Source organism: Garra rufa, chromosome 15 (genome assembly GCF_049309525.1).
Source record: "Garra rufa chromosome 15, GarRuf1.0, whole genome shotgun sequence".
Taxonomy (NCBI): domain Eukaryota; kingdom Metazoa; phylum Chordata; class Actinopteri; order Cypriniformes; family Cyprinidae; genus Garra; species Garra rufa.
In genome coordinates this window covers 19,618,262-19,690,350 of record NC_133375.1, presented here as the reverse complement: position 1 = coordinate 19,690,350, position 72,089 = coordinate 19,618,262, and the positions used below count along the sequence as shown (strand labels likewise).

The following is a 72,089-nucleotide window of genomic DNA, read 5'->3' as shown; positions in this document are numbered from 1 at the left end:
AACAGAAAAAGGTTAATGAAGGTTTCTGGTTCCCAGAATGCTTTGCAGTAGGTTGTTATTTTATAGTTTTATTCTGTAAAGACAAAGACTTGTTAATGTTTAATGTTCATTTAACTTTGAACAAACTGTTGCCAGTAAATAACATAAATTAAAAATCTACAGTAAGTTACTGGCAACCAGCTGCAGAACTACAGCAAATTTTTTACAGTGCAGTCTTCTGTGTCACATGATCCTTCAGAAATCATTTTAATATAGTGATTTGGTGCTCAAGAAACATTTTGTATTATCAATATTGACAACAAATCAATATTCAATATCAATATTGTTCTCAAAAGAACAGCATTATTTGAAATATTTTGTAAAAATATAAAATGTTGTGTGTCCTTGCTAAATAAAAGCAATTTCTTTACCAAACATTAAAAAAACTCCAACTTTTAAAAAAGTGGGGTGTGAAACAGCTTAGCAGTTTAACCATCAGGAATTAATTTGATTATTAAAAGTAGCAGAGCAAGTTATTACAACAGGTTTGATGAGAGATTGCAAAGAGAAATATATAATGAAAGCTGAAATAACTGCCGCTATTGTTAATGTTTTTGAATAAGGGCTGCATTTATTTGATCACAAATACAGTAAAAACTGTACTATTGTGAATTATTGTAATTTTTGTATTCTGAAATATTTTGAAAAAGCAGTTTTTTCCTGAGATGGCAAAGCTGAATTTTCAGCATCATTACTCGTTTTCAGCATCACATGATCCTTCAAAAATCACTCAAATATGCTGATTTTGTGCTCCAGAAATATTTCTTATTCTCAGTTTTGAAAACAGCTTTGCTGCTTAACATTTGTATGGAAACTGATCCATTTTCAGTATTCTTTGATAAATAGCAGGTTCAAAATTATAGCATTTATTTGAAGTATTTTGTAAAAATATCAAATTTAGTGTGTCCTTGCCCTAAAAGCAATTTCGATACAAAACAAAACAAAACCTGACCTCACACTTTTAAACATGTATGCTTATTGTTTGTTCACAACAAGACTAGAAATGTGGATTTGAGCATATACAGTTGAAGTCAAAAGTTTACATACACCTTGCAGAATCTGCAAAATGTTCATTATTTGACCAAAATAAGAGAGATTATACAAAATGCCAGTTTTTTTTATTTAGTACTAACCTGAGTAAGATATTTCACATAAACGGCATTTACATATGTGAATTTATAAAAATGACCCTGTTCAAAAGTTTACATACACTTAATTTTTAATACTGTGTTGTTACCTGAATGATCCACAGCTGTTTTTTTTTTGTTTTTTTTTGTTTGGATTCATAGAGGGCCTCATATGCAACTATCTAAAAAAAGCTCTTGATGCATTGTGTTTCCTTCTGAAGCATCAGTGAACGTTTGAACCTTCTGTAATAGTTGCATATGAGTCCCTCAGATGTCCTCAGTGTGAAAGTGCTGAAAAACCAAAGAATTGTGGGACCTGAAGGATTTTTCTAAAGAACAGCGGGCAGTTTAACTGTTCAGGACAAACAAGGGACTCATGGACAACTATCACTAAACAAAAAAACAACAGCACAGTATTAAGAATCAAGTGTATGTAAACTTTTGAACATAGTCATTTTTTATAATTGTAACTATTATTTTCTCCTGTGGACTATATGTAAACATCTTTTTATGTGAAATATCTTATTCAAGACAGTACAAAAAAAAAATAACGTGCATTTTGTATGATCCCTCTTATTTTGGTAAGATAATTAACATTTTGCAGATTCAAGGTGAATGTAAACTTTTGACTTCAACTGTATTTTTACTAAATCTTTCTACAAATATATATGTATTTATAAGTATTAATTTAAAAACAAAACCTACAGCTAATGCATTTGAAAAAAAAACGAGTTTATTACAAATATGTACAACCGTATAAAAGCTTGAAATTTACACAGGGATTGAAATGAACAGCAGTAGAGATGCCATACAGAGATGCCAAACAGTTTTCCACCTCTTTTTTCAAGCATTTGTTTCCAATTCAAACATGAAACTTTCCGACCAAATAATGTTTGGTCTGTTTTGCTCAGTGCTCCTCTTAGGTTAAAAGATCCTGGTACACTGTCTAATATAAATATGCACATATTATCAAAAGAAAGCTTACAACAGACGATGAAATGTTACTAGTAATAATCAGTGCAATCACAGTCAAAACATACAAAACCAGTGACACCCACAAAACCAATGACAAAAGCCAACTCCAACAATGCTTAGCTACCATGAAATGACCTGAAAAAGGTTTGACAATTCCTCATCTGCTCATGACAGCTTTTACAACACATCAACTGACTAGCTCACCATCGCACAATCTCCCTTTGGCTTTTTACAGCAGAAACGCATGGGCCTACACATGCATCTTGAGTTCATTTTGTCATATCTACATCAAATTCTCTTCTTCATTTATCAGACCATAGGTTTGGTGTGGTCGTGGTAGGACTGACTGAATCTTTGCAAGGCCTTTTGGGACTCTGGCTGTAGCCGGGCGAGTGGATGAAGGTCGGACTGCTGGGTGGAGACGAAGAAGACGAGGACGAGGATGAATGGCAGGAGGAGGATGAAGCTTTGAGCTGAAGCCATTTATCTCCGAGCGCTTTGGCGAAGTGGTCATCTACAGACACGCTGATGGAGGTGGCTCTGTGGTAGTTCATCCCGAGGCTCCTCTGGAAATGCTCTTCAACGTGGTCATAACTGTGCTGGGTAACGACTGTAGAGACAAAATCAGAGAATCAGATGATGATGTTCCAAACTATTCACTCTGATGAAAAGATCTGCACGGACATGTTCAAGGAGGAGCGGCAAGCTCTTTAGCAGCTTTTTACTTACTAGTGGAGTGATTGCAGCAGTCCTTTTTCGTTGACCTTGTTGCAGAGGAAACACAGGTGATGACAGATGGCCGTATCTGGAAAAGACAGCAAAGGTCAGCAAATCCTTGTCTCAGTACATTTAATTTTATCTATCCATCTATAAGCTTTTGGATTGGCTAATGAGTCAAGCTGATGGAAAACCATAAACTAAAATGACAAGGCAGACAAGTTATGTTTGTGGTTAGGGGTTCTACACTATTTCTCCCTCCATCCTGATGCCACTGGCAGGTCAACAACAGCACTGGTGTGTTCAGACTTGTTGACAACATTCCTCCACCCATTGCTCACATTTTCTCCCTGAATCCGGCTGGATTGCATATCTGAGACAGGCAGAGGCCTGTCCACACTCTGAAGAGCCACTCTCTCAGGAACACAAAAGTGCCTTCCTGCATTCTGTTGTGTCTCACAGATTGTGAGTGAGGAGGTACAGACCGCAGTGGCCTCAGGACAGACTCTGAGAAGAGGACGCTATAATACATCGTGTTCAATCAACATGTACTGCTGAGGGAGGGGAGGAGAGGATGGAACAACCACAAATTGGTCTTTTAATTATGGATTAGCATGCAGGTTTGAACACTACAGCGAGGACACTCGCTAATGTCTGGAAATGTTTACAGACTTTGATACAATATTATTCCATGGATGATGTATTCATGTATAGAAATGTATCTACACATATTTATCATATATTTAGAGTATTTATTACTACTATTTTAATCAATTATTTATATATTTAGACACACACACACACACACACACACACACACATATATATATATATATATATATATGTGTGTGTGTCTATATATATATATATATATATATATATATATATATATATGTGTGTGTGTTTATATATATATATATATATATATATATATATATATATATATGATGAACAGGATTTACACATATATATTAAATATTTAAATATCAGTTAAATAAATAAAAATACATATTTAACAATAATTAAAAATATATTTAATAAATAGTATATACTGTTATTTATATATTTTAATAATAATATAATCATTTTAATTAATATAATTACTATTATTTTTAATTAGTTTAAATATACTATTTCACAAATAATGTTAATGCTTAATAAGCTACTGATTTAAACATAGTTATCATATCATTAAATATCAGTTAAATATATGAAGTTATTTAAAAACTTTATTTACATATTATTATATTATATAATGTAAATGCAATGTGTGTGAATATTTTATATATATATATATATATATATATATATTTTTTTTTATATATACACACGCATTTTTACTATTATCTACTATAGATATATATTTTAATAATAATATTATAATTTTAATATAATTACTAATAATTTTTAATTAGTTGTGATTATTATTTAATATATAATAGTTATAATATAATTATATAATTTCACAAAAAATGTTAATGCTTAATAAGGTTTATACATATAGCTATCATATAATTAAATATTAGTTAAATATATGAAGTCATTTGAAAATATATTATTATTATTATTAAAAGATATTACATTTACATAATGTTTATATATATATATATATATATATTATTTTTAAATAACTAATTTCTTAATAATTATATTAAATTGTTTAATTTAATTACAAAAAGAAAAAAAATGCTACTACAACTAATAATAAATATTGCTAATAAACAGCATTTTAATATATTTACATTTTTACTATTACTATTTTTAAATCACTAATTTCTACATAATTATATTAAATAGTTTGTACATATACATAAACATATATATATATATATATATATATATATATATATATATATAATTTTTTTTACTATTGTTTTTAAATCGCTCATTTCCTAATAATTATATTAAATGGTTTAATAAAACAAAACAAAAAAAACATACTGAAAAATACTAATAAATACTGCTAATAAACACTGCATTTTAATTTAATGCATGCTATAAGCTCAGTTGATTTAATAGCAGTAGTATTCACCTGTATTTGTCTGACTGTTGTGGCTTTGTTTTGACTCTCTGTTTTTTCTGGTTCTGGGCGCGGCTTCTTAATTAGGGCCAGAGGCTCGTCCATGACTGGGGTGGAGTACACTGGGCTGGGGATCAGGTGAGTGGGGCTGGCCGTTGGGCTCCAGGTGGATGTGGGGCTTTCAGGAATACTGAACCCAGATGATCTGCGGGCACTGTTGGCCAGACTCTTACTAAGAGCCCTCTCTCTTCTGAAACAGAAAGTACGCAAATGAGCAATCTAAATCCTCCTTAGTCCCTATTAATCTACTGGGTACTGGTTCCATGTTGGATAGTACACGGTTCATTACCTTTCTTCAAGCGTCCGTCCTCTCTCTGAACTGTGCTTGCGCTTCATGGGATGTGCAGGGCGCATCCGCACCCTGTCGCTGGTCATGTGGCGAAATCTGTCTTCGCTCCTCAGATTGGGCTGTCCTGTGAAAAGACGAACACACACATGCCCGTGTGACTTCAGAGATGATAAATGACATCGCTGCAGGGTGCTCACACGGTCATTGCCAGTCACCGGTTCTCTTACTTGTGAAAAGGTGTGGCAAACAAGTAAACAACTGACTCTTAATCCTCGAAATTGCATCACCGCGTGTGTATCTTAATTGTGGGAAAAAACGTTGTTGGGCCACCGTTAAATGTAAACTCCGTTAAGTGGCAGAGCGAGATCAACCGGCTCGTTCAGTATTACTGCAGAACTACCCAGCTGATTCACCGCTAACGGTAAATGTCATTCAAATTTTGGAAAACATGCGAGCCAAAAAAACGACATCAGTGAACAAATGAGGATATCGCTTGTTGTTCATACTGCTTTGAGGGGCAAAACAGGCTTTGTGGGTTAAGGCATGCGGCTCACAGCGTGTTTACCCAACATAACGATAGTAACAGACTAATCCAAACTGAAATACACATCACCATTCACATGCTAATATCACAAACAGTGTCAAGCAAAGGTCTCACGGTTCATCTGCTACAGGCTACAACTGGTAATGGGTTTAAAGCTCATTAATAGCTCAATGACAAATTTTAGTCTCAATATGACCTGTTATGCTGCATTTGAACTTTTTGTATACAAAATGTATACATGTAGGCCTATATGTACAATCCAGAATAGTCCCAAAAAATTTTAGTTAATAAAAATTTTAATTAAATACGAAAAAGTTAATACAAATAGTTGTATCTCGGCCCAATATTGGCCTATCCTAACAAACCATACCTCAATGAAAAGCTTATTTATTTAGCCTTTTGTACATTTTGTTGTACAAAAAATGACCCTTATGACTGGTTTGTGGTCCAGGGTCACATAATATAATATAATATGATATAATATGCAATTAAATCTTATTATAAAGTCAATACTTTTATATATACACTACTGTTCAAAGGATTGGGGTTGGTACAATTTTTTTAATAAATGCACCAAGGCTGCATTTGTTTGATCAAAAATACAGTAAAATCTCGAAATATTTTTAAAATGTAAAATAAAAGCTTCCTACTATATTCTAAGAAGTAATTTATTTCTGTGATGGCACAAAGCTGATTTTTTTTTCTTTAAGCAGCCATTACTTCAGCCTTCAGTATCACATGACCCTTCAGAAATTATTCTAATATGCTGATTTTGTGCTGAAGAAACATTTCTTAAAATCATCAATGTTGAAAACAGCTGTGCTTCTTAATATATTTGTGAAAACCGAGAATTTCTTGAATGGTAGTGTATATTTGGATATCTTTATCTTTTTAATTTGGGATTTAAATACGCAAATGATAATGATAATGCATTTTAATATCCCTCTCCCTTTTTACTTGACATCAGATTTGAGGTACTGATCCAAAATTAGTTTACCTGTCCTTTACATTGTGTGAAACATTAACATTGCCTTAAAAACTCCTCTTGACCCCATAAGAGATTTCACAACATCCTCTTGATTCACACAAAATAAGGTTAGAGATTTTGTGCAACTGATAGTGACTTACAGTAACTTAACAGTAACTTACACACCTTCACAGTAACTCCAGTGAGTCATATACCACAATCAGTGAAGGATCTTGAACATCTGCTAGACCAATTATTTGACTCTCAGCTTGCTAGGGATTTTAGGAAGTAGTAAAAACCAGATCACAGGCTTTGGATATCAAATCAACCACACATTAGACCAGTCAGGACCCGTGTTGATATGACCGGTGATTAACATCTGAGGTATTTTAGCACTGCATGAATGAAGTGTAGCGTTAGGTGCTATCAGACTTCAAGCGGATAGCGTTTACTAAATGCTCAAATGGCTTGGGCGATGAGGGGGCATTGTTGGCAAAAGCCTCTTTCACTTCCATACACTCACAGATCTCCTAAGCAGTGGACTGTGACAAGGCAGGTTGACTCTGCATGACAGAGGATGGGGGATTGGGTGTAAACCACACCTTAAACCTTGACTGATGACTGATTTTTAGTGCCTCGGGGAGGGATATTTTTCAAGGGGAGATTAAAGACAAAAAAAAAAAAACAGACCCACATCCTTTTTCTTATCTCTTTCATTTGCAGTCTTAAAACACACATCAAGCATATCTTCATCTCAACTCTGCTCAACTAACCTCCAAAACAAGAGCATCATAAATGTGTCAAAAGTTCTTTTCTTATTATATACGTTTTAAATATTAATTTTAGAATTGTTTACATTTATATGTTCAAATAAGATACACAAATGAGTACACCATTATAAAAAAAACTCTAGACATTTCATGATAAATTCCAGCTGAATGGTACATTTTCATGTATTAAATCTAATAATAATGATTGTTTTTGTTTTAAAACAATGCATATAACATGCACACATAATGTAATTCCCAAACATTAAAAATAAACAATACATATAACATGCACAAATACTGCAATTCTTAATTTTAAACTGGTATTAAGATATAAAATGTGATAATTACCTTCTAGGATGTACACTTTGAAGCCACTGCTCATCCGGGTAATGTAGTGTAAATTAGTGACCGCCATTCCTAATCTTCAGGGGGTTTGCTAAGCAGTGCAATGCTCCTAAACAAGTTGAGTTGTGAGCAGCAGAATCGTTCCTCACTGTGCTTTGAATTGTCACTGAGCTCAAGTGCTCTGCGCTTTCCATGATCATGCCTCTCTGGCTTCTTATTGGCTGGTTGAAGGCCGGCCCCCTCCCTCTGCTTTTGTCTGCATGAGGCGACCTATACTACCACAGGTGTCTGTTGGGAGGAGACAAACGAGAAGCTGTGAATTGCCTGCTGTCTATCACCCCCACCCCACTATCACAGCCCCAACATGGGCTAAAAGTGACAGAGAAAATCAAATTGAGCAAAAATGATAAAATATAAGTATTAGTGCATTAGTTGCATTAGTGTAAAAATGTATAATGAAACAAAACCTCACAAATAGAAGTCCAATCAAGCAAGAGATGTAGGGGTGTTTATTACAGGGACTGTACATGTGGTCTAATTGAATTACTTTAGACGGGCAGCTCAGAATAAAACTATCCGGTGGTAATGTGGATCTACCCTCCGCTCCAAGTATCAACATGCCAGGGCAGCCGGGCAGAGAGATGAATGGTTTCCTTGTTATATTATCACTGTTCTTGAGAAACACATTTCCTGGCATCACAAACTTAAAATTCGTAATTCGTGCTACATGTACAGACAGATTTACACAAATAGTAACTTTTTACAGAATTTTAATCATTTGAAATATATAATATAATATAATATGTGACCCTGGACCACAAAACCAATCTTAAGTATCATGGGTATACTTGTAGCAATAGTCAAAAATACATTGTATGGGTTAAAATCATACATTTTTTATGCCAAAAATCATCAGGATATTAAGTAAAAATCATTTTCCTTGAAGATATTTTGTAAATTTCCTACCATAAATATATCAAAACTTTCAAAAATGAGTAATATGCATTGCTAAGAACTTTAAAGGTGATTTTCTCAATATTTAAATATTTTCTCAATATTTAGGCCAAATATTGTCCTATCCTAAGCAAACCATATAATATGCTATTCTAAACTAAAAGAAGGTGCAATTCAATCTTATTATAAAGTCAATCATTTTAAACATACTTTACTGTTCAAAGGATTGAGGTTGGTACGATTTTTTTTTAATAAATGCACCAAGGCTGCATTTATTTGATCAAAACACAGTAAAATCTGGAAATATTTTTAAAATGTAAAATAAATCATTCCTACTATGTTCTAAGAAGTAACTTATATCTGTGATGGCCAAGCTGATTTTTTTTTTGCAGCCATTACTTCAGCCTTCAGTGTCACATGATCCTTCAGAAATCATTCTAATATGGTGATTTGCTGCTCAAGAAACATTTCTTATTATCATCAATGTTAAAAACAGTTGTGTTTTTTAATTTTTTGTGAAAACCGATCATTTCAGGATTCTTTGAGTGGTAGTGTATTTGGATATGGGATTCCAATTTAGGAGTTAAAACGGATAAACAGAACTTTAGGAATTTGAGCATATTTAAAATGGTCCAACTTCAAGAGAAATTGAAATATTTAAGATTAACTGATGAAAGCAAATTTGCTAATGTGACATTTGTACACCACAGACTGAACAAAATTAAGAATTGCTTGGTAATTGGTCAACAAAGTATTGATAGTTGTGTAAATATTGTCATACTAACAGTTGATTGTAATCTATTACATACAATTCTATTAGTTATCTGACATTATCAAGATGAGTTTGTTCTGACACAGTTTAACTCTTGAGATCTTGTCATATTTTATTACCGTTTTCTAAACTATAGCAAATAAACTGTGCTAATGTGAGAAATGTTGAAGGTGTCCAAATACATTTTTGTTTGACTATATGATTTGTAAAGAAGAATGAAAACAATGATAATATAAAACACTAAATCCTAGATTCAAAATCAATCAATTTTTGAACGTAACCATAAATCCTTTCGGAATTTCACTATCCCACTTTTCCTTCCCTGGATCCTGAATCCACAAACAAGTCTTGCTCTGTCTTTTGTTTCCTCTCTAGGAGTCAGCACCTGTCGACGGCCCCTCCTCTGCCCTAATCTAAAATCTCACCCGACTGCATTTTTCAGAGTGTTTAGCCCACCTGAGCTGCAGTCATTCCACCATCTTGCCCATACATGCAGTTATGTTGTCAGTTCCCAACCTTTATGCATTGGGCCTTTTCTTTCCACAGATCTGTTTCTCCTATTTCTTTCCTGGCAGAAAGACAAAGACATCAGAGTGCTGAAGAGAGCTTTGTACAGCGTGATCCTGCCTGAGCATGCTAAAGCCACAAATGCTTACATACATGACTGAAACACACTCCCTCTGGACACACACTTAACCCCATTTGCATTACGAAGAAGCCATCATAGGGTTACAAGTGAGTGCTGCTGCTCTACATAAGGATAGCCTTTACATATAACAGGTTTTTTTTTTTTTTTTTTAAATAAAAGAGACACTTAATACAGGTCACTCTCTTTTTTTAACAGTGCGAGAACTTTCTCAAAACACTTACTCATACGCCATTTATTTTGTAACATTCGCTGTGACTCTACTGTGATTTATTGCGTCTCGTCTCACTGTACCTGCGAATTAACACTGTAATCAACTACTGTAAATATTTACTGTACTTGCTCCCTATCATTATTGGATTGTCATCTATTTCATACCCACATTTCCCAGGATGCCACACACAGTGTAGATGCGTCTCTATAAACCACTGAGAAAAGTTTCTCACAATCATTCAAGCGCTGAAACTTCCAGTTTGATTAAATATGTCATCTCTAAGCTGTTTATGCAAGGTTATGTATATTTTTGAACATTTAGTGACAGGCCAAGATTAGACTTTACTCTGTTTGTGCTGACTGAATAAAGTAGAGGTTCAATTTCGCGGTTGCTTGGAGGCGCGTCATGTGGGAAGCGGAAGAGCGACCTCTTCCGGAAGAAATCAGTAAAGACAACAATTCCGGCAGCGCGATTATGAATACAGTCTGTCTAACGTAGAAATGTACACAATAATATTTCAGTTTTGGTTTCTGTGCTTCTTTGGAGATACTAAACAGTGTGTTTAGTGCAGAGATGAAGAAATGCCCGCAGAACAGGTAGAGCACTTAACGTTTTTGGCTTGAGGTTAAGTGTCGTTTTAGTGCAGAGTAAAAAACAGTGGCCTGAAGCAAATATGTTTTAAGTGAAGATTATTCTTGCCAACTGCAAAGTCAAAGATACTATATTTCATCCAAGAATGTTTATTTGACTACAGTAAAGTCCTATAGCTTATCCACATCTAAGCCCTTGTATAATTTTTAAATGTATTTTTAAGGTAGGTTAATTTTATATATACAGTCAAAAGTTTTTGAACAGTAAGATGTTTAATGTTTTTTAAAGACGCCTCTTCTGCTCACCAAGCCTATATTTATTTGATCCAAAGTACAGCAAAACAGTAAAATATTTTTACTATTAAAAATAACTGTTTTCTATTTAAATATATTTTAGAATGTTATTTATTTCTGTGATTTTAACGCTGAATTTTTAGCATTATTACTCCAAGATCCTTCAGAAATAATTCTGATGTTCTTCTGATTTGCTGCTCAGAAAACATGTATTATTATGTTAAAAACAGCTGAGTAGAATTTTTTTCAGGTTTCTTTGATAAATATGAAGTTCAAAAGAACAGCATTTATCTGAAATATAAATATTTTGTAACATTATAAATGTCTTTATCATCACTTTTGATCAATTTAAAGCATCCTTGCTAAATAAAAGTATTAATTTCTGTAATTACTTGAATGGTATAGTGTATAATGTTACAAAAGCTTTTTATTTCAGATAAATGCTAATCTTTGGATCTTTCTATTCATCAAAGAATCCTGAAATCCTTTAAATATTGAAAATAATAATAAAATGTTTCTTGAACAGCAGATCAGCATATTAGAATGATTTCTGAAGCATCATGTGACACTGAAGAATGGAGTAATGATGCAGAAAATTTAGCTTTGATCACAGAAATAAATTCCGTTTTAAAATATTCAAATAGAAAAATATATTTTAAATAGTAAACATGGTTGGTGAGCAGAAGAGACTTGTCTAAATATATTTTAAAAGTTTTAAATATTTATGTAAACCCACACAGCCTTTGTAGAATAAGCATTTTTTTTAACAAACAGTCACATATTTGTCGTTTTGCATATGTATGTTAGGTGTATAGGTGAAAATGTGTCTATTGTTTTGAATGGCAACGACTGTCTGAACCATTCACATGTTTGTTTATGAATACTTTTGCTCATTCACTAATGGAACGGCTTTGTGAAGGCGGGTGTAAGCTGCCTTTGTTAACGTAATGGCTCAGAATTAGGATCAACACAAGTGGCAATTCACTTCAATTCATGGCTTACATACTGTGCACTGTATGTATGGAAAGACTTGAGCAACTGGTTCCTGCTGGAGAATAACAACTGTTTTCTCAAGGGAAAGGGACCCCTGTAAAACAACTCCCTGTGAATCCACTAACAAGGGAAGAAGGATGTGGTGCAGAATAATTGAGTTTTATATCACTGCAGAGTGTGAGCTCACTTTTGTGTGTGTGTTTCAGCGCTACTGTAATAAACTCAAGAAACTAGCCTGAGAAAAGCAACAATAAAAAATCCGTACACCACGTACATGGCAAATACAGCCAACAGAACAAGCTGGAAAAACATTAAAATGGAAATTTGATATGTATGCTAGAATTTAAAAGTTTGGGGGCAGTACTATTTTTATTTTTGAAAGAAACACACTACCAGTTTTTAAAGAAAATGTTTTATAAAGAAGTCTCTTCTGCTCACCAAGTCTGCAATTATTTGATCCAAAGTACAGAAAAAACTGCAATATTTTAAAAATATTTTTATTATTTGAAAGAACTGCTTTCTATTTGAATATATTAAAATTGTTTAATTTATTTCTGTGATCAAAGATAATGTCACATGACCCTTCAAAAATCATTCTAATATTCTGATTTGCTGTTTGAGAAACATTTGTATTACTATTATCAATATTTAAAACAGTTGAGTAATTTTTTTAGGATTCTTTAATTAATAGAAAGATCCAAATATCAGAATTTATCAGAAATTAAAAGCTTTTGTAACATTATACACTATATCATTTAAAAGTACGTTTTTTTGGGGGGAAAGAAATTATAGAAATTAATACTTTTGTTTAACAAGGATGCTTTAAAAAGATCAAAAGTGATGATAAAGACATTTATAATGTTACAAAAGATTTTGTAAATCTAGATAAATGTTCTTCTAAACTTTCTATTCATCAAAGAAATCTGAAAAAAAATTCTACTCAGCTGTTTTCAACATAAAATAATAATAATATATGTTTTTGAGCAGCAAATCAGAATATTAAAATGATTTCTGAAGAATCATGTGACTGGAGTAATGATGCTAAAACTTCAGCTTTGAAATCAAAGAAATAAATTAAATTTTAAAATATATTCAAATAGAAATCAGTTATTTTAAATATTAAAAATATTTCAAAATGTTACTGCTTTTTCTGCACTTTAGATCAAATAAATGCAGGCTTTGTGAGCAGAAGAGACTTCTTTAAAAACATTTAAAAACTTTTGACTTGTAGTATAAATACTTTTATTCAGAAAGAACACATTAAATTGATCAAAAGTGACAGTCAAAATATTGCTACAAAAGATTTCTATTTTAAATAAATGCTGTGATTTTAAACTTTCTACTAGAATCCTGAATGATTTCTGAAGGATCATGTGACACTGAACCTGGAGTAATTACTAATTACTCCTATGAATAAAATAAAATTAAACTTATTTTAAAAACCTATTTTAATCTGTAATAATGTTACTATTATCACATATTACTCATACTACTGTTTTACCGGTTTTTTTTTTCATCAAATAAATGTAGCGCTGATGACCATAAGCAGTGGTGTATGTGTAAAATATAAAATATTTTTTATTTATACACAATATTTTTTATAATTACTTGTTGCTTACAGTATGTTTGGGGTCAAAATAAGCCTAGGAAACAACAGCAACAGCAATAAAAAAACAGGAAATTAAAGCTACAGTGCTGTAGATTTTGTAAAAAAGCTAAGAAACTTACACTTTAGTGTATATGTTTTGAGGTATTAAAATAAATTTGGGGTCTCTTATAATCTTATACATTTTAAAAAATGTATCCTTTTCCTCTATTAATTCATTTTAGTTTTAATTATGCAATTAAAAAAAAAAAAAAAAACGTATTTTGTCCCTCATTGCAGATGTAGAGCCTGTTCAGAAGGGAAGGGGGGAAAGACTGCAGTCCCACTGTAAAACTCTAGAGTAAAACAGCTCTCCAAAGTCACATCTCAGATTGCATTGTGTGCCTGAAGGTGTCTGGTGCTGCCCACGCCTCCATTTTGTGCTAATGTGGGTGCAACTGATTCACCACTCAAGTAATGAATGTGAGCAATGCTTTGTTTATTGATAGGGTCTGTCTGTCAATGCAAGGCCCTATTTCATTATCCAACAGAAATGGCCATAGCAATTATGTTTAAGAACATGGACAAGTGACAAAGGCAATGAATATGAAATGGTTGAAAAATTAAAATGTACATATCTTAGAGTCATACGAACACAAAGGCTGTGAATGTGTTGTTAATGTATTGTGTTGCATTGGGTGGAACCTGTAAACATTACGTTCCTTAATTTGAATGTCAGTCAGGTCATTTCCTGATAAATGACTTCACAGCAGAGATGGGGGCTACATGTCACAGATTTATTTCAGTACCTTTTAAGTCAAATGGCCAATTATTTACACTTTACTGAAAGCGATTTTGCATATTGATTTCAAAAGCTTAGTTTTTTTGTTAATTCTATTCTCCAAATTTAAGTTCTATTTGTGACCCTGGACCACAAAACCAGACTTAAGTAGCATGGGTATATTTGTAGCAATAGCCAAAAATACACTGTATGGGCCAAAATTATAGATTTTTTGTTTATTCCAAAAATCATTAGGATATTAAGTAAAGATCATGTTATTATATTTAGTACCTTTCCTACCGTTGATACATAAAAATTATTTTTGATTAGAAATATGCATTGCTAAGAACTTAATTTGGACAACTTTAAAGGCGATTTTCTCAATATTTAGATTTTTGAACCCTCAGATTCCAGATTTTCAAATAGTTGTATCTTGTATCTTAACAAACCATACATCAACGGAAAGCTTTTTTTTAATTTAGCTGATGTACAAATCTCAATTTACCCTAATTATTGGTTTTGTGGTCCAGGGTCACATTTCATTATGTTTCATAATAGCTCTTGGGCAAACAGCTGAATGCAATACAAATGCTTTAAATATATACTTGACATAGAAGAGTCAAATATATAATGAAGACTGATTTGATTTAAAGGCTTGAGCTGTGTGCTCATTTTTCATAAATGTCAGCTCATGTCACATGTTGTAATTTCATTGTAAGTATTATGATGTATATCCCAGTGTAGAAGATAATCAAAAAAAATTTATGACTGGGATATGGTTCTATCCATCAGATTGAATAGAGATGATCTGAATGGCACCCTGCAGTGTTTTGTAAGAAATGGGTGGGATTTAAGCAATACAAAGGAGAAATCCAACATATGTCACCAGAAAGAGGTCTGTCATTTCTCCGGGAAGATAGATCTTAAGATCTATAATATGCATTTTACAAAAGAGTAAATTTTCATTTCATGCTGACTTATAATGATTAGTCCAATTTCAGATTGAAGATTTCCTGATAATTTTCTAACCCCCATGTCATCCAAGATATTCATGTCTTTCTCTCTTCATGCAAAAAGAAATTAAGGTTTTGAGAAAAATATAGTGGACTTCAGTGGGATCCAATGGATCCAAATTGAAGCTTCAAAGCAGCTTCAAAGGGCTCTACACGATCCCACACTAAATATTTGGATCTTATTTAGCGAAACAATCTGTCATTTTCTAAAAGATAATATACTAATTTACATGCTTTTTAACCACGAATACTAATATTGCACTAGCTCGACTTCACACATTATGTAATCATGTTGGAAAGGTCACATAGGTGAAAGTATGCAAAGAAAGACAAGTCCTTTACAAAAACAACGCTGTTGGATGATTTTCACCTACCTTTTTGAACTGAAGTTAACACATGAAGCCGAAGATGGGCATCACAGAGCTAGTTCAAGATGAGACTTAAAAATCAGTATTGACAGGAAGTAAAGTGGAAAAGAGATAGGGGGTGGGATTGGGAAAGGTCCTCGAGCCGGGATTCGAACATGGGACGCCCGAAGTGCAACGGTAAAATTTAATTTGAATTATTTTAATTTTTGTTCCTTGGTTGGGATCGTGTAGAGCCATTAGAAGCTTCATTGAAACTGCAATTTGGACCTTCTACCTGTTGGTTCCCATTGAAGTCCACTATATGGAAGAAATATAATATAATATTTTCCTCAAAAACCTTCATTTCTTTTCAACTGAAGCAAGAAGTCATGAACATCTTGTATGAATTATCAGGAAGTGAGCTAAACCTTAAAGGTATGTAATACAGAAAAGGGGTATATGTCAAGCGTCACCTGACCAAGCCAGAAGACAGGTCCCATCACATTACACACTACTCATAAATCAGTTGCAAGACTGCTCTGACACTTTTACACATTTACAAGCTCTGTTGCACTATATTGTTTACATGGTTTGCACTCTCTACCATGTGCCCTTATACTTGTATATTGTGTTTTTCATTTTATATATTATATGTTTATTTGTATTTATTCATTTTTTTTAATTCTACCTTTGTATTTAATGTTACTGTTTGTATTTAATGTTACTTGTATGCACCATGGGTCTGAGAGTAATGCAATTTCAATTCTCTGTATGTCCTGTAGATGTGGCAGAATTGACAATAAAGTTGACTTTGACTTTGACATTAGCTTGTCTAAGAAAGTGTTAACAGAAATATCTATGTACTTTTAATGTAATCAGCTATTTTTATTACATTTCAATATCCGAATGTTAATGAAAAAAACGTTGTGACCTGTTTTACAGAATACAGCAGTCTAATAAAGCACATAACCCCCACTGATTTTTAAAGAGAATTTTTCACTGGAGCAGAAAGTGTGACGACTAGCCCCAGTCTTTTCTATTAATAGCAGCATCAAGAACATATAGATTCCCTGTCCAGGGTGCTGAAAATAAAGACAGGAAGAAGTAGTTCTGCAGTCACTGTCCAGAGTACTGAAAACCCATCACGGCTTTTCTTAGATGCTGTATATCAATACATTACATTCTATTCCCAAGTGTCCTTTAAAATAAATATCAAGGTGCAAAAAGAGCCCTTTGATAATAATAGTAAAACATTAATTTCTAACACTGCTCCAACATCACCTATTTATTTTGCATAGATTATTATCTCTACAAACAGTGTTATTTATCTGAGGCTTTTCTTCAAAGCCCCTAACAGCATCCCTATGATGTACAACAACAGTCCCGAGGGAACAACCAGGGTTTAGGTGTGTTGCTCAAGGGCACCATGGTGACAGTTCAAGGATCGCCACCTGCAGGGTCTGAACCTACAACCTTTTAGTTACAAGCTCTTTAATCACTAGGCAGCACCCCCCACTGTCATGCTCAATCGAAATCTCTCGCTTCCTTAAAATGAACACAAGCACATGCCAAATTCATCTCTCCTCCCCATTCATCTAAACAACCAGATCCCGGACCTGTCCCGTGCGTAAAGAATGTGCGCAACGGGAGAAACTGATGATGGGTCAGAAAAAATGACGAGGGAAAACACTGAGCGGATTACTAGGATTGGATGGCACGAGTGATGCAATCCCTGCATCCTCCGAAGCCCCAACCGGATCGCAGAAAATCTGGCTGGAGATTTTGCCTCACCGACTTTCATTTCTGACAATTACTAGACTACCTTAACCGAGCGAGCACACTTTTAACAAGTGCCTCTGCGTTAGGACTGCTTTTCTCCACGCCCGTGGAAAAGAATCTAAACATCATCATCATCAATGGAAGGAGCTTGAAATCCTAATGCCAATTGCTGAACGAGCTTTTCACTGATGTAAGTCAACCAGTCACTAATTACGAGCATTTATGTATGCAATCGTGATTTTAATAAAGCGTTGATTTGGTTTCTTTCATTTGTTGCAGTGCAGCTTTGCATGTTGTGAAGCACGACCTTTGCTTTGAGGTGCACCCTGGAGGATTGCGTATCGACTCGTTTTCACGTCTCGTTTTAAACTGAAACGCACGGTTGCAGCCTAGATATCAGACACTTGATCGGTTTGCCATTCCATCGTCTTGGATTTTTTTGTGCCGTGCAGAACCTACAGGGGAGTAATTTACCGTCGCATCCCTTTTCATCCTCACCATGAATTACCTGCGACGTCGACTATCGGACAGTAATTTCATGTCCAACTTGCCTAATGGCTACATGAGCGATTTACAGCGGCCCGATCCGCCGCCGCCGCAGCCGCAGCCCCAGCCGCAGCAGCAGCAGCAGAGCCCAGCCCCGGTGCTCTCGCCGAGCTCTCAAGAGAGGCGTCAACCCCCAAGCCAGTCTACCGGCGCCGGTTTCTTTTCCTCCCTTTCCAATGCCGTCAAACAGACCACCGCCGCCGCTGCCGCTACCTTTAACGAGGCCACCGAGAGAGGAATCGGTTCGAGCAACGCCAAGATACTCCTGGTCATTGATGACCAGCAGACAGACTGGTAAGATGGATTTGAATATATGACTTGGGGTTTATAAACAGATTTGTTTGTTTCACGTTTCAGGCTCGCACCTGAGGTGTAGCTCGTGCTAATACAGGCCAAAAGGAGTCACTATCCAAATGTCGTGACTCATTAGTCTATGGGCCTTTGCTGGCACGCGCGCCCGTGTAGTTGTGGGTGTGCCCGCGCGTGTGTTTGTGCGCATTTCACTATTCAGTCAGGGACAGTTAATGGAAAAGCAGTGATACCCTACGGCAAAGTATATTACATTAGCTTTTGAGTCCAGATTAAAAGGCCCTGTGTTGATGGGTTTAAAGGGGAAGTTTACTTTCAGAATGAACATCCAACATTCCTAATAATGTTAATGTCTTCTTTCTTTCTTCAGTCGCAAAGAAATTACATTTTTTTGAGGAAAACATTTCAGGATTTTTCTCCATATAATGGACTTCAGTGGTGGCCAACGGGTTGAAGGTCCAAATTGCAGTTTCAATGCAGCTTCAAAGGGCTTTACATGATCCCAGCTGAGGAATAAAGGTTTTATCTAGCAAAATAAACAGCCATTTTCTTATAAAAAAATAAAATAAAATGTATACTTTTTAACCACAAATGCTTGTCTTACACTAGCTCTGTGATGCCTATGATGTCTATGACTTGACGCATTACATAATTACGTTGGAAAAAAGTCATGCCCGGTTAGTTCTTTGTTTGTGTTCTTCAGTTTAAAAAGGTATCTCCATCTCATTTTCTCCTCCAATTTCAAAATCGTCCGACGTTATTTTACCTTTTTTTGTAAAAAGGTACCTTTTGGGCATTTGACATTCTTTGCACATTTGCTTTGTAATGTGTGAGGTTGAGCCAGTGCAAAACAAGCATTTGTGGGTAGAAAGCATAGAAATTTGTGTTTTTCTTAGAAAATTACTGATCATTTTGCTAGATAAGACCCTTATTCCTCAGCTGGGGTCGTGTAGACCCTTTGAAACTGCAATTTGGACCTTCAACCTGTTGGCCACCATTGAAGTTTACTATACACTAAAAAATGTAAGGTGCTTTAAAAGGTTCTTCAGAGCGATGCCTTAGAACAGGGGTGGCAAACATCGGTCCTGGAGAGCCGCAGCCCTGCAAAGTTTAGCTTCAACCCTAATCAAACACACCTGAACAAGCTAATCGAGGTCTGAAGGGTTACTAACAAGCTACAGCAAGTTGAGTTTTAATTACGGTTGGAGCTAAACTCTAAACTTTTGTGAAGCAGAAAGTTTCTTCCGATGTTAAAGGTGCTCTATGGAACCATTTAGACAAAAAAGGTTTTTCTATGGCATCGTGAAGCACCTTTATTTTTAGGAGTGTATGGAGAAAAACCTGGGATGTTTTCCTCAAAAACCTTCATTTCTTTTCGGAAAAGAAAGAAAAACATGAACATCTTGAATGACATGGGGGTGAGTTAGTTATCAGGAAATTTTCATGCTGGAAGTGAACTTCTCCTTTAAGAATAGATTGGCTGTGCTTGGGGAAAAAATTGTTTTAACACAAAGTCAAGGTAATTGAGGCAGTTTTGGAGTTTTTACAGGTGAAACTCTCTGGAGAACTTATAGGAACCATTTTCAGGATGGCTCAAATGTCCTATTGTATACTCAAGGAATTAAATGTATTTTCAGAACTAGTGCTGGGCGATATGGAAAAATCATGTATCACGATATGGATTATTTTATATCACGATAACGATATATATCACGATATACCAAAATAAAGTACGTTTTCAGTTATTCTCTGAAAAGTTTGACAAAAATATCATTGCATAATTTTTTTGCAACTTTATTTTTATTCGTTATTTGAAGTGACATTTAACTGAACTGTCACAAATGAGAAAAATACATTTTAGTGCAGCAATATAAATGTATCAAATGACAACAGATTTGGTGGAGGTAGAGCTACAGTAGCCTTCACATTTTTTATCCACATCATAGTTAAATAGTATTATCAAAATAAACTTTTTTTTTTTTAATTAAAATGCACAGCCATTTCAAGTTTCTGAGCAGAAAAGCACTCAATTCACTGATCTATATAATGACTGGATTGCTCATTGCGTTCTAAAATGCCGTTAGGCAGTGAAGCCACCGGAAGTGTTCGATCCGCCATCTTACTATTCCCTACCGGCAGAGTGCGCCATTGAATTCGCATGTAAACCACTGACCTAAAATCACCCGATTTGAAGCGTTTCATTCACACATCATTAGTTTTGAGGATATGTGTATGTAAATAAATTATACTTAAGATGTTATCTGGAATGTTTATGGTCTTTTCGGGCTGGATAAGCGATATATATTGAAATCGTTTAGGTGGGTGTGTCAGCTGCGCACTTGCAGACACAGGTGAGTTAACTGAACCAAAACGAAAATATATTTATGTACCCAATTATGCAGGAAATTATAAACAAAACCGTGTATATGGTATTAGTAGCCTACCTGAAATTGTATCGATTGTACAATATTGCTCTTGTACTATAAATTAAAATCTTTGAAATAAAGCTTAATGTCTTTAAGTAGTCAGCGCGGTATGGTGCGTTTTTTTTTTTAATGAGCAGCATCTATTTCAGTCTCTTCAAATCACCAAATTCTGTAATGATTTACTAACATTACTGTTTCCATGTGAGTAAAATGCTGTGTATATATGTTGAATTAATTATTAATTTAACGAACAAATCATTACCTGCTTCAAAATTAATAATGTTATTAATGAATATATAATAATATAACATACAATAAACGAATTAATAACAAAAGTATTGTTGAAACATGCAGTTAGCCTACTGTACGAATAAATACAACAAAATGACATAAACAGTGATTATTCAGATTTATGAGCACATTTTCTTTTGTAAACATATGTTGAACGCCCGATGTTTATGCTTATCTGATGTACATGACTGTAATGTAGGCTTTATGAACGTACATTTTTAATAAGCAGAGGGAATTCCCGACAATAAACAAATAACCGTTTACATGCTTAGGACGTTTGCGTTGTAAAAATGCACAGTGAGACTTCAGATATAAAAACGCTGACTTGTTATGTGATGTTTTCTCAATGAAATCGTATGATCTCCTATTCATTCAATGGAATGTATGCGAATAGTAGGGAATACTAATATGGCGGCGCGGTGGCTTCACTTTTATGACGTCATGAGCAATCCAGTTCTCTATTATAGATCAGTGACTCAATTATAAAAAAACAAAACAAAACATTTTTCAACCTTGTAGTGCAAAGTTTGCAAACCAAAATGAAGTATCACGCCTGTTTCACACATACTCCGTCTGCAGTCTGTGTACGTTACGTATGCGGTGCAGAGGCAGCACGGACTCGTTTTGCTTTCACACAGAACGCGTTTGCAGTCCGTTCCTGATCCGCGGGTGTTTACCACAAACACACCATTTATCCGTTATTTTAATTTCAAATACAAACGTGCTTTTTCATGATTGGGATACTCTTTTATCACAGTACACTAATACAATACTACTAGACATATTCACGTTTAAACTCAACGTATTATAAACAACGTAGGCTATTATTCAATGCACTTGACTTCTAGATTTGTATATTAAGTTGCTCAAGCAAGTTGCAACACATTTAAACACAGCATAGGTAGGCTATAGCTTCCTTTTCATATTGAAATTGGGCTATCACAAATATTTTAAATTAAAACTTACCACAGACAAGCAGTCAGCTCTCTGTGCCTTTCTTTCGTATTAAATCTTTATTAAAAAACATATTTTAAAGAACTTTTCTACCTGGACAAGTGCATCTATTATGTTGCCTTGTTTATTTAAAACTGCACTATTTTAAACCTAGCCAAAAAGCCACGTGTTGACTGTGAAACACAGTAGACTGCATTTATATGCATTTATGGTACATTTCCGTGTCAATCCATGTTCATTTTTCCAGCGAACAATGCGCTGTCACTTTAATTCAGCGCATGCAGCACAGCAAAAACAGACTCTGTGCCGAAAGGATCGCTCCACTGCTGCAAACGCACCGCATCTGGAACGCACTACCGGACAGCAACCGTGTGCAGTGTGAACGATCTGATCCGTTAACATGGGTGCCGAAAAAAATACGCAACGCATACGCACTGCAGACGAAGTATGTGTGAAACAGGCGTCAGCGTCGGGCGCGGAAACAGACTTTTGGCAGAGTTTGCACATGACTGTCTTCTGCTCCGTGTCGGAGCTCTTGAAGCCAAAATGCAACAAGATCACTGACGTACCCCCACGTGTCGGTAAAAGTAGCCTACTTCTTGTCTGCTGCCTGCGTAGCAGTTTCAGTTCCAGTAAGGGCTGGCTCAAACTGCGGCATCGGCATCTCGCAGCGGCACTTCCGGCGGCATGTCGAGATGCCGCTGTTTTTCTCCGGCAGGTGCCGCTACAGCGGCATCTCCAGATGCCAGAGCGGCATCGGCATCTCGCAGCGGCATCTAGCAGCGGCATAGCAGCGACATCGGCATCTCGCAGCGGCAGCGGCATCTAGCAGCGGCATCGGCATCTCGCAGCGGCATCTAGCAGCGGCATCGGCATCTAGCAGCGGCATCTCACGCCGGCATGTCCAGCAGGCGTACTTTCTTCTTATTAAAAAAAAATAAATACATTTCAACAAAATAACATAATATACTACAGGACTGTCATTTCTTAAGTATTTATCATATAATGTGTAATACTGATGCTGGATCAGAGCATGTGTGTGTGTGTGTATAGGATCCAGCAGTAAGTGTGTATTAATTTTTCATTTTCAGTTCGTTTCAGTGCCAACAAAGTTAGTAGATCACAAACGATAATAAATAAAAAAATGCAGTGTTTTTAATGTATTTGTCTATTTCAAATACTGCTTTGAAATGTTACTACTTATGAATATAAAATGTTAATACAGAAATTAGTTTGTTATGCTGCACAAAACAGATATCGCAGCTCTTATAGCCTAAAATATACTTAATGTCACTCGTTGTAATTGCATTTAGTAACAATTCATTTAGAGAGCTCTATAATTAAATTCCTACTAGTAACAATTCCAAACAAAGAGCTCTTTAAATTATATTTTACTATTTACAATTACAATTAAAGAGCTCTCTAATTAAATTCTTACTAGTAACAATTCCAATTACAGTGCTCTCTAATTTAATTCTTACTAGTAACAATTCCCATTAGGGAGTTCTACAAATGTATTTTTACTAGTCATATGTCTCCATTGACTTCCATTTATTTTTAATTACAGAGCTTAACAACATAATTTCTACTAGTAAGAATTTCAGTTAAAGAGCTCTACAATTGAATTCCTACTAGTAACAATTACAATTAGAGAGCTCTTTAAATCAATGTTTACTAGTAATAATTCCAATAGCTCTTTAATTCAGTTTTTACTAGTAAGAATTCCTATTAGAGAGCTCTCGAATTCAATTGTCACTAGTAAGAACTTAATTAGACAGCTCTTTAATTCAATTACAGAGCTCTGCAATTAAACATATCTTTAATGTGTTTTTTACTGGTAAAAATTGAATTGTAGAGCTGTGTAACTGCATTTTTATTAGTAATAATTAAATTAGAGAGCTCTCAAATTGGAATTGTAACTAGTAAAAACTGAATTAGAGAGCTCTGCAATTGGAATTATTACTAGTAAAAATTGATTTAGAGAGCTCTCTAATTGGAATTGTTACTAGTAATAATTAAATTGTAGAGCTCTGTAATTAAAAATGAATGGAAGACAATGGAGACATATGAATGGTAGAAATTAATTTGTAGAGCTCCCTAACTGGAATTGTTACTACTACGAATTGAATTAGAGAGCTCTGTAATTGGAGTTGTTAGTAATACAGTTTTTTTACAATCGTTTTTGCACTAATAACAGAACTGTAATATCATTTTTCAAAACTCTAGATACAAAACTCAAAACAGTCATTATTTGTAACACAGGCTGTCCAGTGTTCAAAACTTTGCATATTGCATTCATATCTTTAAAGAAGCCTTGCATTAGCAGAAGCATTGTTTCAAAAAACGAATTTATAATGAAATATCGTAGGAACATTACTTTAGATCACCCATACACGAGTTACCCATAGTTTCAATGTGTTTTTGCAAGTACAATCATTAAATATAGCTGTACAAAATATGTGATACAGGTTTCATTTTTTATTTTTATTTTTACTGTAGACTGAGAACAGTACAGACACAGTGGTATCATTGAAATACTGTAATGTGGAATTTACTGATAAAATAAATCTCAGCATGACCAGCTAAAACCAGGCTGGCAAAAACAGCCAAACAGCCTAGGCTGGTTTTAGATGTTTTTTTTCAGCAGGGTTAGTTTGTGTACCAACATTCTTGATACATTCTTTTTTACCAGGGTAGCCATTAACTCATTAAAAGCCCAAAAGCGATAACATAAAAATGACATCTTGCACTCAGTAATGTTAAATATGAAAATGTGTTCTGTAAAAGAGGCCATAGAAACAATATCTGATAAAGAATGAAATATGACATCCATAGATACACAGTAAAAAAAAAAAAAAAAAAAGGTACTGCAGAGGTTCAATTTTGTTCCTGGTCAACAAAACATATAAAGGTACCTTTAAAGGTACACAATGGGTCCTTATTGTACAATTATGTACCCAAAAAATTGTACCCTTGGTAACACCCCAGTGACAGCTACTTGTACCCTAAAAGGTATAGTTTTGTTCCTTTTTTTCTGGGAGTGTAGTCCATCTGGGTCATATTCTGTGGTAACTGGTGTCAAATGATCTTTCCTGAAACATGCACTATTTTCCATAAAAGCTAATCTTCAAGGGTAATGCAACAGTTACTTATCATTTTAAGCAGATGTATCAACTGATAGTTTAATCTCTGTAATGCAATTAATGCACACTCATCTCAAGATGTAATTTCAAATTTCAAAACGGCTTGACATTGTATGTAATACAAATCATATATTTTATTAAGGAATGTGATCTTCTAACTTCGTTGGCACTGAAACATAACTGTGATATTGACACATACTTATTGCTGGAGATAGCCTATAGCCACACAGCCACAGCCAGCCAGCCACACACACAGCGCCACGCACACAGCGCCACGCACACGCACGTTCTGATCCAGCATCAGTATAAACACATTATATGATAAAATGACAGTCCTGTGGTATATTATGTTATTTTGTTGAAATGTATATTTTTTTTTAATAAGAAGAAAGTACGCCTGCTGGACATGCCGGCGTGAGATGCCGCTGCTAGATGCCGCTGTGAGATGCCGATGCCGCTGCGAGATGCCGCTGTAGCGGCACCTGCCGGAGAAATACAGCGGCATCTCGACATGCCGCCGGAAGTGCCGCTGCGAGATGCCGATGCCGCAGTTTGAGCCAGCCCTCTCTCTTCAGTTTGTTGTTGCGACTCCAGGCATTCATCTTCAACCTCTTGCGTCTCCATCTTTAGGCTAAGCACTCACGAGTTAAAGCATGTCGCACTCGCAACAACGTAAAGCGTCACGTCGCACAAGACGGAGTTTCTTTGTGAAAAAGTTCGTTTTTATTCTTGATTATCACTTATAGGGTAGAGTATGCATTGCACAGCAACAAGACACTATCATACATTTGTCATAGCCTATTTAATGCAATATTTTCTTTAGTAATTGATAAAATTGGGTTAGAGACGATAGAAACGATAGAAGAGAAATAGGACGATAGACACTTTTCTATCGTCCCCACGATATATATCGTCATATCGCCCAGCACTATTCAGAACTACATATAGCCTTTCGTTTATAATGGGGTTAATGTATTGACTGACAGCGTAGAGTTCTTCGAAGAACTTATGGGTTCCTCAGAGGGCTGTCCTTTTTGCAAGGATGTCTGGAGGTTCTCCAGTGGTTTCCTCTGGTACGGTGATCTAAGGATCCCCACATGAAGCCTCAAGTATCTTTACCATTTTAAATTGTGTGATGTTGCACTCACTGTTTCCCATGAGGGCTAGTGACACATTTACTGGATATAAAAACCAAAACAACACCAAAAAGTAAATTTTATATGCATTTTAGAAACTTGGAGGCAACATTCTATCCATCCATCTGTCCATCCATTTATCTGACAAATTCATTTAAGGATTCTACAGTTAAATATAATAGTAGTTTATAAATATTCAAATGTTATTGTTAAGCTTGCTGCACAAAATCACAGTTACACTGAAACAAAACTCTCCTTTACACAAAGAATTCTTGCTTGATGAATACTTGAAATAAAGGATTTTCACACCATTTCACTGTTGCATAATCTAGTTTGGACACAGTTTAAGTGTTTTTGTTAACTATGACTCACAAGTGCAAAAATGTTCTTTCTTTTTCATCTTTAATTCTCCAGGGCAAAGGTGTTCAAAGGCAAGAAGGTTCATGGTGAATTTGACATCAAAGTTGAACAGGTGAGTTTTTTTTCTTGTAAAACTGACAGAGAAGTACAACTCAACAACGTGTTTGTGTGATGAATTAGATGTCAGACTTAGCAAAACACATCAACTGTCTAGAGATTATCATCACTCTGAGTTGCAAATGCAATATTGAGCTCTTGCAATTTCTTCAGTGGCAGTTGTTTGTGTTTGTGAAAAGGGATAGGATAATACATCAAAGCAGTCCCTAGTAATGAAATGCAAGATCTAATCTATTATAGGCGGGGATAAAAGAAAATGAATCTGTTGTGTCAATGAATAATATCCTTTAAAATAATTAGTCATGGATGAGACAGATTTGGTAGCAGCTTTACAATAAGCCAAAAGTAATTTCGACTAGAAGAAACATTTTGTTATTGAACAACTGCTTGAAATGATGTTTGGTTAGAGTTTTACATGTAATACTATTCATTAGTACAGAATAATCTAGGGATTTATGTAAGACTTTGGCAACATTATGGAAAACCAGGGATTCAAAATGCCCTTTTTTGACAATTCCTCTTTTCTGTTTTGAATTTTTTAATGAAATGGCAGTCAATGACCATGCCTTAAAAGGAAAGGATAAATGGATGGTATGTTTTAAAAAGCAGTTTTTGTAGTTTTAACATGTTTCACACTGGCACAGACCCCAGGTGCTGTTTTAGTTTAAATGCTTTGACAGCATCACTTCACTGATCACTTTCATTGATCCTTTCATTCCATCTGGTGATTTTCATTGATTTTCAAGGCTGACTTCTCTGAGGTTAATCTGGTGGCTCACGCAACTGGAAGCTACAGTGTGGACGTTGAGGCCATCCGCAATGGGAACAAAATCACAAAGTAGGTTTCACATCTGTTTTAGAAACTATTGCATTCATAAAGCATGCAATTCAGTTGGTTTGTTGATTAATTCAGCAAGCAATTATACAAATATGAAATCTGTGTGAGAGTAATGAATGCATGTTAGGAACATTTAGTGCACCATTCAAGATGATTAATTGAAGAAAATAAATGTACTGCATGTATATCTGTACTGTATAAATAGATTTGCTTCAGTTATAACAGTATAATTACTAACAATGGCTACCAACATTTCTGTGGTCATTTAGGTGTTTCAAGCCAGATTTTGTGCTGGTGCGACAGCATGCTTTTAGCATGGCCAAGAATGGCGATCACAGGAACATTGTGATTGGACTTCAGTATGCTGGTCTGCCCAGTGTCAACTCACTTCACTCGGTCTACAACTTCTGTGACAAACCATGGATGGTGAGCACTACATACATCAGTCCATAATGATTAGCTAATTAAGGATGTTCTTTGTGTATCCAGTTGAATTTAGTAAAGTATTTTAAATATTCTTCAAATAATCTTCAAATTCCCACAGTAAAGTGGTGTTTCCAGGACTAGAAAAATCATGAAAATTAATTAAATTGTTAACACTTTACTTAAAGTATTATAAAGTAATTAATATGTTTATGTTGTATTGCATTATGTTATATCTTTTCATAAATAAGTTTAAACAAAGTTACAATGCATTATAATATTTGAAGATTTGTCTTTTGTTTTAATCAGAGCTGGGTAGTAACTGATTACATGCAATCTGGATTATGTAAACAGATTCCAAAAATGTAATACTTGTAATTAACTTAAACTAAATTTTAAATACTCAAAAACAGACAGTTACTTTATATGGGTTACAATTATTAATCATTATTGATTCTCCCTAATTATTATTTTTCATCTTTTTAATTTTCCTTTCTAAAATAGGCTAATGCTTCTTCACAGTCTTCAAGTTTTGTGGACATTCACACAATGATCAGAACACATTGATTTTTATTTGAATAATCACTAGGTTGTTTAACCATGTATGTCTATGTCTTTTAAAGGCTTTTGTCTTTCAAACATATTGAAATGGACAAATTCACAAACTTGTGTCATCTGATCACATAATATGTTTATTTAGATTTTGCTGAGATTTTAAAATAAATATTGTAATATTTAAGTATCACATTTGCATGTTTATGGTTCTCTGACATTGGTTATGGTCACATGAGAAGCCCTTTTTTTTTAGAATTTAATTCATTATCAGATTTTCATTAAACTCATAAACCCCCTGCAGTCCTTCACAAACACCAGTTTGGGAAACCTTGATGTAATGTTTAATGCACTTAATGTTGTTAATAACAACAAATATAATATATTTTCTTACTCTTTGTATTTTTAGATCAATATAGTACAGAATTATCCTATTTAAAGAAGTTGTTCACTTCCAGAACAAAAAATTACAGAAAATGTACTCACCCCCTTGTCATCCAAGATGTTCATGTCTTTCTTTCTTCAGTCATAAAGAAATTGTGTTTTTGGAGGAAAAGATTTCAGGATTTTTTTTATTACAATTTATATACTTCTTAACCTCAAATGCTTGTCTTGTCCTGCTCTGCCTGAACTCTGTTTTTTTTTTCAGTTCAAGACAATTAGGGTATGTCGAAAAAGTCCCATTTTATTTTCTCAGACCCTTATTCCTCAGCTGGATTGTTTGAAGCCGCATTTAAACTGCATTTTGGAAGTTTAAACTTGGGGCACCATATAAATCCACTACATAGAGAAAAATCCTGAAATCCTTTCCTTAAAAAACATAATTTCTTTATGACTGAAGAAAGAAATACATGAACATCTTGGATGACAAGGGGGTGAGTACATTAGCTGTAATTTTTTGTTCTGGAGGTGAACTTCTCCTTTAAATCAATGTGATAAACGAGTTTAGTGAAAAGTAATCTAAAAGTAATCAAAAAGCTGTCTAATTATATTACCTAAAATGTGTAAAATTTTTGTCATGTAATTTGGAATCAGTAACGGCTAACAATTTATAAGTAATCCACCCAGCTCTGGTTTTAATGCATTATACTTGTAACAATGAATAGATAAGTATTATGCTGTATTATAACTGAGGTTACAATTATTCATGAGATCATGCAATTATGAATACATCATAAGGTGCACTACAAGGCATAATTAATGCATTAAAGCTACCTTGATAATGCATAATATAAAAAGGATTTAGGTGTTACCATAAAATCTTATCAAATGTCTATATTTCTATATATTTAATTCAGATGCTCTATTCAAAGGTTACAGCTTATTGTTGCTTTTGTATAGAGAGACATACATAAATCAAATCACTGACTTCAATGACACTGACTGACAGTCAATTATTTTCAATGAATTAGGTCAAGCTGCTTCACGAATCATACTTAATCATTCATTTGTCAAATGGTCTGAATTAAAATGATTTTAAAAAGGTCATTAAAATGCGTTTTCAAACAGGCTTTCATACAATTTTACTACAAAATGTCCGTAACTATTGCTGCATAATAGTTGTCTCTATTTTTATGTATGTATATCTGTGTGCGGGACGCCATGAATCTATCAGTTCGCTCAGTTGTCCAGATTGTACAAGCAGTTGGGTCCAGAGGAGTTCCCACTGATCGACCAGGTTTATTACCCCAACCACAAGGAGATGGTGAGTGTTTAACCATCTGTCCCTGTCCCTCTCTTAGCCCTCCTCACCAGTAAACCCTGAGCTATAGGGCTCTAGACAGTCCCACTGGACCTCGCACAAAGCTCCCATCTGTGGCAGAGACAGTGGTGCCTGGATGCAGTAAACAGTAAAATATATAAGACTCATGCATATTCAGTGCCCCAGTTTAGCACTGCTCCACTCAACTTAGCATAGTTATAGCCTTGTCTAGACTGGAAATTTCATAAACTCCAGACTAGTGTAATTGTGTGGTACATCACAGTTCTTATAGACATAGTTCAGGTTTTAATAGGAGAGGGAGGCTTGCTGCAGTGCCACCACCTCCTCCTATTCCTCCACTGCAGGCATCTTCACACACAAATGATCCCAGACACACTCTTTGCCAGAATATTTTTCTCTCTCACTGGCCTTTTTCTAAGATAAAGCACAGCAGACTCAGGCATAATTCTGTGGGCTCATTTTGTCCCTGAGCAGAAAGTTTTTGCTCTCGCATTTCAATTACTGTAGCAGTATAAAAGATGCCTATCAAGCACCGGTGAGACTGCAAACACAACATGTTCTCCTATTAATAACCATTTCAAAGTATAGCAACTTGTTGTTGGTGTCATTTTCTAGTAAATAATTCATTCAGATAAGAAAAATATGGCAACATTGTGTAATAATAACTGCAATAAAAACATGGTTGAGTAAATGGCATGTACTGAATTCTGTATTATAGATTAATTTTTTTAATCTAGATTAATCTCACTGTAATATTGGAATTAATCTAGATTAATCTAGATTAAAATGGCTAATTTGAATTCTACCAAAGACATTCAGAATGTGTGTGCTACCCAAATAATGACTAAAAGTAAGTCTTTGAGATCGGGTTTCTCAAGCCAGGTGGCGCATTAGACCAGGAGCTCATCTCCTGTTTCCAAAATGCATCACAAACTGCTTGACAATTGCATTTACAACATAATTAACTATACAAACTAGTATATTTGTATACTGGTAATTTCACAGTACACACAGGTTTGAAGACTCATTCTCACCCCCTACAGTGCAATTCGGCTAGGTATACATCTGCGCTAAAATATCAAGGTGAAAGTCATCATAGCTTGCGTAGTACAGACCCAGCTCCCAACCCAACTTTGAGAATAGATTAACGGCTATATTTGTTTTTATCGCCCGATAAGAGTCTCACGTTAACCACTCATATATATATATATATATATATATACAGTATATATACGAACACATCATGTCAAGTCAAATGTCTGGGAGTGGAAAGATTTTTTTTTTATGTTCTTAAAGGAAGTCTCTTGTGCTCACCAAGACTTCATTTATTTGAAATACAGTAAATATATTAAAACTGTAAAATGTTATTACAATGTATAATGCTTTCTATTTTAATATATTTTAAAATGTAATTTATTCCTTTAATGCAAAATGAATTTTCAGTAGCCATTATTCATTTCAGTCATTTCAGTAGCTATTAGTTGTGTGGCTTAATATGTTTGTGGAAACCCTGAAACTTTTTTTTTCAGGATCCTTTGATGAATAGAAAGGTCAAAAGGAATTGTAACATTATAAATGTTAAATTATTATTATTTTTTTTTTTAAATCGTAATATAACTCTCTTGTCATTAGATCACTACACCTGGCTTTCCTGTGGTTGTGAAGATGGGTCATGCCCACTCTGGCATGGGAAAGGTATGATTGAAACCCTTTATTACACATTCCTGGCAATTGCAATTTTTTTTTCAAATATATAAACTATATACAATTGAGGTCAAAAGTTTACATACACCTTGCAGAATCTGCAAAATGTTAATTATTCTACCAAAATAGGAGGGACCATACAAAATGCATATTATTTTTTATTTAATACTGAACTGAAATAAGATTTTTCACATAAAAGATGTTTACATATAATCCACAAGAGAAAATAATAGTTAAAAAGATCCCATTCAAAAGTTTACACCCCCTTAATACTGTGCTGTTACCTGAATGATTCACAGCTGTGTTTTTTTGTTTAGTGATAGTTTTTCATTAATCCTTTGTTTGTCCTGAACAGTTAAACTGCCTGCTGTTCTTCAGAAAAATCATTCAGGTCCCACAAATTCTTTGGTTTTCCAGCATTTTTGTGTATTTGAACCCTTTCCAACAATGACTGTATGATTCTGAGATCCATCTTTTCACACTGAGGACAACTGAGGGACTCAACTAATCCAGAAGGTTCAAATGCTCACTGATGCTCTAGAAGAAAAAAACATGCATTAAGAGCAGGGGGTAAAAACTTTTGAACAGAATTGAGATCTGAACATTTTATTTTTTATTTTGCCTAAATATATTTTTTTCGTTTACTACTGCCTTTCAGAGGCTACAGAAGATAGTTACTATATAAGTTAAATTTACCCTGATCTTCAAATTCAAAATTTTCATTAATCTTAATACATGGTTTTTCCTTCTGGAGCATCAATGAGAGTTTGAACCTTCTGTAACAGTTGCGTATGAGTCCCTCAGTTGTCCTCAGTGTGAAAAGATGGTTCTCAAAATCATACAGTCATTGTTGAAAAGGGTTCAAAAACACAAAAATGCAGAAAAACCAAAGAATTTGTGGGATTTGAAGGATTTTTCTGTGGAACAGGGGCAGTTTAACTGCTCAGGACAAACAAGGTGCTAGGTGTCTGAAAACCTTTGACCTCATATTATATATTATGAATTATTATTATTTTTTTTGTGATTACAGCTGTATCACTGCAATTCCTATTTTCTGTACAGGTCAAAGTGGACAATCAATATGATTTCCAAGACATTGCAAGTGTTGTCGCTTTGACAAAGACGTATGCCACATCCGAGCCTTTTATTGACGCCAAGTATGACATCCGAATCCAGAAAATCGGTGACAATTACAAGGCCTACATGTAAGAGACTAAAACCATAGCAGAGTTTTCATGTCAATATAACATGATGCAATCTATACCTTTAACAATATCATTGGAACTGATTGTACAACACTGTATCATACCTGCTGTTGTGTTTTTATCGGACAGGAGGACATCTATATCTGGCAACTGGAAGACCAACACAGGATCAGCCATGTTAGAGCAGGTGGCCATGTCTGACAGGTACACACATCCTACAGGATGTTCCTTTTTCCATTTTCCTATAACATGACATCAGATAACCTTATTAGATGTTTGCTCATCTAAAAATGACATATTACGCATAATTTAACATGTTATGTATTATGCATATCATATGCTAATAGCTCTTTTCCAAAACCCCGTTGCCTTCTAGGACATTATAGCACTATTTCTCATAAGATAACTCACTTACTGCGAATACCTAGACGGCATCACATATAGTTTATTCAAGATGGTGGATGAAGCAAGAGAAATGTTGAATATTCATTCATTAGTAATTCATTCAGTGCTAAAAAAAATGCATTACTAAAGTAAATTGTACGTTGGGGTCTCTGGTGTGTTTCACATGATATGCTGCCTACGTAAAATATGTCAAATCAGCCACTTACGACGTTCAATTTTTTGTTAGGATGAAGGCAGACATTTATGTAGGACATTTATTAGGTTTTGGAACAAAAAACAAAAAAAAAATGCATAAATTAAAAAAGCTCCTTGCTTTGTAGTTTGGCCAAAACATTTGTGATTGTATGGAAATATGAGTATTGTTTTATTAAATATGACTTAATTATATACATTTTATTAATTAAGCCATAATGATATTTTGGTTTTATTTTTAATAAATAGTGCAGCCCTAATTATCATAGTGATGCAAAAGTATTCATACCCCTTTTTCACATTTTGTTATGTTGCAGTCTTACGTTAAACTGCTTTAAATAATGTTTTTTCGCCATCAATCCACACTTAATGCACCATAATGACAAAGCAAAAACCGGTTTGTAACAACTTTGCAAATTTATTAGAAATAAAAATCTAAAATATGTACATTGAATAAGTATTCATACCCTTAAAATGGTACTTAGATAAGCACTGTACAGTACATATTACAAAAAATATTGATGATGGATTTTTTTTTCCAGGAATAGCCTACACTCAACAAGTATCACATATTTTTCTTGAAAAAAAAAAAAAAACAGTTTCATTAGCTAGAAATTTTTTTTAATCAAAGCCAAAAAGTAATGTCTTGCACTGCAGTAATCCTGATTTCCTTGTTTACTCTGGGCAACAGTGTGGGTGGATGCTTTTAGTGGAATGCACAAGGTCATCATTTGCGATTTTCCCTGCAGGTATCGTATGTGGGTGGACGTATGCTCTGAGGTTTTCGGAGGTCTTGATATATGCGCTGTAGAGGCATTGCATGGTAAAGATGGTCGAGATTACATCATTGAGGTAACAACATCTGCAAAAACATTCAGCGTTCCAAAATAACTCTATAAAATATCCTTAATGCCCTGGGCAAACACTCTGTGTGTGTGTCTATTAGGTCGTGGGCTGCTCAATGCCTCTCATAGGAGACCAGCAGGATGAGGACCGGGCTCTGATAGCTGACCTTGTTGTGGCTAAAATGAACCAGACCGTGCCACGCACTTCAGCTCCCACTCCAGTCCGTTCTCAGGTTAACACACTCGCTTCAAAACATCCTCATAGCTACTCAACCCAGGCTCAAACGTGCCTGTGGTGACATTTCTGCAAAATGAACTTATATTGCTTTTTGTATGCTTTGTGTCACAAGTGAAATGTGTGTGGCTCTAAAAGCATTCAGTTTTATCTGCAACAGATGAACATGAATTGGCAATGTTTTATTTCAGTGCTGTTGTACATAATGCAGCATTTTGGAAATGAAATGTCCGATGAGGGGCACGCTATCACATTCGAAAATATCAAAATATGAGATAAAAAATGTTAATGTTTTATGGTAACTCGTGTCACGGGACTTGTACCCAAGCACTCTACATCGCAAGCACAGTGCTATACCGGGTGAGCTGCAGAGTAAGTTTAGTATGTCAGAAAAGCTGTACATGTGGAGCTGTTGCAAAAATGAGAATTTCTGAATCAATAATTTGTCCTGTAGTCCCATTGTTTGTGTGAAAAAGTAATAAAAGTTACATATTCTCATGTGAAAAAAAACTGCTCTGTGCAAAATCAAAGATCAAATTTTAAACCTTTTGAACTGGCCTGCTGGTGACTCAAAATATTGCTACTCCCTGAAAGCATATCTGACCTAAAAACATGCATACAAAAACTGTCATTTCTGCTTATGCTGCATTAAGCGGTACAATGCTGCTGAGCAATACAGTAAAATGGAGTAGTTTCCTCCTACCAGTCAGTATTTATTGTTAAACTGTTCTAAAGAAATATGCAAAACTTATAGTCACAGCATGAGTCTGAGATCCTTTTTGATTGCAGTGCAGAGACTGCTATTTTCCATTATTCCCAGAGCTGTGATTGTAATGATTCATCGCCACACAGATGGGAGAGAATGAGAGTGAGAAATGCCTTTAATGCATAAGCTAAAGACTCAGACATCATCTCTCATCACCTCTGCATCAAATTGCTCGGTTTAATTCCCTCCACATTTGTGCTAAACTGATTGCCTGAAGATTAATGACTGCACTTTTGCCAGCATCAGCCATTTATTTATGTTTCTATAGTGATGTTCAGCTATTTTTTGAGGTTGCAGCTGTTTGGAAGTCTTATTTAGGACAAAACCTTCACATTTTTTAATGAAAGTGACTTCAAGTGTTTCTAAAAATACAAAAACTTGCACTGAAATTTGTGTGTCAGCATTATGTTTCTGTGGGGTTTGGTTTCTGATATACTCTCCCCTTTCCTATATTTGTTTTGTATTTTAGGCTCCAGCTGTTTCACCTCAACCCATTTCTCAGGCTAAAGTCCCCCAGGCACAACAGCGCCCTCCTCCACAGGGTAAGGGATTACACTGCAATAATAAAGCCAACCTCTCAAAATATGGTATATAAAAACACATTGCAACAGGTATGACATAATTAATGCCAGACATTATTGGTGGTTGGGAGTGGGGAACATTTTAGTGAATAGCATCTTAAGTTTGTCTTGAAATATAGCTTCTGGGTGGCTTATGGTACTTCTTAATTGATTTATATTAACGATTATGAAGACAAACTTGCATTTTACTGCCTATTACATAATCTTCCTTTGTTATTAGTTGTTGCTTAGCAATATACTCCATTTGTGAGCACCACAAAGTTTACATATCAGCAACATCTCTGGGATGACCAAAAATGCAAATCTTATTGTGTTGTCATGGTAAAGACATTAAAATACTTTTGTCTAAAAAAAAAAAAAAAAAAAAAATCTCATTGATGGCACACAAGTGTTTGCGTTGGTCTGAACTGATATGTGACAGCTGTTGATTCAAATTAAAATGTTTAGCACCCTGGATTTTCAGCAAACAAAAGAAAGAAAGTTATTCAAGTTTGTAATGATATTAGGATGAAAAATTAAAGAGATGTTCACCCAAAATTGAAAACTAACCCATGATTTACTCAAGCCATCCTAGGTGTATGACTTTCTTCTTTCAGGTTAATACAATTACAGTTATAATAAACACATTTTTTGGCTCTTCCAAGCTTTATAATGGCAGTGAATGGCTGATATTTAAGTCCTATAAAGTGCATCCATCCATCATAAAAAGTTGTCCACACGGCTCTGGGGGGTTAACAAAGGCCCTCTGAAGCAAATCGATGAGTTTGTGTAAGAACAATATCCATATTTAAACCTTTATAAAGCGTAATCTCTAGCTTCTGCTAAATGTCATACACGAGAGTGGCGTTCTCTTGTGAATGGATACCACAGTTAATGGAAACTAGAGATTACGGTTTAAAAAGTTTTAAATACAGATATTTTTCTTACATAAACACATCAACTTGCTTCAAAAGGCCTTTATTAACCCCCCGGAGCTGTGTGGAGTACTTGTTATGACGGATGTATTCACTTTATTGGACTTCAAAATCTCAACAGCCATTCACTTGCATTATAAAGCTTGGAACAGCCAGGAACTTTGTTGATATAACTCCGACTGTATTCATCTGAAAGAAGAAAGTCATATACACCTAGTATAGCTTGAAGGCAAGTAAATCATGTTGTAATTTTCATTTTTGGGTAAACTATCACTTTAAGACAGATATTTCTAAAATACCAATAGATCTCTATATAACTATATAGAAATTGGTAACAGTTTGTGTGTTATTACAACCTGCTTACACAGTAAAAATGAGCTCTGTTTTTAGGAGGTCCACAACAAGCAGCTGCTAGCACTACTGCTGCCCGTCAAGGAGCCCCACCACAGCAGCGTCCCTCTCCCCAGGGTCAGCCCCCTGCCCAAACCCAGTCCGTGACCAGCCCTAATGCTCAGAACCCCCCTGCTCAACAACCCCGCCCTAATCAACCCCCACAGCGACAAGCCAGTCAAGGGGGCACAGGTCCGCAGAGGCCCCCCCCAGCACAGGGTCCTGCCCAGCGTGGCCCGGGTGGCTCTCCTCAGTCACAGAGGCCCCAGCAAGGCGGTCCGCAACAGCAGCCACAGAAGCCTCAAACTGGCGGCCAAGGTCCCAAACCAGCTGGTCAGCCTCAGCAGAGGGCTCAGCAGCCAAGACAAGGCCAGCCAACCAGGCAGCCTACCCAGGGTGGGCCACAGCCAACCCAGGACGCCCCACAACCAGCCCAGCAACAGCAGGGCGGCCCTCGCCCTCCGACCACTCAGCAGCCACGGCCTACTGCACAAGGCCAGGGAGGTCCAGGAGGTGCACGACCTCCCCTGCAGCAGAAACCCACACCTCCACAGAAACCAAGTCCTGATCACCCCGCTTTGAGTGGATCGCCACAGCTTAAGTAAGATGTTTTTTGTCCTCTGTCATAGTGTGAGTTCAGTTGACTGGATGTGAAGGTTTTTAAGAGTCATAAGCATCTGGACATGTTTTTCCATTTGTTGATGTTTCATCACCCATGCAAATGACTACAGTGGATAGATCGTGGCCATTCTCCTATACTACATAAAATTTGCAAATCACATGACAAGTTAATGATACTGATTGACAGTGACTGTGTGAATTAGAGTAAACCTAGTCAGGGTAAATGTTGTGTAGGGCTGGGAATGAATAGACTCCGAATTAGATTTTATTCTATACTCGATTAATGTAGGTATATTTTTACAGTGTCTATTTTCTTACACTGCCCTTTAAATGATTATTTTAACAATACAATGCATTGCTTAAAGGGATGGTTCACTCTTAAATAAAAATTCTGTGATTAATTACTCACCCTTATGTCGTTCCAAAGACGTAAAACCCAAATTTTAATTTTGGGTGAACTAATCCTTTAATAGTATTATTTAAAAAAAATCAAGTCTTTTTTTCTCCTCAGAAACGGACTTTATAACTCGCAATTGCGGAAAAAAAATGTCTGAGTTGTTTATATCTCGCAATTCTGACTTTATTTCTCTCCATTGTGAGTTTATATCTCACAGTTCTGAGAAAAATAGAATTGCAAGATGTAAACTCCCAATTGTGATAAAAAAAAGTCAGGATTGTGAAATAAAAAGTTGCAATTACCTTATTTTTACCTATTCTTAATTCAGTGGCAGAAACGGGCTTCCATACAGTAGAGTACATAATGAAAAAATCTATTTTAAAATATTTATTTCAATATTCATATTCACCCAAACTATGCATTTGAATGACTTAAAACATAGTGAGAACTGCAGGATGGGAAGTGCTATATAAGTAGATTTTCACCTACTACCAGTCAAAAGTTTTTGAACTGTAAGATTAATGTTTTTTAAGGAAGTCTTTTCTGATCACCAAGCCTGCTTTTATTTGATCCAAAGTACAGCAAAAACAGTTTTGAAATACTTTTTCTGTTCAAAACAACTGTTTTATATTTGAATATATTTTAAAATGCAATTTATTCCTGTGATTTCAAAGCTGCATTTTTAGCATCATTACTCCAGTCACACGATACTTAAGAAATCATTCTAATATTCTGATTTGATTATTTTAATTTTTGATTTGATTCTGATTATTATTATGTTGAAAACAGCCGAGTAGAATTTTTCAGGTTTCTTTGATGAATAGAAAGTTCAGAATAATAGCATTTATCTGAAAGCTTTTGAATAGTATCATGTATAATGTTACAAAAGTGTTTTATTTCAGATAAATGCTGATCTTTCAATCTTTTTATTTATCAAATAATCCTGAGAAAATGTACTCAACTGTTTTAAATCTTGATAATAATAATAAAATGCAATAAAGATGTTTCTTGAACAGCAAAGCAGCATATTAGAATGATTTCTGAAGGATCGTGTGACAATGAAGACTGGAGTAATGATGCTGAAAATTCATCTTTGATCACAGAAATAAATTACATTTGAAAATATATTCATTACAATGGTTATTGTAAATAGTACAAATATTTCAAAATGTTTGTGAGCAGAAGAGACGTCTTTAAAAAATATTAAAATCTTACTGTTCAAAAACTTTTGACTGGAAGTGTATGTTGTCACAGTAATGCTATTTTTTATGTAAGAGACTGGATAATGACCAGATAATTACTGATCTGACTGGTCCTTTCTTGACTTGCCAGCTAATTACAATGATATTATACCCTGTGTTGTTCTAACTAATTCACACAACCATCATACCTTCCAATTTCAAAAAAGGAATGGTGCAAACTCAAAAAATGGCATGAAATCATCTATATATTTAACTTTATTTAGCCAAGGCATTTTTTCAAAAACTATAATCTATACATGTTGGTATATATCCTACAATTTGGCAATGGGTGTATTGGCTAATACCAAGTATGCAAAATAAATAAATAGATAAACACATCCAAAAGCTCCTGAACAGATTCTTCAAAGCATACTATGATGACTTCAATGACTCTAAATATTCATAAACAGATTTTGCTAACGATGATGATAATGATATTGGACAATAATGGTGATAATGATAAATGTGGCTTATACATATAGGCAGATGCCTAATTAAAACAATGGAGATACAGAAGTATGCACACTAGATGAGCTGGTATTTTGCATGCCAAAGATGGCTTCCTTCAGTCTTACACCCAAAACCATTCATGCACTTGATTGTGGAAATTGCATTTTTCTGAATGGAAATGTGCATTTGATCTATTTTCACTGTCAAGCGGTTGTCAGCAAGTATGAATGTGATCATCCTATTCCCACTATTCCTCAATGAAGTTCTAAGGTGACTATTAGAATATTACACTGATTCTTCCAAAAAGAAAAACAAGAAAACAAACAATTTATTGACGTTACAGAGACGTGCCGTTGCACTTGGTTCTTCATTTAGGAATAGTGATCAGAAAAAAACAATGACGCAAAGTGCATGTCAATACATCCAGAGATGCCATTTCTCATAAGTCCAAGGCCTGATGTAAACATTGCACTTGAGTCATGATTGCTTAAATGAATGACACAAAAGAAAGCGTATGAATTTCATTCTCTCTCTTTCTCTCACAGCTCATTTGTTTTTCTCTACCATACCTTTATAAAGCCATCTCCATGGGTTTGCTGCATGACTTTAATAGCCTCTTCCTCTCCTTTATTGCCACTTCTTCTCTTTGTAGCAAATCCCAGTCTCTTACCAATACATTCAACATTCCAGAAACGCCGGCCGCCCAGCACCAAAGTCCTAGTCAGGACGAAGCCAAGGCTGAGACCATCCGCAACCTTCGGAAATCCTTTGCAAGCCTCTTCTCCGTGGAATAAACACACACACACAGACACAGACACAAAAACACACATACAAACAAAGAGGTTATGCAGTCTTATTAAAGAAAACATACAAACAAACACTCAATGTCAATTATATACAGAAAGGACCAATTATATCGCACATTGCAGTGCACATCAAACCTGTGCATGCCAATTTGCAATGCGACATTAATAAAACACTGCCTGCACTGCTAAAGTTTGAAATATGAAGTGAGAAATCACAGAATTTCTGCAGTTAAATAGTTTAACACGACTATATTCTTTAGACACATTCCCAGTTTTTCGATCCAACTGATGGAGGCAGGTGTGAAAATTAAAAAACACACACATAGAAACACTCGCACGCACTCTTTTACACTACCTACACAGTGACTGGACCCGCATACACTTAGCACACGTGCTAACTCTTGCCTATTCATTCCAGTCTCCTATTACTCTGAGATTCTTTTTGAAACGGAAAAGTTTTGGTGGATATTTTGTTGTATACCCATCCACCGCCACGCTCTCTCAGATAAATGATATCTGAAGTATGTCTACTAATTGTCTAAAGCATGTTCTGTTACAATAAGGGGCACCGACTAATGATTTTAACCGTGCGCGCCACATTGTAATGTAACCGAATGGTTTATCGTTATGTATTTTACACGCTTGAGCAGGATTTTGGATTTTGCAATGATGACCCATTGTGACGTTGTTCAAATTTCGCACAAGCTTTCATCGTCGAAACTAACCCCCGCGGCTGTTAGCGCTAGCCACTCGCGATACTTGCATGTCACTTAAGGAGAACGTAGTCGCACAATGTGGGTGGTCGTGCTTTGTGTCGTGTCGTTGCACCTAGATAAGGTAGTTGTAGTGAAAACGTTGTTTCATTTTCGTGAGCAAGCTCTGTCGCTGCTTCCCGTCCCTTTTCCTGACAAAACACACACAATGGTACACCCTTCGACGTGTTTAATATGCCTTAGCCAGATAGGCATACAAAAGATTGGTTTTGTGCAATCATATACGTCTCAGGGATGTCCTGAAGAGAAAGACGCAATGACCTAGCGTCATTGATCAGGTCTTCCAACCCATTACTGTAGAGAGCCGCTGATTGCGAAGGCCAGTAAAGGGAGGAATCCGTCGAATGTATTCGTTTGCTACATAAACATGTTTGCACACTAATACTGTAACACTTGAGAACATACAAGATAGTTGAAAGCTCAGGAAGGTTTGTTGCATCAAGAGAAGGTCAATTTTGCATGCTTGGATGAGCATGTAGATGTTTGGAGCTGCTTGTTCATCACACTTGGGCCCTATGAAAACGCAAAGCCAATATACAAAGCCAAGGATGCCATCGGCAGCAAACGTCTTCACAAAAAGATCATCTTTAGAGGAGATGCTCGTCACATGTTGGGTTTTAGACTTTAGTATGTCCCAGGTACACAATGTGGATCCTTAGACCAACTACTCCTGCGACTTTTTGCCATACCCGAGGAGAACCGGCAGTGTCTTCCACAGGTGAGGATAAAATATCCAAATACTAGTGTGTTTTAGGCAATATATTTAGTCAAGGCCATTCCAGGAGTCTCAACCCAGTCCCGAAACCTCCCTTTGCTTTCCCGCTCACCAGCCTGTTGTGTATTCAAAGTGATCCTTTTGTGACAAATGGTGCGTTAATGTGTGTAGATATATGTATAATGTAATGTTGTACCGTAAACTGTCTAAACCAAATAGAAGTGTTGTACAGATCTTAATTCTACAAACGATGCAAGAGTCCTGTATTTGATTTGATCCTCAAAAGGTGATCGTTGTGGGTCTTGTGTGAGACAGGATTTTACTTCAATCAGATGTGATTTAGGTTGTGCAATATCTCTCCACTGTAAACTAAACCTAACAGGTCTGTGTTCTTTCTTTGACCCATTTTGTGACAAATGCAGTTGTTAAAAGTCATCTTCAGTCAGTGTGTCCATTGATATGATTGTAAATGGCTTGATTGATTCACATATGTGGTTATCTAGATGGTCCACCATGATATTGTTGTGGCTCAGGCAAACTTTCAGTGCTCTTCTATGTGGTTCATGTTTTTAACAAGTTAGGATAGATATGTATGTTAAATGATGGCTTTAATGAATGTCTTATGAATAACTGTATCACTGATGCAATCAAAGTTTTGGAGGCAAATGAGATTTCAGTCATTTATTTGAATGTTGCAGTACTTACAGAACCCATGCCTGAGGTTTGTACTTCATCGTTTGGTTTAAGATTTTTTTGGCATATTTACATTTGTGGACTTTCTTTTTTATATATATATATTCAGAGGAATTGTCTCCTTTTAAAGAATATGTATTCAAATGGGTCGTAATTTCTAAATAGGTTTGACTGTTTGAATCTCAGTGGATTTTATTGTCTGTTCATGCCTGCCAATTGTATAAAGAAAGGAAGATATAAAATGAAATCACAGATATATAGAATTATAGTCTTAAATTCTATTCAAATGAGAAATATTGTTAAACATCGTGTAGTATTACACAAACAGATGCAACTTTGATGTGATCTTCAATGTAGCTTAATAATGTGTCAAATTACTATGCTAAAATGTGCACATAATCAATAAAGTCTATCAAATAAATATGCATCTCCTTCCTCTTATGTTAGCCTCTGTTTGGAATATTAATCATGGGCAAGTCAATTGCGGCAGTGCATTACAGTGAACTGAGACTTATTGTGAAGTTATTGTTCATTAAAGTTCATTAAAGCAATATAATAAAAGACTCCAATGAGAAGGCCTATCTGATAATATTAATGTCAATATGAACTTAAAATCTAATAAAAATCACAATACTTCCATCGAGAAATACCGATTTTGACATCCACAACAAATTCTGAGAAAAACATGTATATTAAAACATGTTTGTTAACATTTTCAGTATAATATATTAGACAGTGTTTTCACTATGCATCATCAATCGGCCATATTGGCAGCACCGAATGGAACTTACATATTTCGCTGATTATTGCTGCTAAAAATGGGAAAACATTTACTATAGGAGTAGCAATAGGATGCCAAAAGTTGATAACAAATATAGGGTTTGCATCATGGTTTGGTCAAATAGCTGGATGCGCAACCATACTGGAGATAATCGGATGTAAACAACAGCATGGATTGCACGGTTAATGTACTACTGAATATGTTGTTCTGCTAATTTATGCTTTCTAAACCACAGAAAAAATGTGTGGAAGCTGCTAAATCATATAGAGGACTTAGTAAGCAGAAGAGGGCACAATATTTTGACAAACTAAAGTTAATAGGTGGTAAAGATACATACAAGCAGTATTAATGAAGATATTAGCCTAATATTTCACCTACCTGACCAGAAATGATAAGAACAAACACAAATGTTGTCAAGATTCCTGCCCTGGAAATCCTGGTTCAGTTTGGCCAACCATAAACGTCTTTTGTTTTTCTGCTAATTTATGCTGTCTAAACCATGGAAAAAAACGTGTGGAAGCTGCTAAATCATATAGAGAAGGACTTAGTCAGCAGGAATATACAGAAAAAGGTAGTTTGACCTGTATTCTGCTACTGCGATTCTGTCTGAAGACGCAGTAACTTCCACAGAGGGAGAAAAAAAATCTACAGTTGTTAGCAACTGGCCTTAGCCAAGTCCTATATTCAGTTTTTTCAAGCTAAGTATCGCTAAACTTGCACTTCCCCATAGCTAAAAAGTTAAATCCATTTTACTTCTGCGGTACAATCCAAGAGAGACCCAATAACAGAAAGCTGATTGGCTATTGCATGTTGGTCTCATTTGTAGTTTAAATACAGCAAATTATATTTGGAATTGTGAAATAAAGAACTACAACACCCTGGAAAGAACAAAAAGAGAATTTAAATGAGCTTTAGAGGTAGCGTTACATGGACATCGGAAAAATAAGACCTGTGTAAAATTATTAAAGACCTAGAACAGCGAATTTAAGACTTTTTAAGGCCTAAAATTTTGATTTTTCAATTTTAGACTTTTTAAGACCCCGCGGGAACCCTGGAAAGGACGCAATATTTTGACAAACTGAAGTTAATAGGTGGTGAAGATAGATATGTACGAGCAGTATTAATTAATATATTAGCCTAATATTTCACTTACTTGATTGGAAATGATAAGAACAAACACATGTTGTCCAGATTCTTGCCCTGGAAATCCTGGTTCAATTTGGCCAACCACAAACGCCTGTTGTTCCTCAGACAGTTTTTTGCACTCTTTTTCTTGATTTGTTATAACTTTTGACAGTCCATAGTACTCCAAATGTTTTTTCCCGGTTCAACCGATTAGTACAGCACAAAACATGACAATAACTGACAATTTTCAGCAGCAATAATCAGCAAAATATGTGAGTTTCATTCACTTCAGTGTCATTGTTTACGCCTAACATGGCGGCCAATATGGCCGACTGATGAAGCGTCATGAAGGCTAGTCTTTCTGTAAACTGTTTATGGTTGTCAAGCTATGTAACAACATATGACAACTAATAGCCCATCCAAAAAATGAAAATTATGTCATTATTTACTCACCCTCATTGCTTCTTTCATGACTTCCTGACTTCTAAATAAAATTTTCTGAGAATGTCCTTGCTCTTTTCCATCTAAGTTAATGAAAGTAAACGAGGACTGTTTCTGTCAAACTTACCAAAAGGAACGCCGAACGACACTTCCAGCAAACTTAATGCGAATATCAAGCAAAAAACGCAGCCAATCACTATTAGATGCAGGTGTACGTCTATTGTGTGCGTTTAATGTTGTTTGCACATTGGACGCTTTGCAGTTGTTGAATGTTAAATACTGTACTGACGCAGGAGTCACAAGCGTTCTGATACAAATGCAGCGTCAGTGTTTTAGGTAACGTTTTATATAAACTATACTGTCTGTCACAAGTTTTTATCGGTATTTTGTGACATCTTAGAACGTGACTCGAAGTCATTGTTACAAAACTTTCTATCGATTCCAAAAATCCAGTTCTATTTTGCTTCACGTATATTTACACATTTCAATCATATTGCAAAGTACAACCATTAAAAAAACAAAACAAAACAAAAAACAGGACAAGTACACAATACATCCAATCTAGTCAAACAGGGTTCTGTTACTGAGTATGACCACAGTGTGGCGCAAGTCGGCAGCATTTTTGAGCACCATTTATGATCTGATCTGCTGTGTAATACATTAATGCATGACTAGGCTCATGCTGTATTAGTAAACAACAGATGATTAATTTGCATTCTTAAATTAATATTCTAACATAAATGTAAGCAATCAGAATTCTTCCACAAGCTGTTTTAGTGTGAAACGTGATTTTTGTGCTTAAAGGAGGTTCCGTTCAGTTTGGTAGTTCTTGGCTATTTATATAATTTATTGTGTCATAAACGTCAGACTCCATAAAGAAGGGGGTGCTCTGCTTTTGTTGGTGAATACAGTACAACAGAGGAGCTGTTAGTACATCACTGCTGTCAAAAGCAAAATATAGCTACATTTATTAAGACACATTCTTGATTTCAAAGCCATTTTCTTCATTCAGCACAGCTTCTACTCAGCAACTGCGATTCATTTGTTTTCTTTTATACGACCTACTCATAATCAAAGCATTGATTGAGCTGTGGCGTATAATTATTTTTAGTGGTCTGTGACATTTGTTCATTCATATTGAACTAAAGCTCTCTCTTTATTGCTGAAAGGCTCTTTATATGTCTAAGCACAAATCATGTAATGCAATCAAGCAGAGACATCTCTCCTATTCAGTGTCTGGACTACTCTGATACCAAATGCCATTATGCACACAACTGTCATACTGTTCATGCAATCAGAATAAGCCTCCGGCAAGGAAGATACTATGATGTTATGCATAACTTTGAGTCGGAAAAATAAGAGTGTGATACTAGTTTTTACAGCGGCATGCAAGACTTTATTAGACCCTGATGTGAAAACAACACTGGTGGCGCATAGGCCCCATCTGTGCTGTTGTCTCACAGGAGACGTCTCCTTTGAAATTAGAAAGCTGAGCACCGTAAGAGGACTGTCACTCACTGCAGTGAGCTGTGAGCTCATAATTACATTCCTCGAAGGTCACGACCTTTGTTGACTGCTGTAAACATCACAAAACCATTTGAGTTCCTTCTCATCAGTGGTGGGTATTCTCTTGGGTATTCTTGGGTATTCTCTTTTAAACAAATGACCATCTCTTAATTTCCAATAAAAAGAAACTGTTGTGTTTAAACTCATTCTGAAAGCAGCCCAGCAATTATGGTAAATCCCAAACAGCCAATAGTCTTGCTCAGTTCTGAGCCTCATAAATGACAAGAAAACTAACAGTGTGTTCTAGGAAGTGGGAGGTGGATGAGGTCGATTTTAATTAGAAAGCAGATCAATGTTTGTTTCTGTTTACTCTTTCCATTCATCTGGACTATGAATTAAACCTTTTAAATGTCGTATTGCAGACTTAGTCTTTAAACTCAACCTCCTTTAAAGCAAGAGGAAATGTTAATGTTATACTAGGACTTGAAGATCCTCCACTTAAAATGTTAACACAAGCTGTTCTTAAAGTCCCACAAATTTTTTTTTATTTATTTATTTTTTTTTTTTAGCTTGTTTGTGTATTTGAACCCTTTCAAACAATGACTGTATGATTTTAAGATCTATCTTTTCACACTGAGGACAAGTGAAGGACTCACTGATGCTCCAGAAGGAAAAACGATGCATTAAGAGCCAGGGGTGTAAACTTTTGAACAGAATGAAGATGTGTAGATTTTTCTTATTTTACCTACATATTATATTGTTTTCATTTAGTACTGGCCTTTAGAAGCTACAGTAGATACTTACATGTTTCCCAGAAGAAAAAATAAGTTAAATATACCCTGATCTTCATATGCAAAAAGTTTTCACCCCTGGCTCCTAATGCATTGTTTTTCCTTCTGGAGCATCAGTGAGTGTTTGAATCTTCTGTAATAGTTGCATATGAGTCCCTCAGTTGTCCTCAATGTGAAAAGATGAATCTCAAAATCATACAGTCATTGATGGAAAGGGTTCAAATACACAAATATGCTGAAAAACCAAAGAATCTGTGGGACCTGAAGGATTTTTATAAAGAACAGTGGGCAGTTTAACTGTTCAGGACAAACAAGGGACAAAACAGCAAAAAACAAAACAGCTGTGGATCATTTAGGTAACAACGCAGTATAAGGATTCAAGTGTGTGAAAACTTTTGAATGGGGTCATTTTCATAAATTCAGCTATTATTTTCTCTTGTGAAATATCTTATTCAGGTCAGTACGAAATAACAAATATGGGGGGACAAGTAAATGCAAATATGAACACTTAGGTCTGACACTTTGATATGTTGTATGAAAACACACATTTTTAAACATCAGTGGGAGAATTATGCTACAGCCACAACTAAAGGTCAATTTGGTTACAGACTTCTCTAATGTGGCATCAGTACAACCAGTCAAATTACATTTGCATTGGTGCATTCTTCAGGTCATTTTTATTTAGCACCATCACAGTGCAGTATTTACCATGATGGAGAGTGTGACCCACAGTAATAAGATGAATATGACTCTATAGCTACTGAATAAAGCAGTGCCATTTCCGATTCAACACTGCAATTTAGACTTGGTTGACATCATCACTGACGCACAGGAAGCAATGGTCCTGTTTAATGACTGGAGCAACAGAAAGACATTCTACATGCAGGGTAAATGCAGAAAATGTATTAAAATATCCCACAGGTCTTTACATATACCCAGGTGTTCTGATAATGCACCATTATGCCTGTACTTCTCTCCCTACAGAAACTAAATTCATGCTTTGCAAGGATGGAGAAATGTAGGAGAAAGAGAGAGAGAAGGAGAGAGAGAGAGCTACTGCAATCATTTCATTATGCCCTCTCAAGCTTGCAAGGGGGATGTGTCAATTAGCATCCACACCATGGTCACCATATGAGGAAGTGAGTGTGCAAATGTGCCTTTTGCCTGCAGGGCCACCACTTTTGCACTTCTTTTAAGAATGATGCATACATTTATCAGAAGATGTGCACATGGAACATTTGTATCTGAAAAGTGTGAGAACATGATAAAACATCAGTCTGGCCCTTGAATATTAATTATGTAATATAACATTTATATGTTAGAGTAGCTCAGTAGTTCTGAGTAGCAGATAGATAGATAGATAGATAGATAGATAGATAGATAGATGCACATACATTGGTTAAAATGATTAAAATTATACAAATATATATAGTGTTTTGCGGTGCTCAATTTCCTACACCTTCTACCTTATTTTGTTTATTCTCAGGTTAGGTAAAGATAGTCGAATCTGCCCTATCGTATAAGTAATTTTCATACTCACACCATAGGCTTCAGAAGACTCCTCCGTGGTATGTTCAGTTCAAGTCTATCAATCAGAGTCTCTTGGCAGGCAGGCTTCTTGGTTATAATAAAGTATAATTTTATTGTCTATAGGTTATATAATTTACATACAAATACTAATATATAAAATAAAGAAATACAAAAGAAAATAAATTGCTATCTTAGTCGTTCGAAGTCATCATTGGCAGGTCATGGCAGGTCGTCTGGCACCGGAGAAGCTGTTGCAGAACCAGCATCTGATGTCCTCTTCGTACTTCAGCCTTTTATACCCAGCAGGTGCATTCCAATGTCCTGAGATACCATGAGTTTTTGGAAATCCCCTAAGAAAGTACCTATATAACCTCTCTACATCTTCGCATTCTATCTTCTCCGGATTCTTCTCCTCTGCTTCACTCTACGCCTGTCTACTACAGAACACTCGACGGTAACATTTGAATTCCTCTTGGTCGATCTTTTTAGCAAAGCTCTTTCTAATACATGTTTATTTCCTAGCTATGTTCTTGCTAGTACATGCCACAAACTTTTACTTAATAAACTACTTTCAATAAAACGTATACAATACAAGTGTTGTATAGAAGAAAAGGACATACTTGCAACAGGAAAATTGCATATTTCATTAACACCCCAGTCTTGCAAGTTTGTTCTGCATCTTGAAACCCATGTATAGCATTTAACATTTCTTATTCTTGACACATTTGCTTAGTCTAGTATACACTTGTCTTGACTCCGTAACAACGTTCATTTGGAATGTGTTCATATATTGATCCACCCAGGGTCATTTGTTCTTAGGCCACATAATTTTACTTTCTATAATTTTTCCACTCACAATATCACCAGTTGGCCAAATTTTGATGTTTTGTTTTATAATTGTCAAATATTGCCCAAATTTTTGTCTCATCAATTTCCCATCAGTAATTTCATGATAACATGCTCCAATCAATTGTCCCTTAGAGTCTTCACAAATAAACGTGCGGCTCCTTCCATTAATCAGACATGTTCTACAAATGTCAACCAATGGAATTCTGGATCTAGGTACAAATACCGTCCCAGTGGCCGTCTACGTCATTTTGAAGCTCTGTCGAGACGTTTGTGTCTAGGGTGGCTGTTCTTTCATCTCCAGCAACTCCCTCAATGTTTTCATCTATGAAATAAACATTCCATCAAATTTCACTACTTTGTTAACATCATTGGTGTACTTGCCATGCAACTCATGCGCTAAAAGCAAGTCATCATTTAACCAACTTTTGTGAGCACTTAAGTCATTGTACCAGTATCTGGCCTCTGGGTGGAGCAACTTCAGTTTACTCTTGCATTGTTTAAATACATCTGTACTCAGGCATGTGATCAACTCGTGTGATCTTACACAGTATTCCATTGTTTCATCATCATCATTAAACCAGGCTATCACTTTACATCTTTTAAAGCAATTTTTACACAGATCTCCCATAAAAAATCTAGTTTTCTGAATAAATAACATCTGATGATAACACATGCATTCATCTTCTCTAACAGCAATACAGTAGTTCGGATTTCGTGACAACAGTTGACCTTGCAGTTCTTTTAAACTCCTATAAAATATATTACAATTCAAAGTATCGCTATACATACTTTTACTTATTTCTTTTATTCTTATGTTTAGCTGTTGCCAATGAACAGCATTATTCTTTCTTAGACAGAATAAATATATAATTACCATTTGGTCGAAATGATCAAGTCCTTCTAAGTCAGACTCTGCAGTCATCATTCTGTTATGTGCCATATATTCTCTTCGTGTTGGCAAATTAAGTCTTGGTGTGTCCTTAAGTCTTGAAGTGTTCTGTCTTTATGTTACTAGACGTATGAGGTCTTATAGGATCTAGGTTTGACAACACCCACTTTATCAGGTGCATGAATAGTTGAATGTAAATTAGTGTCGGGGTTATTTTACACCCTTTTTACACTTTTTCATTATCCTACAGATTCTGAAACAAATCATTCTTATCAGTTTTCTCCAAAATGATTAAAACCAACAGTCCAATTATTGTGATTAATATCACATGAAAATTACTCATGATCCACTTCAAATTTCTATAGGTACTTTTTGACATTCCTCCAAGAAATAAAAAGTTCCTTTTTACTTTGTATTTGTATTTTTTATTTTTAGAGACCTTACTCTCTTCAATTCCCCTTCTGTACCTTTAGTTTTCTCTGGGTTACTACTTTCTTTAAAATAATGTTTTTTAGCCACTATGAAATATATGAAATGTGGGCTAGCATCTGCATATATCGCCTTATCAGTGTTAATGGTCTTGGATAGCAACCTACTAATTCCCTGATTCATATTATTTCTGTTGCTATCTTTTGTTTACCCATCACAAAATTCCAGTTTCTTTTATATCATAACAATATCTCACCATCCAAAATAGTTTCAGATGAACTAATCCTTTGTTATGTCCAAATCACCTCTGAAACTTCTTATCAATTTAGAAGCCATATTTGGCTCATCTTCTTTCCTATAAGATTCTGGAATCTCTTCAGGAATAACCCATGTATTTATTTGTTTATCGTTCTCAACTCTTATTCAAACTATAGGTATTGGATATTCCTTCCCTAACTTCTTGGTATCATACTGTACTCTAGCTCGATAATTTCCTACTGTGGATCATTTTATTGGACCCTTAATTTTAATTGGAATTATCTTTCCATACTCACTCATTGCTACTTCTTGCAGCAAATCAAGACAGCCTAAACAGCCTAACAGCCTAAACTGTATTATCATCTGATCAGTCATCGTGTTATTCTTCGTTATCAGATTTCTCCACAACAGTGGTTGTTTTAACATTGTTTAAATTTTGACTCCTTGACTTTTAACTCCATCTCCATCTGAGAATATTATCCAATAACTGTCTTTGACTTTTGCCCTTATTCCTGCTCTGTGACTATAACTCTCATCACCTCTTCACTGCCCTGCCCACATATACAGCTGATCTAATGTAACACTCTGACCGTGCAAGCTTGGTTTTTAAATCTCTTATTTAATATTTCTAGTACTTTAAAATGCCACATCACATGTAATTTCCAATCAATATCTAGTCTTGGTTCATTTATTAAAACTATTGTCAGGGCACTCTTACCAGTATTTATCTATTATAATACTGATTTGATAAAAGGTTCTTTTCTCTTTTAAAATGCTTAATTTGTCCTAGAGCTATTTCAACTTCCCTAATAGATTGGCCATACCCTCCTAGACCGGGAAATGGATTTCTTAACCTTTGTAAACTTTCATATAATGTATATATTTTCGTTTGTAAACAGCTCTTTACACTCTAATGTTTTTCATTTATCTTTTCTTGCTGTTATTCATCTAAAGGTAACATTTTATGATGTTCTATGTTAACCCCTTCTTTTTCTGACTTTTCAAGTGAATTTCTTTGTTTATCACTAAGGTTGTCAATTTCATAGTCTGGATAAGTTGTACCTTATCCCTGTATCTTGATCCATTACAGTCAAATTTGTTCTGCTTTTTGCCAAATTCCAAAATACTATAAGTATAGCTATAGTTATCATTGTTACTACAAAGTTTGGTTTTCTTAAGCAGACCTTTTTCCATTTTCACACTATTCTGCTATATTTCCCTCTGCTCGTCCATTTTGTTTCAGTTCCCGTTATCTTGTATCATACAACAGAAAATGGAGTGCTCTGGAATCTCCCTTAGTCGTTAATCATTCGTTTCCTCACATTCCAACACTTGCTTCTGGATCTGAAGCTTCAACTCTGAAGTTGTTTTGTGTGTTAGAAGACTTTTCTCTATTGACTGGGCTTTCTTCCCCTTCTAAAAGTCTGATCAACACTCAAAACATTCTATTATTTGTTCCCCTTCTTTGGGGGTTATTTCCAATTCATTATTTAATTGATGAATTGTATACTTACGGTGCCAGACGACCAGACCACTGCCAGTAAATATTCGTTGTTCGCTCACTGCCTCTTTTTCTTGCTCTGCCATTTACTCAGACTCTAGTTTAGTGTTGAATTCTATTCTTCATTTTTCACTAAACATAGTTTCTCTTAACTTTGGTCCATCCAGAGACATACTATTATTGCTTCCTTAACTTACTAATGTCTGTCTTTCACATTTGTACACTAGAGTAAAGCTGCTCTGTTTCTTTTTATGCATTTCACTGCATTTACATTGCACTCTAGGAATAGGGTTATTTTTCTTTCTCTTGGATTTCTTTTCCAAGAATTTACTTTGTTAAAATTACATTTCTTTTACTCCAAAGTCCATTTTCAGATAGCTCTATTGTTTGTTTGCTTTTCAACTCCTAAAAAAGGATAAGCTGACTTCTTATTGTCTAACTTTATTATTATTAGACATTATCTCTAACTTGACACTTTATTGTTTTTCTTTCTTTGATTTTCTAAGTCACTGTCATACAAGGCTTCGTCCATATATTCATTCCATCTCACATAATTGTGATTTGATCTATAATAAGTATAATGATATACTTCACTTGCATACTGCGATTTCATTTAATTCAGGAGTACAGCATAAAGCTTTATATACAACTATATGTTTCTCTGAAAGCCAATCTTCTAACTCCCTTTGAATAAACTAAGTAACGTAATTACATTTACACGATTGAGGTCTAAACCAACTAGTTGTCTATTCTTCTAATGCTGTTATAATCACATTTGCAGATGCCTCTCTTAAGGATTTTGCCCAAATCCGACTTCCGAAAATTCATCTACTGCTATCAGCATGTATTTATTTCCTGACCTTGATTTAGGATTTAAAGGTCCAGCTATATCTGATGACCATTCTTGACTAACTCTTTCTGGTGTAATTTTACCATAGTCATTTCTTATAGCTTCATTGTATCTTCTTTGCATACAATTTTTACATTTTAGTCTTATTTGTCTATACAGTATTTTTCCTCTAATTGGCAATAGTTATATAATTGTCAAATAAAACTTTGCCTATTTAGGTTTATACTGGGATTTTTCATGTATTTTTCATGTATATGTATTTTCTAAACAGTGTTATTCTTGTTTTCGACTACACTTATTCTTCTTAATTTTGTTAACTTGTCTACCTCTCAGTTTCCTTGAGCTACTTCTGTGTCATCTGAGGAATGTATAGTTTGATGAATAACTATCGGATCTAACTCTCTTATTAGATCATAAATTTCCTTCTAGTTCACTATGTTCAACAGGTTTTCCACTAAATTTTCCCTATATGTCTACGTTCTCATTTATTCTTGTTTTAACATATTTGCTATCTTTTATAAGAATAATCTAAGCTTTTATTAGCTTATTTTAATCTTACACAAGCCTTTAATAAAGCTATTACCTCTGCAATTTGAGTTATTTCGAGAACACAGCTTTCGTCTCTTATCTCTTCTCCTTTCTTTTACTTGTATGATAAATGTCCAATAAGCTATATTAGCGCCCACGAGGGTTTTTGACCCATCTGTGTACACTGTTATTCCTTTAAACACGTTTACTTTCATTTTCTGACATTTTTCTCTACCTCTATTTTATTTTATAGTTTGAACCTAACCAATCACTGTCATCTCAAATTCTGGGCTTTCGGATCTTTTATTTTTCATTAAATTTCCCGTTATTGCTTCATCTATGTTAATTAATATCTTCTGTCCTTGTGCTAGATCTTAACATTCTGCATATCTCTTACTAATTGCTGCTAGTTTCTTCTTGATAGGTAAAAATTTTTCTCTGGATTTTTCCAGCTTTCACATCTTTTACGAATTGGTATTTGTAATTACTCCCTTAAATTTTTTTCTATTAATTGATAGCCAGTTTAATCGCAATCTAAATTTACTTTAAGTCTTCTCATAATTTCATCCTTTCTTCTTTGACCTAAACTTAGAATTGCGTCTTTTAAGTTTTGTAGCATTTTTCTGCTTTTTCAGTCCAACCTAATTTATTACCTTTCATTGTAGCATATTGGTTAAGCTTTTTACTAAGCTTAAGAACTATATCCCTTACATAATTCATAAGTCCCATCATTTGTTGTACTTTTTTTAACCCTTTCTAAAGTTTTTAGATTTGTACTTCACTTTTTTTATTCTTTGTGTAATTTCTCTATTCTCTGCTGATATCCAAAATCCTAAAAATTCACCCTTATTTGTCATTACTTTCTTAATGTTCAGTTTCAATCCTGCCTCCGCTTGGCGATTCACCACTTTCTTTACAGTTTTTACAAGTTTTTTCATTGTTATCAATGATTAATATATCACCACCATAAATCTCTAATTGCTTTAGTATTTCCTTATGAATAGTTTAGTAACTTCATTACGGTTTACATATTACTAAGTTTGCTGCAATTGTTTAAAAACATAATGTGTATTACTTAAAGTAAAAACAGTTTTTTTTTCTGTTAATGGAATAGACCAAAAGCCATTTGCTAAATCTAGCTTTAGTTAGAAATCTTCCATTTATAACCTTTTAACTGTGTCTCTAGCATTACTTACATAACGTCTATCTGGTTTCATTACTTTGTTTAATGCTTTACAATTTGTAACTAGTACGTTTTGTCTAGTTTTGGTACTAATTGTATTGGACTGTTTGTTATCGCAGACTTAACTTCTTGAAGAACTCCCTGTTCTACTAGCTCTTCTATTGTTCGATTTAATTCTTCTTTGGCCATTTTAATTTATTGGATATTGCCGTTGAGGCTTTTGTATTCCACCTATTATTTCATGCGCCTATTCATCACTTATTTTTCCAGAATCATTTTTATATTTTCTATACGGAGCTTTTCTCATGAATTGTATTAATTCATTTTTCGCTTCTTCTGATCCTATCATTTTGTTTCATATTCTATTTAATTCGTGTTCGATATCTACATTTTTTTTTAATCTCAGGACCTTTTTTAGATCTCTAGCAGCTAATAAGTTTTCTATACCTTTTAACATCTTAATGCCGAATTTATCTCCTATTTGTTTCTTTTCTATATTTCTATTATAAGCTTGAATTAAAATACTAAATGTAAATTGTATTGGCTCTGTTATAGTGGTCACATCTGCTCCTGTATCCAAAAATACTCTCCTTCTAAATCAACAAATAAATGTTCTTCACATTCTATTACTCTCTGGTCACAAATGTTCCGCTTTAACAGGCCAAGTGTCCTTCGTTGTGGTACTAAATTATTATTTTTTCTATTACTCCTGTTTCGTACCCTACATTTGACTGCTTATCTTTCTAGACTACTGTTGTTGTTCTGTCTAAGATGAGAAATCTACTACCTGAACACACATTAAATTTGATTTTTCTGTTTTTGACCATTCATTTTACCTCGCTTATCTTAGTGGCATAAGGTGACTGGCTTGCTGTTCGCATTTGCCTGTAAGTTAAATTATTTTCAGGAACAATCTTCCTAACCCATTTTCCTCTTAAATCTCTTCCTTTCTTATTGCTAGTGGGATCTTTATACTTAGTTACTTTAATTTCTATTTCTGGTCATTCACTTTAAATTTGTTTGGTCACTCTTCTTAATTGCGATCCACCTCCTTTTTTCTAATGTAGTCTTGTATCTTATCATATTTCTAACTCTATTTTACTACTTTTACTTTCTTTAGTTAGTGTTGACTAATAAGAGTCTTTTTCTTTTCTTCTTTACTACTCATTTCTATTTCTTACTGGTTTTTCAGAGCTCCCTTCTATCTCTCTGTGGCAGAAACTGCCGTTCAGTGGTTTTTATTACTCCCTTTCTCTCATTGTAAGTTTGTTTTTAGTTTTCTCTATTCTTGTTGTTCATTAACAGGCTTATTTTATCCAATGCCTTTTCTACTTATTTTTTCTAGTTAGCATTCCTTTATCACTGCTATTCCAAAATGTCTAAACTGTCCTATTCTTATTAAGGTTAAGTGTATTATTTTAACCTCTCTACTGATTGCAATTTCAATCAAGGACTACATTATTGTTTTATCTTTTAATTTTGAGTATTTTATAGTACGCAACTTCGCCATGCAGTCTGTCATTACGGCATGCATTACAAAATTCCAGTAAGGCGATCCAGTCGTAATTCTAAAGGATCCTGGACTCTGCATACCTAACTATTTTTGTGTATTTTCTATCTCTCTTTACGCCTGTACTTCTAGCAGTCTAGAAACGGCACTTATCTGTACGGGTTCTTTTTCAATAACCACAATTCCTCCTCTAGTTTCTTCTATTAACCCATCATACATTATAAATTCAATTTTGCCAATTTTTAATCCCTGTTTATTCAGCCTAAGTATTGATCCTGGCTCTATTAAGCATTATTAAGCTCTCTCTATTACTATTCTCAACCTCTTGTTTTCCTGAAAGATTTCCTTCTTCGGGTTTTAAGCTAATTGTTTCCTTATCCTCTTTTTTACTACTCTCCATTTTTACCTGCTTTCTTAGCACTGTGTTACGTACTCTATTATTACTATGTTATTTTTTATTGAATAAAAATTCAATATAATTAAAACTGAGAATCACTATCTCATTTTTCTTAAACTTTACAGTTTTTAATGTCTCTGGATGGTTACCAAATTATCCCAAATCGTTTTTTCTTCTTTAAACCAACATTCTCTTCTTTTACGGCACTACTCTAACATACGCGTATTTAAGAATCTTTAGTCCTGCATACTTGTATGTTTCGGGGCCTCACCATCATTTAGTGGAGCGTCCCCCACTTGACAGTTTCATAGCCCTTTCTAAATCTACTTTAAGATTTAGCTAATCTCAGGAAGCGCTTTCCCTTCAGAGATTTTTAGTTTTGTGCGCGCACACAACCCTTTATGGGTCGTATAAATAACTCGTTTTGAATTATTTTTAGTTTTCGAGTTTCCTATAGGTTTTCCCTACCTATTAAACTCTATATTTTCGTGCCTAAATCGTATTAGCTGAGTTGAGCAAGTGATCATTGATCCTGGCCAGAAATCAATGGTCAATATGCCCCCCCAACACGTTGGGCGCCATGTTTTGCGGTGCTCAATTTCCTACACCTTCTACCTTATTTTGTTTATTCTCAGGTTAGGTAAAGATAGTCGAATCTGCCCTATCGTATAAGTAATTTTCATACTCACACCATAGGCTTCAGAAGACTCCTCCGTGGTATGTTCAGTTCAAGTCTATCAATCAGAGTCTCTTGGCAGGCAGGCTTCTTGGTTATAATAAAGTATAATTTTATTGTCTATAGGTTATATAATTTACATACAAATACTAATATATAAAATAAAGAAATACAAAAGAAAATAAATTGCTATCTTAGTCGTTCGAAGTCATCATTGGCAGGTCATGGCAGGTCGTCTGGCACCGGAGAAGCTGTTGCAGAACCAGCATCTGATGTCCTCTTCGTACTTCAGCCTTTTATACCCAGCAGGTGCATTCCAATGTCCTGAGATACCATGAGTTTTTGGAAATCCCCTAAGAAAGTACCTATATAACCTCTCTACATCTTCGCATTCTATCTTCTCCGGATTCTTCTCCTCTGCTTCACTCTACGCCTGTCTACTACAGAACACTCGACGGTAACATTTGAATTCCTCTTGGTCGATCTTTTTAGCAAAGCTCTTTCTAATACATGTTTATTTCCTAGCTATGTTCTTGCTAGTACATGCCACAAACTTTTACTTAATAAACTACTTTCAATAAAACGTATACAATACAAGTGTGTGGTGTCTTTCTTAATAAACTACTTTCAATAAAACGTATACAATACAAGTGTGTGGTGTCTTTCTTAATAAACTACTTTCAATAAAACGTATACAATACAAGTGTGCGGTGTCTTTCTTAATAAACTACTTTCAATAAAACGTATACAATACAAGTGTTGTATAGAAGAAAAGGACATACTTGCAACAGGAAAATTGCATATTTCATTAACAATAGTATAATTAGAAAAATCTTTTTAACTCTAGTTTCTCATTGTTAATAGAAGACAACATTAAAGGAATTTTCACCCAAAAAAAATTTCATCAAAAAAAATTAGATTTAGTAGATTTTGTCATCAACTACTTACTTTCATGTCGTTCATTGATCTTCAAAATACACAGAAGAGATTTTTTACGAAAGCTGAGAGATTTCTGCCCATTCCAACATAACTCTGATGCTTCAAAAAGTTCTAAAAGACATCTTTAGAAGTCTGTATGAGTCAAGCAATTTAATCCAAGTTTTCTGAAGACCAGTTTTTGATAAACAGATTTAATTTGGGCTTTTACTCACATATGTGACCCTGGACCACAAAACCAGTCTTAAGTCGCTGGGGTATTTTTGTAGCAATAGCCAAAAATACATTGTATGGGTCAAAATTATTGATTTTTCTTTTATGTCAAAAATCATTAGGAAATTAAGTAAAGATCATGTTACATTAAGATTTTTTGTCAAATTCCTACTGTAAACTTATCAAAATGTAATTTTTGATTAGTAATGTGCATTGTTAAGAACTTAATTTGGACAACTATAAAGGTGATTTTCTCAGTATTTTGATTTTTTTTGCACCCTCAGATTCCAGATTTTCAAATAGATGTATCTCGGCCAAATATTGTCCTATCCTAACAAACTATACATCAATAGAAAGCTTATTTGTTGAGCTTTCATAGGATGTATATATCTCAGTTTTGTAAAATTTAACCTTATGACTGGTTTTGTGGTCCAGGGTCACATATGAACATTTATCAATGCACATACATCTAAGAAAAGTCTAAAAATCGATCCCAGTAAACAGGAATTATCCGTATTGATTTTTACATGTTTTACTCCTATTTAGAATTATGTATTGCATTTAGTTGTGTAGTATAGTTAAACAAAATGTTTATAAACCTTAAAGGGGTCATTGGATGCGAAACTAACTTTTACATGTTGTTTGAACATTAATGTGTGTTGGCAGTTTGTGTACACAACCACCCTACAATGATAAAAATCCACCCAGTGGTATTTTTTTAATCTTTAAAAGTAATATCCCCTTTTTAAAATCAGGTAATTCTCAGCTTCTTGTCGGTGTGATGAAACACAGTTGATTGACATGAGCGTCTTACCTTAGACCCGCCCTCACCGAGCTAAAACAGTCCGAATACGATCACCATTGCATCGCCTCAGGTGCAGAGGAAGACTCTAATTGAGCGATTGAGGTGTTCTGTTGTTGGATGGTAATAATGAACATAGCAGTCGTCATTTACTTCCAACATCTGAGCCGCTTAAGAGGCAGAGGATAAGGTTACTTTCGTTTTTAAAAGGAAAGCGCAGATCCCGATCTACATATGCATATGTCTGTGTGAATCATTCGTGATGCAGCTTCACCCACAGTAGAAGTGAGTATAAGGGTTTTTTGTGCATCTTTGCAAATGGCCTTTCTTAATGTGCTTGTTGGCAAGTTTCGCCGATAAACGCGACTTAATGCAGCTAAACACGGCTAAATGCAGCTAAACGCAGCTAAAGTAAACATTACAGCTCTTAATTCCACAGCAGAGAGGGGCGGGGTGAGCAGAGCTCATTTGCATTTAAAGGGCCCATGCAATAAAATGAGCTGATATTTTGCAGAGCTGATTTTGACAAGGTAAAAGGGTGTTTTTTTACACTACTATTGAGAATTTTAACCAAAGTATATTATAGACTTTTCATTAAGACCCTATGAACTTGTGGGAAATGGGCATCCAATGACCCCTTTAAGGATAATGTCCTATAGCAGAAAATTACCATTCCCATTTGTGAATGCTTTTTGCAAAATTTGGTAAACATCAGTTTAAAAGTGCTTTCTTGACATGTCAGAACAAACCTCACAGGGTTTTGTGCATCAAGTCATTTTTGGGTGAATTTTACCAGTAAAAACTGATTAAGCTCACACAATTTCCCCTGTATATTAGCTATATGATAATACAAAAGCACTTTCTAATATTAGGCCATATTATTAGTAAAATATTAACTTTTTTAGGGCTGAGTACTGACACAAATTTTACGATTAGATTTGATTTCTTTCCACAAGCTTGTGAATTGATATTGATTATTTTGGATATATATCAGGTACAGTACATGGTCAATTTTCTCAAGAAAAACAATGCTGTAAAATATACATCAGTTTGTAGCCTACTAAAGGCTACATTACTATAATATTGAAGGTTAAAACTGTATACAAACACTTCAATTACAATCATTGAAGTTTTTTAGTAATAAAGTTAAAATACTTTTATTGCCACAATATTTTTAGTTTATTTCCCTTTAAAATACAGCCTTGTACAATCATGCACAATTTCCCAAATTCCTTATACAGAAAGTTTACGGCATCCTGTCTAGAAGGATGCATCCAACAATTCTAACAAAAAACTCCACCAAAACCAAAAATAAAAATAAAATACAACATTGAACAAAAATGCTCCCCCTGTTTTAACACCTGGTAATCTTTTCATAAGTATCTTTTATAAACTTACTAAATTAAAAACAAAACAAATCTCCTTTGAAGAGTTTAATATGTACTAAATCAGAGCTGCATTGTCCACATAGATTAATCTTCCCCTTCTTCATCCGTAACATCCAAATCTTTACATGCTGTTTAGCCTTCAAAATGTAAGTTATCTTTTCTAATGGAAGGCTTGACATAAAATACGTAGCTTACAATTACAAATGTGTATTACTACTCCAATAATAAAAAAAAAATTAACAAATACTTTTTTGAAATAATAACATTTAAATGGTAGCTGTTATAAAAACTTGGCAGGTGTATTCAAACTAATTAAATAGCCTGTTGAAGAACAGTGCATATATAGTTAAAGGCTCCTCTCTAGATTTTTCTATCTAATGAGGACCAGCATAAACCAGCATCAAAACCTACCTAACCAGCATGTGTTGTTTTTTTCAACAGGGAAAACACTGCTAAACTGAAATTACATTTTATCCTGTCAAGATGCTAAGTTATTTAAAATGCCTGAAAAAAGACAGTTGTGTCTTTTGTGAGACCGGAAAAAATAAATGTTAAACCCAAGGATTAATCCATGCAATGTGATTACCTGAGATTTGGATTATTATAAAATCAGAACCGGATTACACCTGCCCTGTAGTGAATTTCCCCAATATTGAGAGACAGTTGGTGTGTTCATAGATCATCTAAGCACGGTGTAATAGCTACTTGTGACTGCCTTTATGTAACATGCAATATGTGACTGTCATTTATTCAGACTAGACTACTGGTGCAGATTTAAACCTGCCAAGAAGAGGATGATGACAGGAGGAAATCAGAGTGGGATCTGATTATTTAGCACATGTTCCTTCAAACCTTCTTTGTTAACTATATTTAATTCTTAAAACCTACTTTTAAAACATCATTATGTAAACGTTATGCCTGTTACACTGTATGTGCACAAATTACAGTGTACATTTTTTTTTCTGATTAAGAACCCTTTTGAACACGTGGTCATCCTACAATCATTTCTGTAATGTACATATTGCTCATATTAAATGTAATGAAAAACACCTGTATATAACTTTTTTAAATGTAACTTTCCTTATTGGGAACAACTCCAAAAGGTTAAGTTAAAATCCTGAGTACCAAAGACACACAAATGCAAGACAGTACAATGTTTTTGTGCAAAATGCTTGACCTTTTAAAACTTTACCTTGGTCTAAATCAGTTTTGCAATAATTTTGGCTGAGATTATTTTTAGCAAAAGGCATAATAATAAAATCATGTCATCAGAGATGGTTTAAAAACCTGAAAGATTCAAAGCCCGGTCAACATTTGGTATTAGTTTTTCCTCAAAGTCCCACATTCTTTTGTCCACAAACAGTTCCTCTTTAGTAAGATTTGGCTGCACTGGTTGTCTCACATGTACCATCCTAGACACATGAAATTCTACAATGTGAGAATATCCATAGATTTTTAATGGGGTATGTACTGAGGTTTGCAGCACATTCCTTGGGTTGACAATCATCTTTGTGGGATTGTGACTGTTCTTCGGATTAGGTTCTCTGTAGATGTGCTCCATGATATTGACACCAGGAATATTATTCCATTCTGCTCGTTTGAACTTCCCGCTCTCCTCAAACTGTGTTGTGGGGAATACGTGGCTCTCAAAAATGAATACACTTACACTAGGATAAGCAGACTCAAGGTCCTCCATAAGAGATGGTAAATTGTCATGTTGGTAAGGCATGATGATTTCATCAATGTCATGCAGAAGAACATACTTGGATTGGTACATGTGCCTGTAAATGCAGTCGTTGAGCGTCGCTAACTGTCCATAATAATGGATGTCACCCTTGTACTCCTTGAAGTTCCAGCCTGATGACGGGTTCAGAAACTGGTCAATCGGCCATGCAATGATCTCTAGTATCCCCTCTGTTTCATAATGTTTTAAGAGCTTTTCCAAGTCCGGTCCACAGTTGGTTTTATAGATGACCACATGCTGTACACCCAGAAGCTTGTACGTCTCCATCGCTTGAGCAAACTGCAGTACATTGTTGTAGTTGTTAAAAAGATTGGAGATGCAAACGGTGAAATCATACTTAAAGGTGTCCATCACGACCTGATTTTTTATTGGCAGATACTCAGTAACACTGTTATTAGACTCTTTAGTTGATATGAGGACATGTGTTGCATTTTGCATGTGCCTGCCTTTACAAATCACATCTGAGACGTGAAACGGAAAGCCAAAATGGTCGTCGTGTATCTGGACATCTGTTTGAACAGTTTTGCAGACTTGTTCGGTGCTGCAGTAAACACAGTAAAGTGGCTGAAGACTGTTTCTGTTTATTATGCTGATGACTCGAATGACCCCATCCAGTCTGTGGTCGAAAAAGGCAGACACCATGAAATGCTGTGAGTCTTTGATGGGCGTTATGAAAGCTTCTGTGATTCTGTGCATGTTTGGTGTTTTATAGTGATCAGTCCAATATTGGTAAAGTGGATAACTCTTGTATGCCAAAATCAGTGTTAAAGTAACAGAGATACCTGTTAGAGCAAGAAAAATTTGAAGTGTGCGTTTATCCATCTTCCCTTTAGTGCCTGCAGAGTAAAGCAAAGATAGATGTCAGAAATATGCAAGAATCTTATAAGACCTATAAACTTTCAAACTTGATTATTGTTAAACTTTCCTTAAGAACCTTAAAATATTCTAAGGTTGCTGTCATAATTTTCCTTTAGTAGTTAAGATTAGTTATTTGAATTTCAGTTCATTTTAATTAGACCACATTCAAATTTATATTCAGCATATTTTCTGCTCCCTCAGTTCAAATTCTGCAACAGATACAGAATTTACCATTCAGTTCTGAATGATGCACAACACAGATGTAGATTAACAGCATATGCGTAAATTGAATTGAAATATCAATATTCTTTTAACTTGTTCACTGACAACATCTTGGGTATAAAAGCCCATTTTTGCGATGTTATTGCGAGTTTATATCACAGTTTTTACTTTTTTTCTCAGAATCGCATGATACAAACCTACAAGTTTATGTCTCGCAATTGGGTTTTTAACTAAGATAAAAACTAAGATAAAAACTAACAAATCTGACTTTTTCCTGACTTAATTTCTTAGAATTTCAAGTTTATTTCTCAGAATTGCAGGGTTATGTATGTTTGATAAATAGTTTGAGTTTGAATGTCACAATTCTGAATCTATTTCTCGCAATTGTGAGTTCATATCTCGCAATTGCGTGATATAAACTTGCAATTGCCAGTTATAACCTCAAAACTGCAAGATACAGGCACAAAACTTTTTTTCCCCAGAATTGGATGATATAAACCTATAATTGTGAGAAATAAAGTCAGAATTGCGTGATATAAACCTGCAATTGTGAGATTCTGAATTTGTGTCGCAATTCTGACTTTATTTATGAGAAAAAAGTCAGAATTGCGAGATATAAACTCACAATTGCGAGTTATAAAGTCGGAATTACGAGATATAGTCACATTTCTGACTTATAAACCTACAATTGTGAGATAACTCACAATTCTGACTTTCTTTTTCTCACAAATGTGAGTTTGTCACAATTCTGACATTATTTCTCACAATTGCGATTTTATATCTCATATAACTACATAACTAGCAATTACGTGTCACGTTACGTACAAGGAGGTCTGGGTCCAAATGCAGGTGAGGTAAGATGGAAGTTTAATTAACAAAATAAACAAACAAAGCAAAAGGCCAACACGGCACAACAATAACTTGAAACTTAAAACAATACAAAATAAACAGAACTGAAAACTCGGTCAAAGATCCAGGGAACACAGAACATACCAAACACGAGACAATGCAGACATGAATGCAGAGTGAGTGGAGATGATACTTATAGTCCTGATAGTAATTGTGAACAGGTGTGGGTGATCAGTGCTGATGACAAGGACAGGTGGACAATCAAGGAAGTGCAGTGTAGGACAGCGACCTCAGGTGGCTGAGGGAAAATCCACAGCCCCGATCATGACATTACGAGTTTATATCACGCAATTCTGAGAAAAAATCAGAATTGCGTGATATAAACTCGTAATTGCTAGTTATACAGTCATACATAAACCTACAATTGCGAGATGAAAACTAGAGTTTATATCTCGCAATTCTGACTTTTTTTGTGAGATATACAGTCATGTGAAAAAGTTTGGGCGCCCTATTGAATTTTATGGTTTTCCATATCAGGATATCATAAAAAAAATCTGGTCCTTGGCTGGTTTTAAAATTTGGAAAATAAAACCTCAGATGAACAACAACACATGATAAATTGCACCGTGTCATCATTTATTGAACAAAAATAAAGCTAAAATGGAAAAGCCATGTGTGACAAAGTTAGGACACCCTTACTGTTGACATTGGAATTAGGAGGGTAAGTAACAGTCAAGCACTGCTAATCAAATACCTTTGATTAACTGATCATCAGCAAGTTTGAGCGCCTCTATAAAAGCATAAGCTTTGGCAGTTTGCTGGTCTGGAGCCTTCAGGTGTGTGTTAACACAATGCCAAGGAGGTAAGACATCAGCAATCATCTTAGAGAAGCATTTGTTGCTGCCATCAATCTGAGAAGACTAATACGGCCACGTCCAAACAATTTGATGTTTATTCACAAGTGAAAGACATTTAAAACAGACACCTCTCCTTCCAGGAATTGTACTGTTTTTGCTGTACTTAGAATCAAATAAATGCAGGCTTGGTGAGCAGAAGAGACTTCTTTAAAAAAACATTAAAAATCTTACTGTTCAAAAAAAACCTTTGACTTGTTGAAGACTGAGAAATATTGCAATATAATGTTGTTTAACTAAATTGCCCAGTCCTTGCTTGGTCGGTGGATGGTTTACAGTGCAGGGGTTCACAGCGATTTATGCGACTCTCTATTACTTGCAGCATCATTACATAGGTTCATAAATCCAGTTACTGCCAGCCAGCCTCATTGGCCCTTCATGATGTAAAGTGTGGGTGAGAGTGTGAGTGGAGGAAATAAATGGAGATTCTTCTCTCTCTGACAGGCAGAGGGGTCTGACAGCATTTCCCCGGATTTAAATGAACACAGAAACTCTCTATACTGTCAAGCTATCACCACCTTCCATTCATCTTAAGTCCATAACGTCGGTTTACTTGGTCTCCATGGAGAGCTGCCCTCAGCATGCCATTTCTCAGTCTCGGAAAAAACACTATCTACATTGCAATTTTTGGCTTTTGCGTAGTTCAGGGTAACCATGGATACTACAGCCATTCTTCATCGAGAGGTAGGAGATTTGTGTTTGATTGTGCATTGTCTAGATTACATTCATTTGAATGTTTTATAGCTGAGGAAAAGCCTAATAGGTTTTTAGCACCAGGCTTTCTCTTCACCATCTGCAGTTCAGTTGATATTACTTGAGTTTGAGCAAGATGCCAAAAACACATAGCCAAACTCTGGGTGAACAAGAAAAGGACTTTCACCATCACTGACTTTTGGATAAAAGGATAAGGGATAGGAAACACAATCCCACCCTCTGTCCATGTGCCAAGTCACCCTGGCAAGATATTTCACCAGACATCACCAAGCATCACCACAGACAGAGGTCGCTTTCATTAAGGCTCCAGATTCTAACTTTCAGGCTTCAGTAAGCCTTTATGCTTCAGCAAAAGCTCACTGGTGAATTCAATTTCCTGAAAACCACAAATATGAGAGTGATGAATCTAGCTAGATAGACAGACAGATACTCAGATAGATAGCTAGGCATCCACTTTGTTCCTGATTTAAAGAATTAGTTCACTCCAGAATTAAAATTTCCAGATAATTGAATCACCCCTAATGTCATCCAAGATGTTCATGTCTTTCTTGAGTCAAAAAGAAGTTAAGCTTTTTGAGGAAAACATTCCAGGATTTTTCTCCATATAGTGGACTTCAATGGAGATCAACGGGTTGAAGGTCCAAATTGCAGTTTCAATGAAGCTTCGAAAGGGCTCTACACAATCCCATCCAAGGTATAAGGATCTTATTTAGCGAAAAAGTCAGCCATTTTCTACAGTATATACAGTACCTTTTAACCACAAATGCTCGTCTAGCAGTAACTCTGCCTCCACGCATTACTTATGCTGCGTTCCAGGCAGGTTTTTGAGCCCATAAGTCACGACTTCAAACCACGACTTTGTAGCATTCCAGGCAAGTCACGCCAAATTGCCCGAGCGCAAGGAATTGTGGTAGCTAGATATAAACAAACCAACATGGCGGACCATACGGGACTTATGCTTTTTACAATCATTTCGATCACCAAAGGTGCTTACTTCTTGCTTATCTGAAGGAAACAGAGGAGGAAAACTACGCATAAGGCAAGAGAAGCTGTTATACCTTTTATTTTTATACTATGTATTTGTATATTTCTCACTGCGTACCACTTGCATAAACACCGCATCCGTAGGGGCTGCCATTGTTGTTTCGTGGGATATGTGACGTCAGAGTGCAGAACTGGGAGTACATCGATCTAGTACGAGTTCACGGGTGGAAAGTCACGGGTTTAGTTTCCACCCTTGAAGATGGTTCGAAAAACATGAGTAATTGGTTTGCCTGGAACGCAGCATTAATCACATTGGAAAGGTCATGCCTGTTGTAGGTGGAAGTACAAACCCAGTGTTTACCAGTGTTGGGCACGTTACTTTAAAAAAACAGTTATAGTTATAGTTACTAATAACTTCTCACAAACAGTAACTGAGTTAGATCATTATAAAAATAACTAAGTACCAGGGAAAGTAACTACTGTGTTACTTAATTTTTTTTAAATATGGTAAATTAATAAAACATTGTACACCAATCTACACAATTTTAAAGATGCAATGTGTAATATTTAAGAGGATCTATAGAGAGAAATGCAATATAATATACATAACTATGATTTGTATAAAGACCTTACATAATGAACCATTATGTTTTTATTAGCTTAGAATTAACAGTTTATATCTACATATACCGCGGGTCCCCTTACATGGGAGTCACCGTTATGTTTCTACAGTAGCCCTAAATGGACAAACTGCTCTACAGATCGCGTTTCATCACTATGTTGTTCTTGTGAAAATAACACTGACACAGTGATGAAGTAGTAACATTAATATTCACAATAACATTGTTTTATTGAATAATTAAATAAATATAATTCCTTCATTTACGTTTGTAAAAAAAACTCATTGCTCTCTGCTGTCTAAAACGACGACATCTTAATCTTGTGTCGGCCACCGTAGCTTTTGTATAGGGAGGGGTGAGCGGTGGACTGAGCCGTTGGTTGCAATTCACAACCTCACCGCTAGATGCCACTAAAATCTACACACTGCACCTTTAATGTTGCTGTAGGACAATGTGAGAGAGGCCTTCCACAGGCTAAATATCACGTTTTTGGGGTTGCTTCAACACGCAGACATGAAAAAAATCATAATACCATGTACAATACACAATACAATGTGCTTTTGTAAAATAAATAAAATAAACAGGGTGCGCTCTCTGCCGTCTCGGTCTCCGTCACCGTCACCGTCACCTCTCTTCACAGACACGTAAATAAAACAACATGAATCTCTGCGAATATGTGCCTCATAGACATGAGAAAATATATGTATAGAAAGCTTAAAATGTCTACTTTTAAATTAAGTGAGTCAAATATTATATAAAAATAATAAAAAATAACAAATATTCTCTGATGAAGTAATCTGTAGGATATCATGGCGAGCTCTAGATTTTACAGTCTAAACTCATCTCTAATGTAATCATGTCTACGAGTGGCTCGGCTTTTTAAACTGTAAACGTCCATGTGAGACACACAGACATGTAGGTAAAAACCCACATCGCTTTCGTAAACAAACGTGAACATTCATCAAGTTAATCTCGGCTACTTTTAGTTTCTGGAAAAAGACAGGCTGAGAGGAATAAGCCAGAATTTACCTCAGAAGAAGAACGCCACATTAAAATTATAGTAACATAGCATTTTATTGTCAGCAACGGCTTTGTAATGGGGGAAACAGTCATTTGTTTGATTCATTACTGAAAAATCTATTACGCTATTCCCATCACTGGTGTTTACAAAGCGAAAGTGCAAAGAAAGTCAAACGCCCTTTGCAAAAAAAAAAAGTAAAACAATGATGTCGGACAATTTTAAAGTTGGAGAAGAAAATGAGATGGAGTTTTTTGCCCTACCTTACCTTTTTGAACTGAAGTACACAGTCGAAGAACTAACAACTTGTGACCTTTCAAATGCGATTACGTAATGCGAGAAGTCACAATGCAGAGCTAGTGCAAAATGAGCATTTGTGGTTAAAACGTGTATACATGTTTCGCTAAAAAAGACCCTTATTCCATGGCTGGGATCGTGTAGAGCCCTTTGAAGCTGCATTGAAACTGCAATTTGGACCTTCAACTCATTGATCCCCTCAAGTCCATTATATGGAGAAAAATCCTGAAATGTTTTCCTCAAAAACATGCTTTGATCATCTTCAGTTAAGTTTTACTGTATTTTACTTGCTGTGCAAAGGTTGCCCAATAAAAAAATGGAGTGTAAAAATACATGCTAATGAAACGCTGCACAACAACATCCCCAGTGGGTCTCTTCATTTTAGCGCAGTACCTAACCTTTATCCAAACACATTCTGCTTTCTGTTGCCCCACTCTAATGCACTTTCCCTGTTCATTCTCTTTCATAATGGTGTTGCAGCTGTGGGAAGAAAAAGTATCAAATTTAAATAAAACATGTTGTATATAAACCATGCTGTTCTTATTCTGCACGAATAGTCAATTAGGTTATTATGTACAGTTTTATAACAGAATATAATCACATATTAGACGTCATGCAGAAAACAATCAGCTGGAAAAAGGAGGAAACTTGTCAGCTCTATTCTTTTTTTACTACCTTCATGCACCTTGCTTTTACACAAGGTAGTCATTAGCGAATGCCCTTGTGATGTCTGCACCCAGCAAGAGCTCCTCTTAAAGAAACAGCTTGTCTCTTATCAAAGTTGCAGCTATAGAGCATGAAAAGCAGAGAATCAAAACTAGATGCATTTATAATGTGCCCATTAAAATATGGATGTGAAATTTTGTTAATAAAATGCATGTCACTTGAAAATATTGCTGGAACAGGTTAGTGACCTCAACAGTTGGGAATGTGGTTAAATAGCGTTCTTCATAATCAGATAAACAGATCAACAGGCTTGAACATGATGACTCAGCATGAGGAGGATGAAAAATCAATATATGCAAAACCCCTCAAGGCATCACTGGCTGTTCTTCACTAGCAGTACATTATAATTCCAGATCATCTAGATCTTTCTAGCTGCGATTTTGCTTGTACAGCTGTTCAGCGATTAAGTGGCTGCTTATGAAAGTAGTAAATGGCAGTAATTACCGTTCTTGTCAGAGAACAGAGTTACAGTCTGATTATTAGATCAAACTGTATGTGAACCTTGGATTCTTTGTTAATAACTCATGTTATGGTTTCTTAAACATGGGAGTAAATATGATTGAGCACTACTTGACTTAATACATAGAGTTGAATTCAAAAGTTTACATACACCTTGCAGATTCTGCAAAATATTAATTATTTTACCAAAATAAAAGAGATCATACAAAATGCATGTTATTTTTTATTTAGTACTGACCTGAATAAGATATTTCACATAAAAGATGTTTACATATAGTCCACAAGAGAAAATAATAGTTGAATTTATACAAATTACTCTGTTTAAAAGTTTACATACGCTTGATTCTTATTACTGTGTTGTTACCTTTTTGTTTAGTGATAGTTGTTCATGAGTCCCTTGTTTGTCCTGAACAATTAAACTGCCTAAAGGTCCAACAATTTTTTTGGCTTTTCAGCATTTTTGTGTATTTAAACCCTTTCCAGCAATGACTGTATGATTTTGAGATCATCTTTCACATTGAGGACAACT

At 35.1% G+C, this 72,089-nt stretch overlaps 3 protein-coding genes across 4 annotated transcripts; 1 reads left to right on the top strand and 2 right to left on the bottom strand.

Moving 5' to 3' along the window:
- Positions 1-1,877: 1,877 nt before the first annotated feature.
- Positions 1,878-8,006, bottom strand: vgll4l (vestigial like 4 like). The gene is made up of 5 exons (XM_073819511.1): positions 7,857-8,006; positions 5,228-5,351; positions 4,891-5,128; positions 2,871-2,946; positions 1,878-2,751 (listed from the first exon to the last, which is right to left on the bottom strand). The coding sequence occupies exons 1-5, from the start codon at positions 7,921-7,923 to the stop codon at positions 2,444-2,446; spliced, it is 813 nt and encodes a 270-aa protein (XP_073675612.1). The 5' UTR covers positions 7,924-8,006; the 3' UTR covers positions 1,878-2,443.
- A 9,681-nt stretch (positions 8,007-17,687) lies between these two features.
- syn1 (synapsin I) lies at positions 17,688-43,993 on the top strand. 2 transcript variants are annotated; one of them, XM_073819044.1, is made up of 14 exons: positions 17,688-18,011; positions 18,101-18,661; positions 27,041-27,098; positions 27,850-27,941; positions 28,211-28,367; positions 30,532-30,621; positions 32,272-32,334; positions 33,406-33,548; positions 33,678-33,752; positions 34,895-34,997; positions 35,092-35,223; positions 36,461-36,533; positions 37,877-38,477; positions 41,238-43,993. In XM_073819044.1, exons 2-14 carry the CDS (start codon positions 18,321-18,323, stop codon positions 41,377-41,379), a joined length of 2,070 nt encoding a protein of 689 aa, XP_073675145.1. In that variant the 5' UTR covers positions 17,688-18,011; positions 18,101-18,320; the 3' UTR covers positions 41,380-43,993. The 2 variants fall into 2 exon arrangements, with proteins under 2 accessions (XP_073675145.1, XP_073675146.1); XM_073819045.1 differs by having other exon boundaries at positions 17,689-18,011; positions 41,276-43,993.
- Positions 43,994-61,960: 17,967 nt separating this feature from the next.
- LOC141287527 (uncharacterized) lies at positions 61,961-64,732 on the bottom strand. The gene has a single exon (XM_073819690.1). The coding sequence runs from the start codon at positions 64,719-64,721 to the stop codon at positions 63,435-63,437; it is 1,287 nt and encodes a 428-aa protein (XP_073675791.1). The 5' UTR covers positions 64,722-64,732; the 3' UTR covers positions 61,961-63,434.
- Between the last annotated feature and the right edge of the window lie 7,357 nt (positions 64,733-72,089).

What these genes read in the sequence shown, in the direction of transcription:
- vgll4l (XM_073819511.1), bottom strand. Translation starts at nt 7,923, where the DNA reads ATGGCGGTCACTAATTTACACTACATTACCCGGATGAGCAGTGGCTTC. An exon ending in GGACGGACGCTTGAAGAAAG is followed by an intron (nt 5,129 to 5,227) that starts GTAATGAACCGT and finishes TTTCTGTTTCAG; the next exon opens with AAGAGAGAGGGCTCTTAGTA. An exon ending in CAACAGTCAGACAAATACAG is followed by an intron (nt 2,947 to 4,890) that starts GTGAATACTACT and finishes TGTCTTTTCCAG; the next exon opens with ATACGGCCATCTGTCATCAC.
- syn1 (XM_073819044.1), top strand. Translation starts at nt 18,321, where the DNA reads ATGAATTACCTGCGACGTCGACTATCGGACAGTAATTTCATGTCCAAC. An exon ending in AATGGGAACAAAATCACAAA is followed by an intron (nt 27,942 to 28,210) that starts GTAGGTTTCACA and finishes GTGGTCATTTAG; the next exon opens with GTGTTTCAAGCCAGATTTTG. An exon ending in ACAGCGCCCTCCTCCACAGG is followed by an intron (nt 36,534 to 37,876) that starts GTAAGGGATTAC and finishes CTCTGTTTTTAG; the next exon opens with GAGGTCCACAACAAGCAGCT.
- LOC141287527 (XM_073819690.1), bottom strand. Translation starts at nt 64,721, where the DNA reads ATGGATAAACGCACACTTCAAATTTTTCTTGCTCTAACAGGTATCTCT.